Genomic DNA, 60948 nt, shown 5'->3' with positions numbered 1-60948 from the left:
CTAATCCACTTATGCTATCATATGCAAAACCATTAACAAAAGTCAAGGTCAAACTTTGTCACATGTTGGATTGTTACTGAAGAAGCCAGTTTTTGTACATGGACAATTGTACGTAGCTGCATCTCGGATAAATAATCCAAATGGTCTTAAAATTGTGATAGCAAACTACTCAAGTCCAAATTGTACATCAACCACAAACGTTGTGTATCGTGTTCAATAATTTGTAATTTCGTCAAACTTTATGATACTTGCAAATTTAAATACTTCTTTTTCATTTGTTTAATACAAAATTTTCAAGTTCTTTTTTTTTAATGCAATTTCCAACTCCTTTTATCGCTTTGCTTTACTCTTTTTTTTTTTTTTAATACTACTAACTCTATACTGAGGCTCGAACCCACCACCTCCCGTATAAAGGAAAAAGTTTGATGCCACTGGACCACAAGGTCCTTGGCCGTGCATCGCTTTACTAGTTCACATAAATAAGCCATAAATTTGATCAATGATAGCATGATACCATGCAATTTTAGCATATTGGTGATTGAAGCATTTTTTTAAAAAAACTTTTTTTTTTTGAGTATTATTATTATTTTTTTCCGAATTTCTGATTACCACAGAAAGGAGGAATATTTGTAGCGTGGAATTTGTATTACGGAGTAACTTTTGTGTCTTGGCGAAGTCTTGAAGGAACACAACTACAAGTTGACGCAAAGGAGGATTTGTCTGTGTATCTGTCCCTAATTACGGCCGCCTGTCGTAACCGCCGGCGCAGATAGAGATTCTATTGTTCTATTGTAGCTCAGGACTGGAGGAGTTGTTTGCCTAATTCGTCGACTGGGTTTCCAGTTTCTTGAGAAATTCGATGCAGGGAATGCAGGGGACTATTGCTTCCAGGTGTTTTAGGGCTAGCGAGCTCTTCTTCCCCAAAGCAGAGTCCTTGATTTTGAATTACGTTCCATCCCGCTCCTCGGTGCATCTGCACTCGCCCAACTGCGCCACCTCTCTTCGAATTGCCCACATTAATCGATATGCCGTTTTCTCGAGACGGCTTTCTACCAGGCCAAGCCTCTGGGAGTCTACAAGAACCGCTTGCCCCTCTTCTTTGGGACAAGTCAATGCCTTTCTCTCTGATTTCCCACCCAAAAACCCCCAAGACCCTGTAATTCTCTATCTCCTTCTCTCGCTTTGTGCTGTGCTTGATTGCGTGTATAAGTTTATGTATATGTATACATTGTTTGAAATTCCAAAGTGCTGAATTTTTTGTTTTTGTTTTTTTTTTTTACTGGGAATTGGCGTGATGAAGGTTCGTTTGCCCAATGGGTTTGCAATGTTTTCTACAGATGGTGGCGCATTGGGCAAAAAGCCACCTGTTAAGCAAGAGCAATCTGGGGCAATTGTCAAAGAAGGCTCAGACAATCAAATAAACGACACAAGAATTATAGGCACTCTCGCAAAATACCTGTGGATGAAGGATAATCTGGAGTTCCGGTTGAGAGTGGTGGCCGCTTTAGGTTTATTAGTTGGCGCCAAGGTATGCTTATTTTAGATGGGCCATAGAATTGTTTGAATATTTCGATTGAATTAATGTCTGGTAAATGTGTCTTCTTTTCCTTCACAGGTACTGAATGTTCAAGTTCCTTTCCTGTTTAAGCTTGCTGTTGATTGGTTAACAACAGCAACTGGCAATGCTAGCACACTGGCTCAGTTTACTGCTGCTAATTCAACTGCTTTAGCTCTTTTTGTGACTCCAGCTGCAGTTTTGATAGGATATGGGATAGCCCGGTCATGTGCATCTGCTTTCAATGGTACTTAGCTATGTAATTGTTAGTGCATCTCATTTGTCTTCCTTTCTCTACCCAGATTTTTATTATAGTATTATTCCTACCAAAGTCTTGAGTCTTTGGTTCCTTCTATTCTTCTGCATGCTCAGAATGCCTTTCTGTTGTTAATTGTTTTTCTTCTTGCATTTTAAAAATGGTTCAGAATTGCGAACAGCTGTGTTCTCTAAGGTGGCTCTTAGAACAATCCGATCAGTTTCTAGAAAGGTATAGGGCAAATAGTCCCCTTTCTCTCCCTTAATTTTCCTATTGCATAGTTACACTGGTTGAGGGGTTGTGACATCTGCTAAGCTTTTAGTTGAGTACAGATTTTCTTCCAAAATTTGAGGGAAAAGTTAAAAAGTTTCAATTACATAAAGAATACAAATGCATCAACATGTAAGGGGTCTGCATTAGGGACATTACCATAATGTTTTTTACCTATCATTTGAATATCAAGATACTTTTATGTGCCATAAACTTTATTGGCATATCAGTTATATCTGATTTCATGTTCACCTTGTGTATGTTTGTTCATTTATTTTTTAATGAAGTTTCTACTGCATTTGAGTTTTGGATGCTGACACATAACAGACCTCAACTTTTGCAGGTCTTTTCACATTTGCATGAGCTAGACCTGCAGTATCACCTCAGGTATTTCCTTAAGACATCTTTAAATATTTGAATAACTTGTGGGGTTGGAGTTTGTTTGGCGAAGAGAGATTGTTCTATGTTGATAAGCTAGAGATTTGGAAGTCTATGTACCTACAGGAGGTCAATGTTTCCTCAAGAATAATTCTGGTCTGATCATCTTAGCATACTACTTCTGGCACTTGTACAATAAAATGAGACTTGAATACCTGATCAATGGATTTTGACTTGTTTGTATTATTTACCTCCAACATTTCCAAGGGACCAAAGTTCACCTATTAAAATGTTATATCATGGTGAACCTAAAGGCTTGTCCAATTGTCAAAGCCTCAGAGGTCTTCTCGCTAGAGCCCTTGACCAAATGGTTAGGGAGTTTGAACCTCACTAAAAGCAATGCTAGTGACTAGTGAGGTATATTTTAGTCCTCCTTTATACGGATTAGTCCCCATTGTTTGGGGTGTTGTATTTGCCTTTTGTTAATTGAATTGGGAATATTCATTAATTGTATTGGAGATATTTGTTGTTTAATTGATTGTCTACATTCTATACTTGTTTCGTGCAAAAAAAGAAGACCTGTATCATGGAACCGTTTAGAGCTAGTTTATTAGTTAATTTCTTCTCTGCTCTACTTATCTTTATTTTTTTATTTGTATTTTTTATGTGCAGTCGAGAAACTGGTGGTCTAAACCGGATCATAGATCGTGGTAGCCGTGCTATTAATTTCATTCTTTCGTCTATGGTATTTAATGTTGTTCCAACAATATTAGAGGTATGCAGGTTTCTATTGTTATCATTTTTTCTGAGAATAGTTATTAATATTTTAGTTTCTTGGATTTTGATTGTTACCTCTGCAGCTTTAACAATGAAGCCTTTCAGATTTCTATGGTATCAGGTATACTTGCATACAAATTTGGAGCACCATTTGCATTGATCACTTCCCTGTCAGTGGCTGCATATGTTGCTTTCACATTGACTGTGACACAGGTAACTATTTGTTGGATATTATTTCATTGCTTCCTTGGATATTCCATTACCACAGTTTTTTATGATGCCATGCATAATTGGGAGAAGTTTTGAGAAGGATGTATCTCTCTGAACTGTTTTAGGAGGATATTGCAGATATACATTTCTGATTTTGGTTGTGTGTTCTATGTTGTCTTTTTACATTTTCTTCTAACATGTTTATGTTCATGAAAACTGTCTATGCCCCCTGTTTTCCTCCATTGTACTAATTCTTGGATGGTACATGTTTACCAGTTGAGGTGTTCTCTAATATTCTGCTTGAGTTTTCTTGTTCTGAGTTCTGGTATTTTTAATAAATGTTACCTGTCCTTGAATTGATTTATAGTGGCGGACTAAGTTTCGTAAGGAGATGAATAAAGCTGATAATGATGCAAGCACTAGGGCAATTGATTCACTCATCAATTATGAGGTAATTTGAGTTTTATCATGAGTACCTTGTATTCCTTGTATTGGTAAAATTTTCCACTTATGGTAGCGAACATTTTGCCAAAAATTAACATTTGGTATTATCTCTCAGACTGTGAAGTATTTCAACAATGAAAATTATGAAGCAGAAAAATACGATGAGTTTTTGAAGAGTAAGCTTATTCACTCTATATAACTTCTTTCTCTTCACTATGTTGTAAGTTGAGAAGTATACTACTCACTAAAGTGGACTGGAAAACCATTTATATTTAGCTTAGTTCTACATAAGGCAACAGATTTCTTTCCATTAACATAATGACATCTAGCATTTATGGTGATTTGGTAGATTAAGGTTATGGCAAACAGAGCTTCTAGAGTATTTTTCTCCATCAATTAAGTTGATCTCCAAGTTCAAGAGATAACTAGATTGTAATAAGTAGTTAGGATTTAAGAATCAGAGCATATGTGGACTTGAATGTGCTATCATAAAACATAGAAGGAGAAATATATTTCTCCTGCAACATTTGTAGCTCTGATTTGAGCAGATCACTTGTATTAATTATATCATTACTTTTATTATTATTATTTTTAAATTTTATTTTATTTTATTTTTATCTTCAGGATATGAAAATGCTGCTTTAAAAACACAGCGTAGTCTTGCATATTTGAACTTCGGGCAAAATGCAATATTTAGCACAGCTCTTTCTGCTGCTATGGTGTTATGTTCTAATGGAATCATGAATGGTGTAATGACTGTTGGTGACCTGGTAAGTGAATTTTCCGCTACTCATTGCCTTGGTCAACTTTCTTCACTTTTTTTTTTTATGCCTACTTTTGAGCTAATTATTTCACTTCTTAAGTGCAGGTTATGGTTAATGGGCTCTTGTTCCAACTCTCTCTTCCACTCAACTTCCTTGGAAGTGTATACCGAGAGACTGTCCAAAGCCTGGTTGACATGAAAGCTATGTTTCAGTTACTAGAGGTATCTATAAGCTTCTTTAATATTGCTGCACTCTTGTCCATTTCTATTGCACTTGTCTTTAGTGTACATGCATACAATTGCATATATTATTGTGCACTTGTAGACTTGGTGTTTTACAAGCATTTATTGATTGACACAGGAGAGGGCTGAAATTAGAGACGCAGATAATGCAAAGGCTCTGAAGTTACATGGTGGTGCCATTGAATTTGACAACGTTCACTTCAGGTACATTTCAAAACACCCAATCTGTTTTTTTAATCATGGAACATAATGTTCTTCATTTACTAGTGAGACAATGCTTAGTCTTTTTCTGTATAGTTTGATTATAATTGTCTCCTCCATGCATTTCGCAAATGTGCACAGTTAGTGTGCAAAATTAAAGAGGGATTTTGTTCACGACTGGCAACCAAATAGATTGGCCTGCCCACCTTAATGTGTATTTCATTCTCCCTTGAATGCCAATGCTTCACCAGGTTCATCTAGTCCTGTGGGGAAATTGGTAAAAGATTGTTCCAGCTTATTCTCATTGCAACTTGAAAAGTCACATGGAATTTCATTCTTATTATTTCCCCTTTATTCCTTTTCTTTGTCAAAGTTATTTAGCAGATAGAAAGATTCTTGATGGGATATCTTTTGTTGTACCTGCCGGCAAAAGTGTTGCTATTGTAGGAACCAGTGGGAGTGGTAATGCTTCAGATTTGTCCTTGCTATTTTAGTTATTCTTTGTGTTGTAGCAAAAATGCAATGATGTAATCTCTTTTTTATTTCTTGTTTGACATTCTACTTTCTACTTATTAGAAGTCCTATAGTTGGGTTGAAATATCTTTGTAATTTAGATTTCAACTAGTTAGGGCTTACCTGACAGCAATAGGTGTTAAGGTCATATGATTTTGTGTTGAGTGCATGTCTAATTGCCTAACCCTTCATGATTAATTGAGGGAAAAGTGTTTATGACAACATCAAGGGAATCAATCCATTAATGGGAGTGAGAGTTGACGGCTACGGTCTTTGTTTATTAGTCTTTGCAGGGGATAAATTAATAAATAATTTACAGCTTCTTTTATTTGTATAATAATAGTTGTTTTTAGGCTATTCCTCTTTGTAACAGGGTGGCTTGATGCATACAACTCTGGACTTTTCTCCCTTTTTCTACTGTGTTTCATTTTTTGTCCACTTTGACTAGACATGTAGTTTAAGAAATTCAGTGCATTTAAACCTACTGGTTTTATGTTAACTTTCCACTAATACCCCTTGTTTTAAGTAAACTTGTACTGAATGTCTTTTGGAAGTTTATAGTAGCCAAAATTTCAGGAAATCTAAAAACAAATGAAAGGGAGATAAGAGTACTAGAACAGTTTCTGGATACTCTATGCTTGCAGTCTGAGAGTCGGTGCTCAACATAATGCAAGATTCATGTTCACTGACTACCACGCTATTATTTGCTAATTTATGCGTAATCTGTGCAACAGGCTGTGATGGAATTGTTTACTGTCTAATATCATAGAGCTTTGACTGCATTACTGCAATTATACTCCCTTTTGAAGTCAGGATGTTAATGCCTAAATTGCTTTATATTTGCAGGTAAATCAACCATTCTTAGATTACTCTTCAGATTCTTTGACACCGATTCTGGGAATGTAAGATAAGGAAAACATATTTTGTACTGCAAATCCCTTTTATTTTTCATTGGTTTATTTTATACGTTCCCTTCGATTTCATTCATGTATTTCTGGGTGGCTTTATGTGCTATATGGCAGATAAGGATAGATAGTCAAGATATTCGGGGAGTAACTCTTGAGAGTCTACGGAAATCTATTGGTGTTGTTCCACAGGATACTGTGAGTGATTCAAAAGCAGGGATCTCTCTTTTTTAGTAATACTTATTCAAACATGAAATTCACGGTAAAGGAAACTTGTTCTCTATTTCAGGTCTTGTTTAACGATACTATCTTCCACAATATTCATTATGGTCGCCTTTCAGCAACAGAAGAAGAGGTTGGTGGACAATAGATTGTTGCTTGTTATTCCAACCATTGCAATACTTGTACTGCTTTTGCCTTATTCTCCTCCAAATGCATCTGCTATTAGGTATATGATGCCGCTCGACAAGCAGCTATCCATGATACTATCATGAAGTTTCCTCAAAAATATTCAACTGTGGTAGGGGAACGTGGACTTAAGGTGAGCCTCTCTCCCCTTAAATCTTCTTTAGTTTATAACAAAGAGCATGTGCAGATATTTAACATAATTCTGGATATTCACAGCTCCTTTGTTGTTGTGGTTCCTAGAAACAACATTTACTTTTTACCTTTATCTCAATTCATATAACTGAATACCTTGTCATCCAAAAAAATGGAGAACCTATTTGAAACTGTTGGATGTCTTTAGAAACCTCTTTGAAGGAAGATGACAAGCAAGGTTTGATGCCCTGTATCTGACCTTTTAGTATAGATCCTTGGAAATAACGATTATATTGATTGAGATTGTATATCATTTCCATATGGTTATTCATGAATAGATATGAGATGCAATTTTCCAGTATTCAGTGATATGCTTTTCTTTCTCCCTCGTTTCCCCCTGGTTCCTTCTAGTTAAGTGGTGGTGAGAAGCAGCGGGTGGCATTAGCTCGTGCATTCCTCAAATCACCGGCAATTATGTAAGTATTTTCTCTGTTATCAAATCCTGTTCTTGTTTACATAATTACTTTCACTCTCTGGTTAGAAAGTCTCCTGTCTAACTTTCTGTTTTTGCTCATGGTTTAACCCTCTAAGATGTGGTATTATTCTTGTGACCTTTTCTCCTTTCACAAATATTGTAACCAGTCTTGTAAAATTTGCCCTAGGCGGCCGCCTAGGCTGAGGCGAAAATGGGTGTTAGGTGGTTGCTAGTCAGCCGGAATTTTTTTTTTTTTTTTTTTTTTAAATAAAAGAATTGGGTTTTCCACTCAAAACAACGTCGTTTTGAGTGGAAAATATTTATTTTTTAATTAAGCGGCAGCCTAGGCACTAGGAGCCCCCTGGTGCCCGACTAGCGCCTAGCGCCTTGTAACTTGTACTTTTGATAGCATCCCGACTTTTTCTGAAGAGAAGGCATTGTTACTTTCGTCGTGCCCTGATATTTCTTTTGTCATATCAAATATGAGCTTAAGCAAACAATGTAACCGTAGCCCTGAATCAAAAGGTGAAGTGGTGTTCTATTTTCATTTCCTTGTTTTCTCTACAGACTGAATGACTATTCTTGTATTTCCTTAGGCTTTGTGATGAAGCTACAAGTGCACTTGATAGCACCACCGAAGCGGAAATCTTGGGCGCTTTGAAGTCTTTGTCAAATAATCGTACTTCTATCTTTATCGCTCATAGGCTAACTACTGCAATGCAATGTGACGAGGTATTTATAAGAGAATTTTCTTTTGCCTCTTTTTCTCTCACCGCGTTCTTCATATTTGGCTGTTGGGTTGGTTACTGCTAGATCATTGTTTTGGAGAACGGAAGAGTGGTGGAGCAGGGATCACACGAGGCTCTACTGTTGAAGCAAGGAAGGTACGCGCAACTGTGGGCCCAGCAGAACACTTTGGATGCTCTCGACACAGCCATCAAACTCGAGGCATGAAAGCGCAAGTACTCGAGGGCATATGAAAGAGGGGAAGCTGCTTGGTCTGTTGTACTTACTACATCCCATTGCCTAGGTCTATACATGATCTGTGAAATTTACCCTTTGTCCATAGGGTTCAAGGCATGAAAATTAATTTTACCAGATTTATTTAAGTGTAATCTCAAATGGTGACAGTTGGGAAGTTTGTGGTTAAATATATTTGTTTTTTGGGCTAAAAGTTATAATAAAAGATTTGTTCTCATATACACATATCTCCCTTTCTCTTCCAAAGGGTGCCATTAGAACCATATGCACTTAGAGGTTTTTCAATGCTTAATGCAAGATGATGGTTTTAGGTGCTTAAAATGTGAGCTCATGGTTCTTGTTTCTCATACTCCGTATTTGTTAAGATTGGACTAAAATCACTCAATTGGGCTATAATGTACATGGGTCAAACCAGATTAAAAGATTAAATCCAATTAATTAGCTTTTCTCCCGAAACGAAAGCTTAGTTAGACAAACTCATGCCTTAATTTAGCTGTAACTAATACAATGCTAAACTATTTTGAAAGTTCATCTACTCTCAACATTCAGACTCTAATTCAATGAAATGCTTAAATACTACTCTGTATATAATATATTGCTATTGAACTACAGATGAAGTCTGATTGCAGCAATGAAACCAGCATGTACAGGAAAAAGGTAATGCATTAGTCATGTTATTAAGAGTTTCTGTCTCTATGCTTTAAGGGAACAAAAGCATTAGAACATGCCATCACATCACATCTTACTCACATGTCTACCAAACAACGAATGCCGGCCCTCAGCAATAAGCTCCCCTGTCAACTTGTTCCTCACCAGCACACTCGTTCCGGAGTACCCTCCTCTTTTACCTAAGCATCGTCCAACGATCTCCAATTCGTCCTGTCAATAAGCCATAAGAAGAGGCAGATTTAAAATTAGTAATCCAACATGTATGATTTACGTTCAAAACCAGGAATGCCATAAGTAGAGGTAGACGAACACTTAGTAATCAATCAAACAAAACCAGACCATGGTGGAGAGCTAAACAAGAAAAAGAGGAATTCAAACACAGATAAGAAAATGCCAGCTTTAAGTTCAAATTGTGAAGCCTAGGAAAGAAGAGTGTATCATAGAGTTTTCCCTTCCTAGTTCCTAGGATCAATGGTGTTTCTGTTTATTTTCTTCTTCCCCCTCCCCCCTCTTCTTTTTTCTATCACGATGATTGCAGGTTTATCGATTCTAACAGTACATTATCAGCCTTACCTGAGATGGAATGCATTTTATCCCTTTCTTTCATCTTAATTAGATACTACGTAGTATTTTCCAGTGGCATTGCATCTCCAACAACATGATATGGCTTGAGAAAACCCTGATTCTCTTCTTTCTATAAAACTGAAGAGAATTCTACTTAGATTGGAAAGGATGAAACACAAGCACCTAGCTTCTAAACTATATACACACCGGGTGAAATGATGCAATTCCTGGGACTAAAATTCAGAAGTTGCAGTTCAAGTGTGAAATCAATCAGGAACAACAAAAAAAATGCTCTTCAGATGAATGTGAAACACTTACCCAAAATCCAAATAGGCTTAAAGTAACAAATTAAAGATGATAACATAATTATAGAGATTTAAAGGATGAAGAAATAAAGGTAAATCAGAAGAAATTCATAAGAGAGAAGCTTACATCACACTTTGCAGCAGAAAGGTAAGAGATTGACATGTCCACAGAAACATTCATGGGGAGACCCTCCACGTATACAACCGCACCTCCTACTTCATCAACCAGGTTCGCAATCGCACCCGATGCTAATTTCCCTTCTCTGTCCTACAAAAATCGAATTAAAATATTTCTCCAATTATTAACAACTCAGAAACAGCAAAAACAAAGAAGAAGAAGAAGAAAATGGATTGTTCTGACGGTGAGGCGATGAGGGACTCTGAAAGTGCAGGAGACGAAGCCGGGTTCGACTCGGTCAACTCGGATGCCTCTTATGGCGTAGTACTCGTAGAAACTAGACTCGACGCTGAGTCGATGGGGAGGAATAGTGAGTGAGGACAGTAGCTCTGAATCTTCCTTGCTTATTCCTTCAATCAATGCTTTCGCCTTCTCCATTTTCGTTTCTTCTTCTTCTTCTTCTTCTTCTTCTTATTTGTGTTTTCGGGTTTTGTAATTCTCGCAGCAGCGGATAAGAATTAGCGATTCGGGTAAAATGTCGTGTTCAATCTGGCCTACTTTTTTAAATGCATGTCCTGTTTGTTTCTTCTCAAAATTCTTAAAATCCGGACAACCTTTTTCACAAAAACAAACTCACGTTTAACAAATACAACACAAAAAGGTGTTGTTTACTTTTTTGGTTATTCAATTATCATTTTTTATTTTTATAAATCGTGATAGTATTATATTTATTCCTTGCAATAATTTTTTATTATAATTATTACTACGTATTTAATTAATTTTCAAGAAAATTTTAGATATTTTATGAGTTAACTTTCAATTTGGTTCATTACTACGTGATTACCCATTTAATTTTTAACTATCAAGCTAATAATATTTCATATATATTAGTGACTATGCAACTAGTATCAAATTTAATCATGTGTTATTCAATCGTTGACGGACAAAAATGAGGATAAAAATGTAATTTTACACAGAATACTTGAGTAGCTTTTATTGAACTATGGTGCCACTCTATTAAATGCCGATAGGATTAAGCATAACCAATTGAAGAGATTTTCGTTCAACCAAAAATTTGATTTGTCATGCAGTGTGAATCTAGCTAATATGAATTGGTGAGATACTGATAAATACCCATGTTCAAAGCGGGCTGCCTTAATTCGGAGGCATAATTTTTTACCTTGATCCCTCTAGAAATGCAATTTATGATATCTGTGTATATGTATATCATATCTATACGGTGTCATTTGGTCTACATATTTATACATAAATACACACACACACGGAAGGAACAAAACATTCAACCACAGGAACTCGGAAGGGCAAGAGGTCAATTCAAGGATAAAAAAAAAAAAAAAAAAAAAAAGGCATGCAGACGATGAGAACCCTTAGCTTAGATCATTTAACATTGTTGTGCAATGGTTAGTAGCTTGGTGAAGATGTATACCAGTTCGTCAATTGTCACAGGTTCTTTATTAGTCAATGAGGAGATCATCGCGCGATACTTAAGGCGGAGTGCAATTAAAATCATGGCTTTGTTAAGATACTCACTCGTAGTGGAAATCTATTGACACAAAGACTATAGCTGACTATGGAATCTTAGATATCGTGCCCAAGAAGAAGACCAAAAGGCGACTTCAATAGTCTTTATAGGGCCTAGGAAAATATGTATTTATGAAGATATAAAGAATCTTAGTCAGGATAGGACAATAATACAAGAAAAATGAGAAGAAATTCTAGTGTACCAAGAATACAAGTCCTAATACAGTCCAGTATTTGTAGCTTATTTTCCTCTGTCTTCACTAGGGAAGAAAGGCAGGAGATGTGTACTGGTATTGCTAATTACTTCTCCAAGATCGATGATGACATTTGGAAAAAGATGAATGACCCGTTCAATCTCGAGGAGATCAAGGTTGTCCTCTTCGAAATGGCCCCTTGCAAAGCCCCTAGACCATAGGGCTTTCATGAGGGATTTTTCCAGAAACGGTGGAGCACGGTCAGGAAATCAATCATTGACATTATTATGGCATTTATGAGAATTGACCAGTTACAATAAGGCTTGAACGATAACCTTGTTGCTCTTATTCTTAAAACTGAGAACTCCAGTGAAGATGAGTCAATTTAAATGGATTAGCCTAACCTACAAGCTAAGATCATTATGAAAGTTATGACCAACAAAATTAATAAAATCATGAGTAAGATAATTGGACCGAAACAAAGCAACTTTGTCCCGGATAGGTAAATCATTAACAACATTATCATCTATCAAGAAGTGCTTCATAGCATGAAAAAAGAAAGACAGGAAAAACTGGTACTATGGTGTTGAAAATAGACTTTGAAAAAAAACGTATGATCGCCTCTCCTAGGACTTCATCAAAGAGGCTACGGGCTTCTAATAATGATACACGAATTTAGGAATATTATGGCCTGAGTGACCACAACCAAACTTGCCATACTTTGGAAAGGGGAGCTGTTGGATTGGATAACATTGAGCCTAGGAATCAGACAAAGCGATGGTATTTCCCCTTTCATCTTCGTCCTCTACATGGAGAGACTTAGCCACATCATTCGTGATACGGTCGACCAAGGCAATATGTGATCAATAAGTGCCTTGACATTTTTAGCAAAACACCAGGGCAAAAGGTCAGTCTAAATAAATCCCATATTTATTTCTCTACTAACGTGGACGACCAACTTATCAAATTAAACTCAAAATTCATATCCACAATACTCGCATTAATTAATGTCCACACATTTAAAAATTAAAAACCTTCCCATTATGGTTAATGACTGTTTTTATTTAAAGTTTCAGATCCAAACATTAAACTGCAAAATATCAAACCCAGTACAATATTACAAATATTCCAAGTACAGTATATCAGGAAAAGAAAAGTAGACACACACTATATATAGGGGGAAGAGATCGATAATATAATAATTCTAGTGGGAAATGGCTAGCAGAGCTTGGGACTGCTTCTCGTACTTGAACCCATTTGATTGTGAATCATCAGCGCACCACACAAATATCCCATGGAGTTTCCCCTCACTCTTGAGCCTGCTGCAAGCGGTAAAGAACCCGTTTTCCGGCGACAATCCGCCGCTCCCGCCGGTGATGAAGCTGGCCAACACTCTGCCACCACCGTAGTTATCACTCTGCGTCGAGAAATAGTCCATGAACTGAGACACGGTGGTGCCCTCATCGTACGCGTAGAATTGGAAATTCACGTAGTCTATAGCGTGGCCGTAGCCTTTCCACAGAGCAAGATAGTGGCTCTGGACATCACCGTCCGCGTACGGCGCGATGGACGCGAAGGAAATCACGTTGTTTTTCTTCATGATCGTGATCAAACGCCCTATGCACTCCGCGAACGTCTGCGGGTCGGATTTGAAGTGCTCGTAGTCGATGTCGATCCCGTCGAGGTTGTAGCGCTGGATTATGTCGGTGAGGGAAGACACGGCGTTTGAGACCCACGAATCGATCGAAGAAGGGGTGAAGTAGGCGCTGCCGCCGCCGACGCTGTCGCCGCCTAAGCTCACCGCCACTTTCACGTTGGAGTTTTGGGATTTGACGGCGGAGACGTGGGCCGGGGAGAGATTTTCGGAGTCCCAGAAAACGTTGAACTTCCCATTCGTGGGAGAAGGGGAAGAAGAGGTTGTGTAGTCAATGGCGAAGGAGAGAATGAAGTGAAACTCCACGTTTGGGTTTACCGGCACGTCGGAGAATTTAACGTTGTTGAACTCTGCACCTATGTATTCCCGGAACAGATTCGAGTTCCCAGGTGCGCCCAACACAGGTGTTGTCAAAACCAAAACCAAGAATACTACTAGCTTTGAGAACTCCATTTGTTGTTTTTGAGGAATGTGTTTTGAGTGTGGAGAGCAGAGCAGAAGTGTGCAATTTATAAGGCCAAGGGAGATTAAAAGAAAATAGTAAAATGATGATGTGGAAGGTCAAAGGTGGAGGCTATAAACTTTTAGTTTAATTGCCGTTTAGGGAGTTATATATGTATGAAAGTGATTTGTAAGAATTGTATCTCAGTTTTACCTGCGGAATTGAAGGATAGAACGCTATTTTTGCAGTTTGAAGTTTGACACCAATTTTAGAATTCTACTCTTTTATCATTTACTTTGGTATTAAAGAAATCCACAACTTGAAGGTGTTCATTAGATAAACTTCTTTTACTTCATGCCTAATAAATTACAAATCACATAGAAGAGGTAATTAAATTGCAATAAAAAGACTTGTGTGATAGGCTCAACTTAAGTGTTGTTAGGATCTTTATATTTCTTTTTTTAATATACTTAAATAATCTCAATTTGGCTAGATTAATCTTAAGCCCAAATGACACCATCCCTAAAGTCATTGTCTAAATAAATCACAAGTTCCACAATCAACCAATCGATCAGACCCTAATCGTCACAAGTGATCTAATCCAGCCCTTTAATCATTCTTATTTTGTTTTCAGTGTGATCCGAATCACCACATTCTTTCATTCTGTTGTGATATCAAGTCATGCCATTAACCACTATGCTAAGATCACGGCTCTTTATAATTTATTTAAAATACCGATTAGAGGTGGGAGACATCAAATTCGAACTTATGTTTACAATATTCAAGTACTGTAATTATACTCCAATTTTTTTAGAAATGTACGTGATGCAATAATACTCAACTAGGCAAATGCTATAAGGCTATGTCACTGGCTAGGGGTGATTTAAAAGAAGAACAAAAAATCAAATTAAAAAAATTTTGTATTTTATTGTCTTGAAATTGAGAACACAAATCCTAAGTCTACTTGTATCGTAAAACTTAGTGATTTGGAAGAAATTGTAGGACAAAAGAGATTCTTGAGAATGTACATGTGTTGGGAGGGTTGTAAACAAGGTTACAAATCCTGCAGACCTATTATAGGGGTAGATGGTTGTTTTCTAAAGGCAAAAATTGGAGGTCAATTACTCATGACTTGGGATAGATTGATGTAAATGATGGAATATTTCCTTTGGCTTATGCAATTGTTGAAGGGGAAACAAAATAATTCTGGATTTGGTTTTTAGAACATGTTAAAAAGAACTTGGAGATTTCATATGAGCATAATGTGACCTTTATTTCTGACAAGCAGAAAGGATTAAAACTTGCATTTGAGACTCTTTTCCCTTTAGCAAATCATAGATTTTGTGTGCGACACTTGCACGGCAACATGAAGCTTACTGGGTTTCAAGGTAGAGCAATAAAAGATGTTGTTTCTATGTTAAAAGCGATTAAACTTTGTGGTGAACAAACGGTTAAAAGCGATCGATGTGGTGAACAAGAAACACCTTTGGGTGATTTCTATGTTGTTATTATACTCGAGAGTATAATGTATATTCACCTCAATTGAACGTTGTTACCGAACATGAATATCAAAAGGTTGATATGTTCGGGTCTACCCCAAGAATGTGGGGGTGAGGAAATGTTATTTTGGACAAGCAAAAAACCTTTTAGCAAAGGTTCCCTGCAAGTAACTCGCTAAGGTTCCTTATGAGTGTGGATAGACTTGAGCTATCCTATTGATACTTGAAATGTGGGGGAGGATTGCCAAATGTAATTGTGTTCTTAGTACCCAAGTCCACGTCTCGGACGTACGTAAGAACATGATAAATCAGAAATTCATTGTTCGTTGAAGATGTTTTCTGTGAAGGTCTATTGAGTGACCTAAAACCCAAGCTTAAAGCTATATGTAGCAAGTGAGTTAGGATTGAAAAATCCTGTGATCCAGATTTTCTGACTTGCATATTAGAATGTGTTGAGCACACTCTAACTTGTTAACTAGAAAATGAAGTGGATTTGGTTAGGATTGGAAAATCCTGTGGTCTAGTTTTCTGACGTACTTGTTAGAATGCGATATGCATAGTCTAACTTGTTTACTAGAAAATGGATTAGGTTTTCTGACACGGTTCGTTAGAAAACAAAGCCTCAAATGGATGTAGAAATTGTGTTTTCTACGGATGTCCATGAGAAGTAAAATAAGTTTACCTCTCGTGATTGGACAAAGTCACCTCTCGTGAATGACCAAACTATTCAGGGTTTAATTCTAAAACATTACGGAATTAATTTCATAATTAAGTCCAATTTTGAGAATTAATCTCCTGGTAGTGGTTGGTTGGTACGAAAGGTTGCCAATTGGTTTATACCATAAAAGAGGCTATAAAGGGAAGTAGATTCTATCTCAGAGAATCATACTTGGAACTGGTTGTTCTTCCTCTGGGTTGTAAAACCTTTGGATCTTACGTAGATCATTAGTCGGAAGATATAATCGGTTAATTTCATTGAAGTATAAGGGCAGGCTTGTAATCGAAGATTACTTGCGAGTACCTTGGTTACTTTAATGTGTATTCTCTCGTGATGAGAATAAAATCTATGAGGATGAGACTTGCCTCAACCACTATGTGGGATTTGGAAGTTCATCAAGTGGATGTGAAAACTATTTCTTTATAGTCGAGGAACGACCTAAGGGCTTTGTTGGTTCCACACTATGTAAAAAAGTGGGTAGTTTGGTAAAATCCTTGTATGGTAAAACAATAAGCCTGAAATATTGGCATGTGATGTTTGATCATACAATGAAAAACCAACGAGTTTAGTATAAACAAAGTGACAAAATGTCTATGTATGGTATACGATAGACGGTGATGTTGCTATATGTTTATACACGATAAACTCATTGTGAGTAGAAACGATCGAATGATCAAGTCTACCGAGATCATGTTAATTCAGAGATTTGACATGGAAGATATGGAGTTGGCGAATTTAAATCCTCGGGATTAAAATCGTGTGAAGTCAATCTCATTGTGTTGATTAATTTCTTGCAAAAGGATGATAATCAAGTGACTTAGACAACGATAGATAATAACGTAAAACTATCCAAAAATCTTAGAGATTGTATCTCTCGAGTAGAATACACTCAAGATTATCAGAAAGTTTAATTGTATCTAATGTGTTGTATTTTGGCCAAATATTGCCCTAGGGTTTATAAAACTCAGTAGTTATACGAGTGATAAACACTAGAAGGCAATAGTGAAAAAAAATTATGAGATACCTATGGTATGCTTATGATTTTGGACTGCACTACGGGTGATATCCAAACCATACTTGAAGTGTATAGTATGTTAACCGGATATCATAAGGACGTTAAGTCCATGAGTGGCTACACGGTTGATGTGAGCCGGGGTAGTCAGTCAAAGTGGAAATTCTCTTAATAGCTAGATCCGTGTTGGAATCTACGCTGAAAGCCTTTGACACATGTGTGTCACGAGAGGTTGAATTGCTATTCCATTCTTGTTGAGAATATTCCTAAGCTGGAAAAACTCATACCTCCAATGTTGTTGCTTTGCGATAGTCAAACAAATAATTGGTAGAGTATAGAGTTGTATGGTAGGTCTAGACTTATAAGTCTAAGACATAATATCATTAAACAATTTCTCGCAACTGATGTTGTCTCTATTGACTATAAGGTCAAAGGATAACGTAGCAGCTGCTAACCCGAGGGTTATAAATCGTAGTTGAGAAATTGATACGAGGAATGGGTCTAAAGCCCTTGGTATTAAAAATTCCATAGTGGATACCCAACCTAGCTGGCACCTAGGTTCTATGGGACAACTAAATTATGGAATGAACGCGTCACTGTGGGGGTCCCAGACCCCTACCACTCCTCGTTAAAATAGTGACTCCCGATCGAGGCTAGCACACTAGTGCTTTAATGATTCGATTGCCATCTGACATATGTTGTGTATGCAATGTCAATGGACATATGTTGAGTTGCGGGAAACTCGAGAAAAAATCACCTATGTGAGAGAGAAGTGTGGGTCACTTCAAAGGAGAATTGAACTGGGCTCAATTCTTTAGAAACTCTTGCAGAACTAGGAACGGTGTCCCACGACCAAATTAAAATGCTCTGGCAGTCGATTCAAAGATATCGCGTTCTGTCGTACAGCCAGTAGGGTATATAGATCTCACAAGGCAAGGTTCAAAGGGTTACACCTACCTCTACTATGCAGGAATCAACCGTTAAACACAGTTGTTTCCGTTTTTCAAAATTACCCCAAAAGCAATTTTCATTCATGTGGGGGATTGTTGGAAAAAATAGCATAAATGGCATTTTAAGTTGTCATTTTGTGGTATAAATATATGTGGGGTTCACTTCCTATTTGGGTCAGGTTAAAGTGGATTCGGGTTCTTCGTAATTAGACGAAGAGATCGATATATTATATGCTCAAAATGGATAATGGGTGAATGAGAAATTGATTATCAAAGTAGACCCATTTGAGATGAAATTTGGGTGTGGAAAAGCTTTAAGTAAAGCCTTTTGTCCCACATTGGTTTGGGAAGAAGATTTGACCCACTATATATACAAGGGTCTTTTATGACTTGTTAACTTGTATAGCATAGATGCTCTCTCTCGCGCGTAGGGGGGTGCAAATCAAATCCCAAATTGAGCCTGAAAAGGCTTAACTCGTGTACGCTGGCACCTGAGGGCACGAATGTCAATATTGGCAGTCTCGATATTAATAGGTTACATTGCCATTAATCCTTCATCTCCTATATATATTTCTAGGTGAGCAATAGCATTTGAGATATACCTATACACGACATACATATTTTTCCATCTCGAAACTCTACTCGACCTTCCTTCAAGCCACCTGTGTTCATCCCACGTTCTCGTTCGCCGGGTCCCAAGTTTGTGTGCTCAAACGCAGGGATCGTAGTACGTTTTATCCTGGGAAACCTAGGCTGCAACGCTCCAGCACCCCGAGAGGCGATAAATAAGGTTTTAAGGAGAGTGGCAACACGACTCGTGCTTACAACTACCCCAAGTTTGTCCATCTTCGTCCCCAAGTTATTCAGGTTTATTTATCCTTGTGTGGTTTTATTTTCCTGGAATTATTTATTTATTTTATCGTGGATTTTCTATTTGCTCCATTTTCTTGGGTTTTTCGAGAATTACTTCCAACAAAACTTATGATAGAAATATCACAGTTGTTGACAACACTTGTGCCTCAAGCTCTATTGCTCTTACTATTTCACATGATGATTTGGATCTTGAACTTAAAATGATAGTAGAGTGTCAGAAGTGCTTTGATTCGTTAAGGTGGAAATAAGAATTGAGGGTGTGCTCAACTCACTGAATAAGAGAAAAGTTTTTGCCTCTATAGTACAAACACTAGAGAATGTTAACCTTGTAAGTTATAAATGGTTGTTCGTACAAAAGAGAAATGAGAATAATGAGGTGGTGAGATATAAAACGAGATTAGTAGCTCAAGGGTTTATGCAGAGACCTGGAATGAATTTTGATCAAACCTACTCTCCCGTCATGGATGGCATTACGTTTTGTTACTTAATATCACTAGCAATAGCAATGAATTTAGTTATGCCTTTGATAGACGTAGTGACTTCATATTTATATAGGTCACTAGACGCTGGTATTTATATGAAAATCCCTAATGAATTTAAAATTTGCAAAGTTTGAGAAAATGAACATCGTGACATGTTTATAATCAAGTTATAAAGGTGTTTATATGGCCTGAAATAGTCGGGTAGAATGTGGTACAACCGACTTAGTGAATTCTTTCTGAAGAAGGGATATGTAAACAATGATGTGTGCCCTTGTGTGTTCATTAAGATGTCACAAATGGCGGCTTTTGTATTATCTTAGTTTATGTTGATGACATTAACATTGTTGGAACACCCAAGGAGCTTGAAGATGCTAGTTCATGCATAAAGACGTAGTTTGAAATAAAGGACTTGGGGAAAACCAAGTATTGTCTCGGCCTGCAAATCGAGCATCGGCAAATTATTATGTGGATCGTGGTCTACATAGGTCCAAAATGACGTCGTTTTTATGTTAAAAAAATTCCATGCTTCGCGCGCGTGTTAGAATAATTAACATTCTGGGGTAAGATAATGTATTTTATGAGTTAGAATAATGTATAATGTACTTTATGTCTTATAATAATGAAATTTATGTGGGAAGATAATGTATTTTATGAGTTAGAATAATGTATTTTATGTGTTAGAATAATGAAATTTCTGGGGTAAGATATTGTATTTTATGACTTAGAATAATGTAATTTATGTGTTAGAATAATGTAATTTCTTGGGTAAGATAATGTATTTATGAGTTAGAATAATGTACTTTATGAGTTAGAATAATGCATAATGTATAACGTATTTTATGTGTTAGAATAATAAAATTTCTGGGGTAAGATAATAAATTTTGTGAGTTAGAATAATGTATTTTATGTGTATTGGACCTGATCCAAACAGCTGTGTGGATCACGGTTCACGTAATAATGATTGTCGAGCATCTCCCTGAAATGAGTTTTTGTACACCAGTCAACCTACTTAAAGAAGGTATTAGAGAGATTCTATATGGATATATCTCATCCACTTAGCACACCAATGGTCGTCCCATCTCTAAAAGTATATAAAGACTCACTTTTTGAGTGTACTCAGTGTTTTCACCGCTGGACACAATGACTAATCCCCTCGTTGAATTGTAGACACCTCTAATGGGTGGGACAACTAGCCTAGAGATTTAAGGCTACTACATACCCAAGGTTAAGGATCGAACCCTTGACGTTTGATTAAGGAGGATCGTAACGCTTTACAACACAATTCACACACACACACACACATATACTTTTACATGAATGTGTTTGATTAAGTAGTCTCATACTCAGGTCAAAATTTGCTGTCTGTATAGACAATTCAATTGATTTCTAGGTGGTAGGTTGTGGGATGGTAATGACACTTATCAAACATTGGCAGCCGCACAGTGAGAGTTTTGCCCAAGTAGGCAAAGTCAAAATCTCCTTAATAAGTGTAGGTTTGTAAGAATTGTATCTTTATTTTCAAATGCAAAAGTATGAAACTTATTTTTTGAAATGTGGTAAAGTTTGTAATATTGCATTACTACCCACATTCTAATTCCTATACCATCACTTTACTCCCTTACATAGCAATCTATGATAAGACATTTTCATCATGTGAGTGCTACTAAAAGTGCTTAAATCAAGAGTATGAGTGTGTGAATAAAAATTAGGGGTAAATGTAGCATTTTTCACTTTTATATATGATCTAGAATTGAATCTAAAACTTTTTATATCGATCAAGTTTTAAATCTACATGATTACATTCTTATATTTGGTACTTTCTCTATAAATATATTTTATGTATATAGTTCTCAATTTTTTTTAGATATATAGAAAAAAGAAACAAAAGACATAAACCACAAAAATCTATATCACATCCCACCAATGACATCTGCCAAGAAACAGAGGAAATAAACTAAATAAAAACAATGTACAATTGATCAGCTGCAACCCCAAATACAAATACCCAGTCAACCTAGCTAGCATGGCCTGCAAAATATGTACACTTGTATATATAAACACAAGTCTATAAGCCGAACCAACTCAAATGCAAACTCTATAAAAGAATGTAACATTAGACATCTATAATTAAAAAAAAAAAAAAAACAAATAAAAGACATGTAAAGTCATGAAATCGCATGGTGACAAATTTATAAATTTTAAACAACTTTACGCGTTTGTAATTAAATAATGTAATCGTGTAAATTACACATTAAAAAATATAGAGACATTACACGTCTGTAGTTAAATACAACAGACAATTAAAGTCTTACCACAATAATAATAATAATAATAATAATAATAATAATAATAATAATAATAATAAATATGCTTTACGGTACCTTTCATTTAAACGCTAATCAACACCACTCTCTCAAACCAGATTTGGAAAATCCAGATCTGAAATGCCTCCTCCTACGTTGTTTCCGCCTCAACACGCCAACGTATAGTAGGAGACGCATGTTCCTCCATTATTTCCATCTTAGCACGATAATGGAAATGGCAGTGCGTGCCTCCTTCGTCGTCTTCACCTCAAGATGACAATGCCCCCTCCATTATTATTTCTTTTTCTAGTTGATGTTTTTTGCTCAAACAAAAAGACTTAGGGAAAAAAATTTAATTTATTATTTTCAAATTCCCTACTACAATTATAGGATTTTACGTTATTTTTTTCCTAATTTATGTAGGTTATTAAAGTGACGTAAAAAAGTACCGACGTAGTGTATTAACTTATACATGTTTGTTTTTGAACTGACGTGTATACTATCGTGTATATATGTTGGTTTTGTATCAAAAGCAACATATATTCAATTTTTTTTAAAAAAAGTATTAAATGCGAATATACCTACAAATAAATTTGACAAGCATAAGACTTTTGTTGTTGATAATTTTTACTTGCACGGGGCAAACATGGAATAAGAAAACTTTTAACAAATCTTTATTAAGATTGAAATGGCACGATGTAGGGAAAACTAAATGAGAATGATAAAATTAGAAGGTATAATGCAAGATAAAAAAAAAAAAAAACAAAAATGCATAAGTACATTAATTACCAGTACAACGAGTTACATTAGAACATCCATATCAGTTTGGCACTTTTCAAGATTTGTTATGAGCCAACAAGGAGAGAGAAGAAACAAAGAAAAAAGGAAAAAAAAAAAAAAAGAAAAAAGAAAGTCTGAAGCGTGATTCACGAAATTTTTATTTTTACTTTTAAAAAGGTAAGAGAAGACGCGCCAACAGGCGAGTGCACCGTCTGGGCGTGTAATGAGCAGGGAAAGAATTTTGCTTTGACTTTTCTCTCACATGTGGGCCCTCAAAAATCTTAAACTTGCCGGAGTAAAAACTTGGCCAAAAACTTATTCCCACACTAGTTAAAAATCTATCCTTAATTTTGTGGTCTGCAAAAACCCCATAAAATAAAAACTTGTGTGAGACCGTCTCACCGTAAGACGGGTCGGGTTGGGTCGGGTCAATATGTAAATGTAATATTGTATGCACAAATGTCATACTTATATGCTCAAATGTAATATTAACCAGGAATAAATTTTTTGTTACTTATAAGGGTAAATGTAATACTTTTAAGGGAAAATACAATACTTTTACATTTCGATTAAAAAGTGTTACATTTTTCTTCAAAAGTATTATATTTGCCCTTATAAGTAAGGGGCACTTGTCAACATGAATTATTATGAAAAATGTATTACTTTTTAACTTATAAGTAACAAAAATTGTATTCTTAATTAGTATTATATTTGAACATATAAGTATGACATTTGCATGTTGCTTCGACTCGACCCGTCTCACAAATAAAGATCCGTGAGACAGTCTCACACAAGTGTGACAGAAGTGTGGATGCTTTTAACAGAACTTTATTTTGAATTATGACTTGTGATGCAATCTATTATACCAACAAAACATTTGTTGTTATAACCTACACATTAGTTAACGAGATTTGACTAATGATATTTACAACTAAAATTTTCATAATAGTAAGATTACTATTAGTATATAACATTTATGTATTTAGAATTGCATTAAAAGTACGATTAATTTTTTTTAAAAAAAAAACTAAATTATAAAATAATAAAAATACTAAAGAAATTTAAAAATAATAAAGAGTTTAATTTGTTTAACCAATGAATAGTAAATGTGGCCGATACAGATTAAGTACATATTAAAATTTATTTTCACTTTTGATTGCATTGCTATCCAGTCATTTTTACATTTTATCCTTTAAGTAGCAATTTTGTAACACCTTGGTGCTTTTAATTTGGGGAGTAAATATATGATTTCAAACTAAAAGTATGACATATCCTGATTGTTTTCTTTGCTGAAAATTATTTGATCCTATGGACTAGATATGGGTTTTAAAAAATTATATTAAATGTGATAAATGTTATAATAAGAATACCTGTTAGCTCATATATGATAGATCAAAGAGAAATTGCACAGAGAAAGAGTAGATGAAGGACAAAACCAATTGAAAGTATGGGAGTGTCTTCCATCATCTATTCATTTAAATTACAAGAACACTTATATATACAAGGTACAATAAAGGCACATACATAATGATGAATAATTGCATCAGTTAGACCGTTACAAACGTTACAAAGCTACCTAATAATGTCCTCCATAAATCTATTATTTTGGACCATGGTCTGAAGTAAGTATCATTTTAATTATATTTCAGTTTATTTGACAATATTGCTATTGATGTGTAGCAAAAATGAGTGATGGTGAGTGTACGGGTGTGAAATGTCGTTCCGCTGAGGATTGGGGGTTATGGCACGCAATATGCAATCACAAAACTAGGCACTAACATAAGGAAATCGACAAGAAGCTAAGCAAACGACAACAAGGTAAAACAAACACATATAAACAATAGATAAATACAAAATAAAGAAATATGACTCAAGTTAGGGGCATTACCATTTAGATGCATTAACACTTAAGTTTGGGGGAAGAACATTAACCCTATGTTCTTGAGGCAAGCACAAAGGAATCCAAGTTTCCACAAGGATTAGAACAAAGGTTGTCACATTTCCATGGTGTATCAATCTAAGTTCTTGAAGAACAAAAACTATTTAAGCCCCAAATTTACCCCTATTTCCATAGAAGAGAAAATGGGTTTGAGATTGGGTTAGCTCAAGTCTCCCATCCAATTTCCATTGAGATGGAAGACTTTCCAAAGACAAACAACAATTATTATACACTAATCATTGAAAGATAGAAATAAACCCAATTCAAACTCAAGAACCCTAAATGGGTTTCTTCCCCTTTTTCACAATAATCACAAGCTAAGCATCAAAATAGATAATACAACCCTAACTCAAGCCCATAAACTAACTACTCATGATTAAATAGCATAAAGAACATAAAAACACAAGTAATAAACATAAATCTTACAAAAGAAAAGAGATAAAGGAAAGAAAGCTTCTCTATTGAAATGGGTGGAAGAATCTTGAAATCCAAGCTTCAAAACCAAGATTACAAGCTCCAAAAGTGTTAAAATACATAGATCTAAGCCTAATCTAACCTAAAAATATGAAAGGAAGTGAATGAGAGTATTTAGGGTTCAATCATGGGTCAAAACCAGGTTGAAAATGCTCAAAACGAGCTTAAATAATAACAAAGCATGTGCGAAACGGCCACCCACATGCCCATTTCAGTGCCCATTTCTTTTTGGCCGAATTACATTGCATTCTCATTGTGTAAGCAGAATTCTGTGACTCTACTTTGACTTATAGGCTATTTTTCACCCTCAAAAACACTTCATTATCCTTTGTGGTCTTCAACAAAGTTGTAGCCCTTTAAGTTGGCTTTCCAATGGCGCAAGAATCACTTCATGTGGACATTCCTAGGCTAAGATATGGTCAAAATACCGAACAGTGGCAGATTTGGACGAAATCTGTAAGTTTGGACGATTTTGACCCCTTTGTCTTCCTTTTTAAGCTTTAATATCTGCATGGTAGTTGTAGCCCTTTGAGTTTTCGTTCCAATGGCATAAGAATCACTCAATTTGGATATTTATAGGCGGAGTTATCGTCCAATGACTAAGACGTCGATGTGCAGAAATTTCAACACCTTGACCTTTTGCTTCTCTTTTGTTTTAGTTTGCCCAAATGACCAATACCATTGAAAATACAACTCTTAGGCCCTCTTGGAAGTGTTGCACCCATCTCCATAGTTTCTCCTTGGCTCTCATTGACTCCAAATGCATCTAAAATGTTTCTTTTGACTCTAGTTCTCTTCAAAATGCATGAAAATATTCATCTTTGCTTCCAAATAAAAAATCCTTGCAAAACAACACACAATTTAGTCATATTCTCATTAAATTTGGAATGATCTATAAGAAAAATAGCATAGTGAAAGGGAGAAAAATATAAACAAATGAGCACTTATCAGCTATGTTTTTTAGTTTCATATTCTACACATAGTAGCTTCGTATTTTACTACAGTTTCATTTGACATTATACATTATTTTAGTAAGTTTAATTATAGTAATGTTGAAGTATTATTTTAATTACACTTCAAATCCATATGACAATATATGTTACTGTATAGCCTTGGATTTTAGTTTTTCATTTTGTACTCTCACATGTTTCATTATAGCAATACTAAAAAATCATTTTAATTATACTACAGTTTCATTTGACAATAATGTTATATGTTTTATAGTTTCATTTTACACACAGAATAATTTTATTATAGTAATAACACCAAAGTATATATCCCCTTGTATATGGGAATGGAGTTGAAGAGTACATATAATACTGATTTACAATTAAAAAAGGTTATCCCTTTTCATCTTAAATAGACAGTATATCATGCACCCAAATCCTCTCCCCCTCCCTCGTAATTTGAAAAAAATGGACCACGGTGATACAGTAACGGTACGGGATGTAGATTCATTTCAATATACAAAACGCCTTTTCTTCAGACAACGGGAGTTTGTCTCCTCGTCATCGGTGCCGGCGGCTTCACGATGATCCGACCTTGTTTCCTTGCTAAATCTCCGAGGGAGATAAACGTTGAAGTAGTAATTGAGGATGCTGTGTTTGTTGTGGGAGGGAAAAGCCGCCATGGCAGCCTGCAAAAAGCTTTTACCTTGAGATAATAATGGATTATTCCTTTTCACAATTGACTCAAACTTGCGCTGCTCCCGTAGACTCCATTGATCGGAAACATCTTCTCCCATTTCATCAAATCTCCATTCCTGAAACGCAGGCCCCAGTTCAGATTCCAGCTTTTTTCTTTCTTCACCCACATGCCTTCTCACACATTCAACTGATCCAGGCGACCCACAGTTGCAGAACTCTGGTCTCCCTTTCCCAATTCTCGCCTCGTTTGTTTCCTCTGGGTCATTCTTGATTGGCCATACCTGCAATCATTATTGTGTGGACCATGATTCACCCAGTTGGGTGCATCATACTATCAAATAATGTACACTCAGTATAGGGCTGATTTTTTAATTTGAGTGGCCTGTGCTGATAAATAAGTGAGGCCTTATCAAAGTATAAATAAACTGTGAATTAAAGAAAAGTGATATGTGTAAATATTACGGAGTATAATTTTTTTTTGAAATAATACGTAGTAGAATTTAGATCAGTCCTAATTTTTAGCCAATATAATCACAAATACATATACTAACTACTGGGTCAGAGCTGGACGAGGGGCCCCAAAATTTTGGGACCCTGTGCAGTTGCACATCTTGCACGCCCTAAAATCCGGCCCTGATTCAGTATAAAAATAATGTTCTTTGTATTGAGGGGATGCATATTATTTGTGTATTAAATATACATTATATTATATAATATACATCCAGTACACAAATAATGTACATTTAATATATTAAAAATGTATTTTTTGTTATGGTCAACGCAATAATTTGCCCCGTACCTGTGTACCCAACCATTTTGATTCCTTCTCTATGTCATTATTGGGCGGACCAATCCAGTCCGGCAAGTCGGCTTGAAACCGGGGCCCTACCGGAATCGCGACCGGATTGAGGCTTTCATCCTGGATGTAATCCAACCATTTTGCTTCCACTTCTGGATTCTTCCTTGATGCTTGCTTGGTCTCCTGTATTCTTTTATCACCACAATATCAAACAGGTATTAGACTACAAATAGCAGAAAATATAGATGATGATTAGATTTAATTTACACAGTTTTGACATCTCACCTTTTCAAAGTATTCATTTTTATCTGGAATACAACAAACATACAGCAGCTAGAAAAGATTTATACTTTTAAATCATCATGTCTTTTAACTTTGAAAAGATTTATGGAAGAGTTGTGTCTATTAAATTTTTTTTTTCTAATGAAAACATAAAATAGAAAAAAACATGTACATTAAACCTTAAAATTATCCACAGTTACTAGGTAATTAACGCAGATGTTCAACAACAAATTTGAAACCCTTGTCCTGTAATTGAAAAAAAAAAATGACATTATATTATATGGGCAAGAAGATCGAAGCAATATAACTAGGGGTGAACTATGTTATTTTCTAGTGTTAATAATTGACAGAATCAAAATTTTGTTACTTATTCGTGTGTGATTGAAAAATGTCCAATTAATTAAGCAAAAAAAAAGATAGTCAAATTATACCATCGTTATACCGTGGACCAGGGTCCACAGTGCAATTGTGGACTCTGGTCCTAAACAACGTAGTTTTGAAATTTAATTTTGACAGCGACTGTTTGTTGTTCAACTCACGTTACAGTTTTTTTTTTTTTTTAAATGTAAAGCATGTGTATATATCTTGTGTTATGCGTTTTTGTGTCTCATGTTATGCAATTTTGTACCTTAAGCGTATAGATTCTGTACCTGAAATACATTAGTTGTTGTGTAACACACACCATATTACGTGTCTTATTTTACGAATTTATGTCTTGTATTATGAAATTATATGCCTAGAGGACATATATGTATTATCTACATAAATCAGATTTGAGAATAAATAAATATATAATGTGTATGTGTCTTGTGTTGTGACTTGTGAGTTTTTGTTTCACGTGTTATGAAATTCTGTACCTTAAGAGTATTGATTATGTACTTAGAATAAATTAAAATTCGTGTTGAAACATGAGAAACGAAAAAATACATAATCTGTTAAAGCTTAAATATCAAAACGACGTTGTTTTAGTTCAGGATCTACTATATATATTGCCCAAATTATATTATATTTAATTAATATGGGCCCAAGACCCTTGTAACCAATCATTATTGCATGGACCATGATCCATACAACTGTGTGGATCATAAATAAAAAGTACATTTTTAATATATTAAAAGTACGCACATTTTTTAGACTACATTATTTAAGTATTGAAAGTACATTATTTTATATACACTATGAAATAATGTACTTTCAGTACAAAAATAATATACTTTTAGTATAATAAAAATGTACCTTATATTCATAGTCCACACAGCTATGTGGACCATGGTCCACACAATAATTTGTCCCTTGCAACATGAAGTGTTTTACTATCTCCGTCCCAAAATAGTTGTCTGGTTCGTTTAACGAGGCTTGACTGAAGTAATTTTTAATCCAATTTTTCATATTATTAAGTTTAGCACTAATATATAAAATTTATATATTTAGAAACTACATTAAAAGTACTATTAAACACAAAAAATTAAATTTAAAAATAATAAAAAATTACTAAAGAAAATAAGCAAAGAAGGGAGAGTTGGTTTGACCAATGAATAGTAACTAGAACAGGTAAAATGAGACAGATGGAGTAAATAAATAAAGGAAATAAGGCCTAAGTGGCTCAACTCTAGTAGACAACTACCATACCCAACTGACACCCAAGGATATATAATTAACACACTGCATCGTTAAATAAAGGAGAAGTCAAAAGGGGAAGAAGAGAGTTGATGATGGTCTAAACTACACAACACCTCCTCCTTTTATAATACTCTAGGGTCGTATGTCATGGACAAGTGCACGGCCACATCACTCCATCATCCCCATCATCCCCAGCCACATGCGCACGTACCTCGTCTGCGCTAGTTTTCCGGCCAAACAGTTCTTCGTGTGTCACGTCAGGTTTTCAAGCTCAGGAAATCTCTATATGGGCTCAAGCAGGCCAGCAGACAATGGAACATCAAGCTCACAACAGAACTCCTTGCACAAGGTTTTGTCCGAGCAAGTTCAGATCACTCCTTATTCATTGAAGGCACAGGTGATTCTTTCATTGCTCTATTAGTGTATGTAGATGATGTTTTGTTAGCCAGTGATGAGTAAAATGGTGATAGTAAAAAGAGGGTGTAAATGTCGTTCCACTGAGGATTGAGACTATGGCACGTACTTGTATGATATGTAGAATTCTAGACACTAAAGTATTGGAATTCAATAGAATCTAAGCAAATTAAGATTAAGGAATTTAACTAAAATAAAAGACGCAAATTAAATGAGGAATAAACTATATGATAAAAGAATGGGTCAAATTAGGGGTATTACAATCTTGATGCTCTAACAATCTCAAAATTAGGGAAAAAACAATTAACCAATGGATTTATTGGCAATGCACTCAAGAATTCAGTTTAGCTACTTTCGTAATTAATAAACTAGAATTAGGCTATGATTGCCCCACTTTCGTGATGCATCAATCTTAACCTTAAAACACAAAAGCATTATAAGTCCTCAAATTACCCCTATTCTCATAGTAGGAAAAATTGGGTTGAAATTAGTTAGGCTGAGTCTTTCACCCAACTTTTGTTGTGATGAAATCCTCTCCAAAGCAAATCAATAAAAGCTGCGCATCGATTATCAATAAGAGGAATTTATAATCCAATTCAAACATAAAAACCCTAGGTTAATAAATTACCCCTTTAGGCAATAATCATAAACCTAGCATCAAGAATAGCAATAGAACTCTAATCCAAACCCAAAAGCTAACTAATCATGCATCATATAAAAGTAAACAAAGCAAAACAATAATAAATAACTATAAACATTGCAAAAAACCTGAAAAGAAAATAAATAAAGGAAGAAGAGAACTTTACTATTGATGAAGAACAAATCCAACTTCAATTCGAGATTCCAAGCTTGAAAATAATCTAATGTAAAACTAATCTAAACTATGCTAGGGAAATCTAAAGAGAAGAGAGAAAAATAGATTAAAACTAACTAGGGTTGGAAACTCCTTAAATTGTAGAGAATATGTAGAATATATAGGAGATAGATGGCCTTGGGCCCATGAGGCAGCTTCCAATTCTTGTCCAGTTCTTATTCTTGTTTCCTTTCCTTCCTTAGGTAATTTCATTTTCTTCCAAAACTTGTCCAAAATGTTCCAAACTTCTTCATTTGCTGCTCCTTGTGGATAATTCAACCATTGGAACAATATAACACACAAACAATTATCAATTTCACTAGGATAAAGAAAATAAACATAAAAACAACTAAAATAAGGGGTGAATTATTGTACAAAATAGTATATATCGGCCAGCAGCAGTGAGCTACAAATACAAAACATCAAAGCCCATCTTCATTCCACTTTTAGAATCAAGGATTTAGGGGGTGCAAAATATTTCCTTGGATTGGAAGTTGCTAGGAACAGGTCTAGCATCAATGTGTCTCAAAGAAAATATGTTCTTGAGGTGTTGGTGGAAACTGGATTTCTGAACAGCAAACTTGTTCACAGCCCAATGGTTCCATCTATTAAACTGCACAAGAATGACAGTCCCAGCGTGCATGACCCATCGGTGTATAGAAGCATTGTTGAAAAATTGATCTTACTGTCACTAGACCAGATATCTCATTTGCCACACAACAACTCTCTCAGTTTATGGATCAACCAACAGAATTCCACCTTAAGGCTGCCCACAGAGTCCAACGATACATCAAAGGGACTCCTGGACAAGGTTTATTTTACTTAGCTTCTTCCAACTTAGTTTTGAAGGGTTTTAGTGACTCGGATTGGGCAGCATGCCTCGACACGAGATGATCCGTGACAGGGTATTGTATCTTCCTAGATTCTAGTCTCATTTCTTGGAAGTCTAAGAAACAACCAACAGTGTCTAGATCCTCATCGGAAGCAGAGTATAGGGCCATCGCTACTGCAACTTGCGAGCTTCAATGGCTCAGCTTTCTACTCCATGACTTAGGGATACAACCTGCTTCCCCTTGCTCTGTTCTCAAATAGTAAGTCTGCTATTGCCATAGCTGAAAACCTGGTCATTTGTTTTCCAACAATCTTGTTTTCCATGGAAATTGTTTTCCACCCAACCAAACAACATAAAAAGTCATTTTCCTCAACTTGTAGGAAAACATTTTCCATGGAAAATGTTTTCCATCCAACCAAACACCCCATTACAGTGTGAATGAAACAAGATATTTTTCCACCAGGCCACCTTCTTTCCCCTCTCTGCAAATTACTGTCTGCAATATAATGTGTCTAGAATTCTGAAAATAGATCAGATTATTTGTAGGGTAAATCATATCTACTTTTGTACCACAATTAATTTAGTCACTCATTTTCAATCCTAATTTGGAAATAGTGAATCAACAACTACGCAGAAGGAAGGTGCTTTAGTACTGATACAATACAGCAGATAAGAAGCCAAACATACATCATCCAAATTAAAACAAGAAAACAACATAACATGGTTTGCAGCTAGTTTGCACTTTGCAAGAGTCACAAAGCAAATTCATAAAAGCAGAGATAGAGTTGCATGCAGATTCATCATATCATCAAGATATGATACGCCTTTTCTTCCTACTAGTCTTGGAATTTGTTGCCTCCTCGTCGTCGGTGTCAGCCTCCTTGTTATCCGACCGGGTTTCCTCGCCGATTCTCCTGGGGAGATGAACATTTAAGTAGTAACTGACGATGCTCTGCCTGTTGTGAGAGGGCAAAGCGGCCATGGCAGGCTTCAAAAAGCTTTTACCTTGAGATAATGGGTTCATTTTCACGATTGCCTCAAACTTGTGCTGCTCCTCTAGAGTCCACTGGTTGGAAACCTCTTCTCCCATCTCTTCAAATTTCCATTCCCAAAACGCCGACCCCAATTCAGTCTGCAGCTTTATCCTTTCATCACTCACATGCCTTCTCACACATTCAACAGATCCACGAGACTCGCAGTCGCATAACTCTGCAGGTTTCCCTTTTCCAATAATAATTCCCACACCATCTTCTTCTGTAGTTGTTGTCTGTTTTGGCCATATCTGCGTACCCAACCATTTTAATTCTGTCTCATTGTTGGAATTTGGTGGACCAATCCACTCCGGCAAGTCCGCCTGAAACCTCCCGGCTAATATTGGAATTGCCTTCTTGTCAGTCTCATCCTGGATGTAATCCAACCACTCTCTTGGCTCCTCTGATGCTTCCTTGCGGGCCTTGCCCTTCAGCATTCTTCAGATTGGCCCTGTTTAATAAATAATCAGCCTATCAGTCAATTTTGACTTATTTGATCACTATTATTAGTTGTTTGGTTAATAAGTTTTTAAAATACTAAAATTCAAAACGCTACTCAAAGCAGTTATACCAAACAGCTAGCAACTAACAGCTAATCTGTCAAACAACTTTTTACAATCAGCTAATGTTATTAACAAATCATACCTTCTAACCCAAACAACCAACCCAATCAACAGCCATTTACCAAACAGGGCCATTATCAACCATGTACGTATACTATTGTTAGAAATGTAGATGATAAAGAATAACAGGCCGGGAAAAGTAATTTCACTAGATAATTTGACTGAGTTCTAATATGCATACTCCCAAATTCATCCTGAACGAAAATAGAAATAGAAAGAATGCTAAGGGGAAAATTCAAACAGATTTGAATCGAAAAGAATGACTTAATATCCTCAAACTATAAAATGGTGCATCCTTCAACGGAGAGAAAAGCTAGCTAGCTAGCAAGTTAACGTGTTCAAATTTTATAAGTGCAAAACCTAACTCTAAAGTTTTCAAATCATATATGTTAACTTTCAAAGCTTTCAAAGCTAGCAAGTTATTAACATGTTCAAAGTCTAGATCTCTCTTTAAACTAAAACTAATCATTTAGATTCTCAAATGTCTAACTCAATCAATCTTCAGTGCTTCTAATAGAAGTGAGAATACATCATCAACTAGAGAAGTTATATATATATAGACTATTATTGGGATAAGAATAGCGGTTGAATGGTAATTAATTAAGTATAACAAGAAGCAAGACTTTGTGGTTGATCTTTATGAGGAAAGATTGTGAAGAGCACACAAGGAGGCTTGATGCAAGATCCTTGTTGGAGAAGTCAACTAACAAAGGGATGGACTTCATAGAAGATCTTTGTGAAAGGACTACTCTCATTTTGTATTTTGATGTCACAAATAAATTAGTCTAGTTTCTCTTTTATGATAAGTCGATGAGTGAATTAGAAAGACTACATGCATACTTATCATAAATCACTATAAAAGTCTCAATTTCTATTTCTAGCTAGGTAGCTAGTTTATGCTATTTACTATCACTATTTTATATTTGTGCGATGCATATAATTAAAATTAAGAAAAACTATTTCAAAGGATTTATTTTAATTTACTAACAGAACACATTGTGTAATTCACTATCAAACAAGGCAAGAGAAAAGCTTTTATTGTACACTCTGTAAATTTCTTTTTTCTCTTTTTGTTCAAATACAAAATCTGATCTATTCATTCCCCTTTAAACTTTTAGTCTTCCTAACAAAATGAAGTATTAGAAGTATCAGTAGCATTTCTATAAATGGTCAACTGCAAAAATTACACATCTCAATCTCTAGCTTTTTTTTTTTTTTTTTTTGAAAGGACGTTTTTTTTTTTATTAACAAAAATCCAAATAATAACAAATGCAAGAAAGGGGAATTCACTAAAATTTGGATTCTGAATCTCTAGAACTCCTTTTAGAAGAAAAAAAAAATGAAACAACTTAACACATACAATATCTATGAAAATTTAGAAAATACCTCAACGATTTGAATAATATCTCAATTGTTTCCTAGTATGAATCAATTCGAAGATGAAACTTCCTGACTTCACTCCTTTAATTTTTTAGAAATCTTTATACACAAATGAATTGAAAATACTAAATCTAAAAATTTAACAAAAAGTTTTCACTTTTGTTAGATAACACTAATACAATTGAATTGAAGTTTTAAGTTTGTAACATTTGCATCTTTTTCTATTAGAAGGAAGAATTGAAGTTTCAAATTTGAAACATTATATCTTTTCCTATTAGGACTTCTAAAACACTAAAAATAGGGCAATTTGATTGTCAAAATTTATTTATTTTTTTGGGTTCTAAATTTAGGTTTAAGAATAATGTTAGATGTTAGGGTTCTATCTTTTAGAATATAATGAAATTTTCATACTCACAATTTGTCCAAGTTCGATTCTCTATATGAAGGACAATCTAATTCCTATTTCAACATATTAAAAACCTTAATCATCTTCAAAATGTAATCTCAAGTCAAAGTACACTGAAACAAACTAATTTCATTCCAAAGACAGAAATATTCATTTTTAAATATGGAGATCAATAGGTTGGGACGAGGATTGGGAGTATACTCTTCATTTCCATCCCTAAAACCCCATCATATTTCCCATCCCTGTTTCCACAAGGAATGGAAATCTTTCCCCATCCATGCCCTCATGGAGAATTTTTGGGAATATAGAATCTCCGTACTCAATCAGCCTTAGTCAAATTAGTACAATTATATATATATTTTTTAAATAGTTAAATTTTCTCCGAATCCTCAATGACAACGAAAAGGTCAAATACAAAATGCAAATAGTGTTACGTTCATATAAATAAAAACACAAATCCGCAATTATAAAATATAATGTCAACACATCATTTATCCAAATACAAATTTTACACATATACACACACACACACATAAGTCAAGGACGGTGCTGGGTAGAGAGTAATATCCTTGTCCCCAATAGGGTATAGATACAATCTATTCTCATTCTTTGAATTCTGATCCCTGTTAGGGTCGAAGTAAATTGTTATCTCTATTTTACAATCAATTTTAGATTGAAGAATTTTTATGTCTTTTTTTTTTATTAAAATTTTATGGAAAAGGAAAACAAAAAAGAAAAAGAAAAAGGAATTCTAAGATCAAATGAAAAAAGAAACATGAAGATATAAAACTAGTTTGAAAACGAGGTGAAATATAGTATTTAAAATTTGTTGCTGAATGTGTAGGGGATGAACACAAATATATAAAAAGTTTAATTATTTCATAGAGATATGGAAGGAAATAGGCTAAGAAAAACTAAAAATGAATGGACAAAGAAAATAATTACCTGTAAGTTTAGAATGAATTGACATTGTCTATATAATTTTTGAACTAAAATCCTCTTTAAACTTTGACAATTTTAATTATATTCAGTCTCATTTCTCTTGTCTGGAGCTCTATAATGGCAATTTGTATAATTTATTTCAGAATAATACTATTAACAATAATGACAACAACAAAAATAATTCTACGTATGTAGTAATTGTTAAAATTAAATTAAAGTTTATATCTATCAAGTAACTTTTTAATTTTGATAATTCATCATATTTTTCTTTTAAATTAGTAATTTCTAGCTGTTAAATATTAAAAACAACAAAAATAACAACCATTACCATTGAAATTAAACAATAATTTATATTTTTAGCCTAGACCTTATGGTCAAGTACCATTAGTTTTTTTACTTTAAGATAGAATGTCATAGTTTATAACGTGCTTTGTTGTAATTCTATTTCTTCGCTTACGAGGACTAAATTATTGTGATATAAATGCGTACAAAGTATCTGACAGTTGTATTTTGTAGCTCTAACCTGAGCTGAAGAAATCCAATTTCTTTGATTTATGCATATAGAATTAATTGCTAGAAACTTTTAAAATAGTCAAAACAAATGAAGAATTGAGGGTAGAAAATCAAACAAATAAATAGATATAAAAACAGTTAGATTTGAATATTAAAATATAAAAAAAGAAAAAAAAAAGGTAAGTGCGTACTTGAAATTAATTGACTCCAATGAAGAGTGAGGCGATAGCTATGACGATTGAGAAGATCAGAGTGGGAGAGCTACGCTTAAGAGAGGGAGAAACAGAAATATGAGAGAGAGGGAGAGAGGGAGAGAGAGAGATAACGTTTATTGTGAGAGAGAAAGGTAGAATGAACAACGCGTGTAAGGGATGGGAAAAAGTGTCTCAATTCAAGCCTGAAATAGTGGGAAAGGGAGAGCCAAGCACGAAAGATATGTGAAAAAACATCTTAAGAGAAAAAATCTATAATGACATTTTGTGCCAAAATACAAATTAAATATAATATAATATACAATTAAATTTGAAACAAAAAAATAACAAAAAATGATATCTATGAAAAATTCGTAAGTACCTCAATGGTTTGAATAATATCTCAAGTGTTTTCTTGTATGAATCGATTCGAAGACCAACCTTCCTAATTTCACTCATTCAATTTTAAAGAAATCTTTATGAAACTCACAAATGAATTAATGAAATTACTAAATCTTAAAATTTTATAAAAAGATTTCATTTTCGTTAGATATCACTGATACAATTGAATTGAAGTTTTAAATTTGTAACATTTACATCTTTTCCTATTAGAAGGAAGAATTGAAGTTTCAAATTTGTAGCATTACATCTTTTCCTGTTAGGACTTCTAAAAGAATAAAAATTTGGCCATTTAATTATCATTTTTTTTTTGGTTCTTAATTTAGGTTTAAGAATATTGTTAGAGGTTAGGGTTCTATCTTTTAGAATTTTAAGAATTTTATACTTATAATTTGTTCAATTTCGATTCTCCATATGAAGGGTAATCTAATTCATATTTCATCAAAGTTAAAAACCTTAATGATCTTCGAAATGTAATCTCAATTCAAAGTACACTAAAACAAACTAATTTTATTTCAAAGGCAAAGAAATATTAATTTTTCAATATGGAGGTCAACAGGTTTGGACAACTGAGACCGAGTATACTCTTCATTTCCATCTATAATACCCCATCCTATTTCCCTGTTTCCTTTAGGATTCGATATCTTTCCCCATCCAAACCCCAATGTTGGATTTTTTGGGAATTGATATTAATATTACGATTCAGTAGAACTATATATATAAAAAAAAAAATTAATAGTTAAATTTTCTTCGAATCCTCAATGACAATGGAAAGGCCAAACACAAAATGCAAATAGTGTTCATGTAAATAAGAACCCAAATACACATATATAAAAAGTCAACGCATCATATATCTAAATACAAATTTTATACGCATACACATATAAGTCAGTGACGGTGCTGGATAGGGAGGAGTATCGTTCCTTGTTCCCAATAAGGAATACATACAATCTATTCTCGTTCTTCGAATTTTGGTCCCCATGTTCCCAATAAGGAATACATACAATCTATTCTCGTTCTTCGAATTTTGGTCCCCATTAGGTTCAAAGTAAATTGTTATCTCTATTTTAATTTACATTCAGTTTTAGATTGAAGGATATTTATGTTTTTAAATTTTATGGAAAAGGAAAACTAAACGGGAAAAGGAAAAGGAATTTCAAGATCAAATGGAAAAGAAACATGAAGATATAAAACTAGTTTGAAAAGGTTTCAAAAAAAAAAAAAAAAACTAGTTTGAAAAGGAGGTGAATTATGGTATTTAAAATTTGTTGCTGAATGTGTAGGGGATGAACACAAGTATAGAAAAAATTTAATTATTTCATAAAGATATATATGGAAGTAAATAGGCTCAGAAAAATTAAAAATGAATGGACAAAGAAAATAATTGCCTGTAAGTTTAGAATGAATTGACATTGTCTATATAATTTTTGTACTAAAATCCTCTTTAAACTTTGAGAATGCTAGTATAGTAAAAAAATAAATGCTAATATATCTATCAAGTAACTTTTTAATTTTGATAATTCATCATATTTTTCTTTTAAATTAGTAATTTATAGCTGTTAAATATTAAAAACAACAACAATAACAACCATTACCATTGAAATTAAACAATAATTTATATTTTTAGTCTAGACCTTTGTGGTCAAGTACCATTAGTTTTTTTACATTAAGATAGAATGTCATAGTTTATAACATGTTTTTTTGTAATTCTATTTTTTCGCTTACAAAGTTTCTGAGAGTTGTATTTTGTAGCTCTAACCTGTGAAGAAATCCAATTTCTTTGATTTATGCATATAGAATTAATTGCTTGAAACTTTTAAAATAGTCAAAACAAATGAAGAATTGAGGGTAGAAAATCAAACAAATAAATACATATAAAACAGTTAGATTTGAATATTAAAATAAAAATAAAGAAAATAAAAGATAAGTGCGTACTTGAACTTAATTGACTCAAATAAAGAGTGAGGGGATAGCTATGACGATTGAGAAGATCAGAGTGGGAGAGCTACGCTTAGGAGAGGGAGAAACAAAATATGAGAGAGAGGGAGAGAGAGAAAGTTTATTGTGAGAGATAAAGGTAGAATGAACAAAGCGTGTAAGAGATGGAAAATGAGTCTCAGTTCAAGCCTGAAATAGTGGGAAAGGGAGAGCCAAGCACGAGAAGTTTTGTTTAAATTAAATTCAAGTTTATATCTATCAAGCAAGTAACTTTTTAATTTTGATAATTCATAATAAAATTGACTAACAAATTATTACTTTGATTCTAGCTGTTAAATAATAACAACGACAAAAATAACGATTATTACTATTGAAATTAAACAATAATTTATATTTTTAGCCTAGTCCTTGTAGTCATGTACCACAAGTTTTTTTTTACTATAATATAGATTGTCATAGTTTATAACGTGTTATGTTGTGATACTAATTTTTCGCATACAAGGACTAAATTGTTGTCATATAAATGAGTAAAGAGTATCTGAAAGTTGTATTTTGTAGCTCTAACCTGAGCTGAAGAAATCTAATTTCTTCAATTTATGCGTATAGAATCAAATGCTAGAAACTATCAAAATAGTAAAACAAATGATGAATTGAGGGTAGAAAATCAAATAACTAAATACATTTCAAAATAAAAAGTTAGATTTGAATATTAAAATAAAAATAATGAAAATAAAAGATAAGTGCGTACTTGACCTTAATTGACTCCAATGAAGAGTGAGGCGATAGCTATGACGATTGAGAAGATCAGAGTGGGAGAGCTACGCTTAAGAGAGTGAGAAACATAAATATGAGAGAGAGAGGAAGAGAGAGAAAGTTTATTGTGAGAGAGAAAGGTAGAATGAACAAAGCCTGTAAGAGATGGAAAAAGGGTCTCAGTTCAAGCCTGAAATAGTGGGAAAGGGAGAGCCAAACACGAGAAGTTTTGTTTAAATTAAATTAAAGTTTATATCTATCAAGCAAGTAACTTTTTAATTTTGATAATTCATAATAAAATTGACTAATAAATTATTACTTTGATTCTAGCTGTTAAATAATAACAACGACAAAAATAACAATTATTACTATTGAAATTAAACAATAATTTATATTTTTGGCCTAGTCCTTGTAGTCATGAATCATTAGTTTTTTTAATATAATATAGAATGTCATAGTTTATAACATGTTATGTTGTGATACTATTTTTTCGCATACGAGGACTAAATTATTGTCATATAAATGAGTAAGGAGTATCTGAAAGTTGTATTTTGTAGCTCTAACCTGAGCTGAAGAAATCTAATTTCTTCAATTTATGCGTATAGAATCAAATGCTAGAAACTATCAAAATAGTAAAAACAAATGATGAATTGAGGGTAGAAAATCAAACAACTAAATACATTTCAAAATAAAAAGTTAGATTTGAATATTAAAATAAAAATAATGAAAATAAAAGATAAGTGCGTACTTGAACTTAATTGACTCCAATGAAGAGTGAGGCGATAGCTATGACGATTGCGAAGATCAGAGTGGGAGAGCTACGCTTAAGAGAGGGAGAAACAGAAATATAAGAGAGTGGGAGACAGGGAGAGAGAGATAACGTTTATTGTGAGAGAGAAAGGTAGAATGAACAAGTGCGTAAGAGATGGAAAAAGAGTCTCAATTCAAGCCTGAAATAGTGAGAAAGTGATAGCCAAGCACGAGATATATGTAAAAAAACGTCATAAGAGGAAAAATATCTATAATGACATTTTGTGCCAAAATACAATTTTTTTTTTGTTTTTGGAATGTATTTTCGGTTGAATCTATTTTACATTGGGTAACTAAATATTAGAAAATCTACAAAATGATTTACGGATATGCATTATTGAAAAAATTATAAATCAAAGCTATTTTAAACGTTACCTTGTGCTCAAGTACCATTAGTTTTTTTTTTTTTTACTTTAAGATAGAATGTCATAGTTTATAACGTGTTATATTGTGATACTATTTTTTCGCGTACGAGGACTAAATTGTTGTCATATAAATGAGTAAAGAGTATCTGAAAGTTGTATTTTGTAGCTCTAACCTGAGCTGAAGAAATCTAATTTCTTCAATTTATGCGTATAGAATCAAATGCTAGAAACTATCAAAATAGTAGAAACAAATGATGAATTGAGTGTAGAAAATCAAACAACTAAATACATTTCAAAATAAAAAGTTAGATTTGAATATTAAAATAAAAATAATGAAAATAAAATATAAGTGCGTACTTGAACTTAATTGACTCCAATGAAGAGTGAGGCGATAGCTGTGACGATTGAGAAGATCAGAATGGGAGAGCTACGCTTAAGAGAGGGAGAAACATAAATATGAGAGAGAGGGAGAGAGAGAAAGTTTATTGTGAGAGAGAAAGGTAGAATGAACAAAGCGTGTAAGAGATGGAAAAAGGGTCTCAATTCAAGCCTGAAATAGTGGGAAAGGGAGAGCCAAGCACGAGAGATATGTCTGAAATAGTGGGAAAGGGAGAGCCAAGCACGAGAGATATGTGAAAAAACGTCTTAAGAGAAAAAAATCTATAATGACATTTTGTGCCAAAATACAAATTTTTTTTTGTTTTTGGAATGTATTTTCGGTTGAATCTATTTTACATTGGGTAACTAAATATTAGAAAATCTACAAAATGATTTACGGATATGCATTATTGAAAAAATTATAAATCAAAGCTATTTTAAACGTTACCTTGTGCTTAAGTACCATTAGTTTTTTTTTTTTTTTACTTTAAGATAGAATGTCATAGTTTATAACGTGTTATATTGTGATACTATTTTTTCGCATACGAGGACTAAATTGTTGTCATATAAATGAGTAAAGAGTATCTGAAAGTTGTATTTTGTAGCTCTAACCTGAGCTGAAGAAATCTAATTTCTTCAATTTATGCGTATAGAATCAAATGCTAGAAACTATCAAAATAGTAGAAACAAATGATGAATTGAGTGTAGAAAATCAAACAACTAAATACATTTCAAAATAAAAAGTTAGATTTGAATATTAAAATAAAAATAATGAAAATAAAATATAAGTGCGTACTTGAACTTAATTGACTCCAATGAAGAGTGAGGCGATAGCTGTGACGATTGAGAAGATCAGAATGGGAGAGCTACGCTTAAGAGAGGGAGAAACATAAATATGAGAGAGAGGGAGAGAGAGAAAGTTTATTGTGAGAGAGAAAGGTAGAATGAACAAAGCGTGTAAGAGATGGAAAAAGGGTCTCAATTCAAGCCTGAAATAGTGGGAAAGGGAGAGCCAAGCACGAGAGATATGTCTGAAATAGTGGGAAAGGGAGAGCCAAGCACGAGAGATATGTGAAAAAACGTCTTAAGAGAAAAAAATCTATAATGACATTTTGTGCCAAAATACAATTTTTTTTTCCTTTTGGAATGTATTTTTGGTTGAATTTATTTTACATTGGGTAACTAAATATTAGTAAATCTACAAAATGATTTACGAATATACATTATTGGAAAAATTATAAATGAAAGCTATTTTAAACGTTGGATACATAATTGAAAAAATTGTAAATGCTAGTATAGTAAAAAATTAAATGCTAGAATATCTATCAAGTAACTTTTTAATTTTGATAATTCATCATATTTTTCTTTTAAATTAGTAATTTATAGCTGTTAAATATTAAAAACAACAACAATAACAACCATTACCATTGAAATTAAACAATAATTTATATTTTTAGTCTAGACCTTTGTGGTCAAGTACCATTAGTTTTTTTACTTTAAGATAAAATGTCATAGTTTATAACATGTTTTTTTGTAATTCTATTTTTTCGCTTACAAAGTTTCTGAGAGTTGTATTTTGTAGTTCTAACCTGAGCTGAATAAATCCAATTTCTTTGATTTATGCATATAGAGTTAATTGCTTGAAACTTTTAAAATAGTCAAAACAAATGAAGAATTGAGGGTAGAAAATCAAACAAATAAATACATATAAAACAGTTAGATTAAAATATTAAAATAAAAATAAAGAAAATAAAAGATAAGTGCGTACTTGAACTTAATTGACTCAAATGAAGAGTGAGGTGATAGCTATGAAGATTGAGAATATCAGAGTGGGAGAGCTACGCTTAAGAGAGCTAGAAACAGAAATATGAGAGGGAGGGAGAGAGAGAAAGTTTATTGTTAGAGAGAAAGGTAGAATGAACAAACCGTGTAAAAGATGGAAAAAGGGTCTCAGTTCAAGCCTGAAATAGTGGGAAAGGGAGAGCTAAGCACGAGAAGTTTTGTTTAAATTAAATTAAAGTTTATATCTATCAAGCAAGTAACTTTTTAATTTTGATAATTCATAATAAAATTGACTAATANAAATAAAAATAAAGAAAATAAAAGATAAGTGCGTACTTGAACTTAATTGACTCAAATGAAGAGTGAGGTGATAGCTATGAAGATTGAGAATATCAGAGTGGGAGAGCTACGCTTAAGAGAGCTAGAAACAGAAATATGAGAGGGAGGGAGAGAGAGAAAGTTTATTGTTAGAGAGAAAGGTAGAATGAACAAACCGTGTAAAAGATGGAAAAAGGGTCTCAGTTCAAGCCTGAAATAGTGGGAAAGGGAGAGCTAAGCACGAGAAGTTTTGTTTAAATTAAATTAAAGTTTATATCTATCAAGCAAGTAACTTTTTAATTTTGATAATTCATAATAAAATTGACTAATAAATTATGGGTCACACTTGTGTGAGACCGTCTCACGGATCCTTATTCGTGAGACGGTCTCACACAAGTTTTTGCCATAAATTATTACTTTTTAAACGTTGGATACATAATTGAAAAAATTGTAAATGCTAGTATAGTAAAAAATTAAATGCTAGAATATCTATCAAGTAACTTTTTAATTTTGATAATTCATCATATTTTTCTTTTAAATTAGTAATTTATAGCTGTTAAATATTAAAAACAACAACAATAACAACCATTACCATTGAAATTAAACAATAATTATATTTTTAGTCTAGACCTTTGTGGTCAAGTACCATTAGTTTTTTACTTTAAAGAAAATGTCATAGTTTATAACATGTTTTTTTTTTTTGTAATTCTATTTTTTCGCTTACAAAGTTTCTGAGAGTTGTATTTTGTAGTTCTAACCTGAGCTGAATAAATCCAATTTCTTTGATTTATGCATATAGAGTTAATTGCTTGAAACTTTTAAAATAGTCAAAACAAATGAAGAATTGAGGGTAGAAAATCAAACAAATAAATACATATAAAACAGTTAGATTAAAATATTAAAATAAAAATAAAGAAAATAAAAGATAAGTGCGTACTTGAACTTAATTGACTCAAATGAAGAGTGAGGTGATAGCTATGAAGATTGAGAATATCAGAGTGGGAGAGCTACGCTTAAGAGAGCTAGAAACAGAAATATGAGAGGGAGGGAGAGAGAGAAAGTTTATTGTTAGAGAGAAAGGTAGAATGAACAAACCGTGTAAAAGATGGAAAAAGGGTCTCAGTTCAAGCCTGAAATAGTGGGAAAGGGAGAGCTAAGCACGAGAAGTTTTGTTTAAATTAAATTAAAGTTTATATCTATCAAGCAAGTAACTTTTTAATTTTGATAATTCATAATAAAATTGACTAATAAATTATGGGTCACACTTGTGTGAGACCGTCTCACGGATCCTTATTCGTGAGACGGGTCGGGTCGGGTCAAAGCACCATGCAAATGTCGTACTTATATATGCAAATCTCACACTTATATGCTCAAATATAACACTAATCAAAAATACAATTTTTATTACTTATAAAAGAAAGAGTAATACATTTTTCATAATAAGTAAGGTTGACAAGTATCTTTCACTTATAAGGGAAAATATAATACTTTTGAGGACAAATGTAATACTTTTAAATCGAAATGTAAAAGTATTGTATTTTCCCTTAAAAGTATTACATTTACCCTAATAAGTAACAAAAATTTTATTCCTGATTAGTATCACATTTGAGCATATAAGTATGTCATTTGTGCATATAAGTGTTACTTTCGCATCTTGACCTGACCCGACCCGACCCGTCTCAAGGTGAGACGGTCTCACACAAGTTTTTGCCATAAATTATTACTTACATTCTAGCTGTTAAATAATATCAACGACAAAAATAACTATTATTACTATTGAAATTAAACAATAATTTATATTTTTAGCCTAGTCCTTGTAGTCATGTACCACTAGTTTTTTTACTATAATATAGAATGTCATAGTTTATAACATGTTATGTTGTGATACTATTTTTTCGCATACGAGGACTAAATTGTTGTCATATAAATGAGTAAAGAGTATCTGAAAGTTGTATTATGTAGCTCTAACCTGAGCTGAAGAAATCTAATTTCTTCAATTTATGCGTATAGAATCAAATGCTAGAAACTATCAAAATAGTAAAAACAAATGATGAATTGAGGGTAGAAAATCAAACAACTAAATACATTTCAAAATAAAAATTTAGATTTGAATATTAAAATAAAAATAATGAAAATAAAAGATAAGTGCGTACTTGAACTTAATTGACTCCAATGAAGAGTGAGGCGATAGCTGTGACGATTGAGAAGATCAGAATGGGAGAGCTACGCTTAAGAGAGGGAGAAACAGAAATATGAGAGAGAGGGAGAGAGAGAAAGTTTATTGTGAGAGAGAAAGGTAGAATGAACAAAGCGTGTAAGAGATGGAAAAAGGGTCTCAATTCAAGCCTGAAATNGTGAGACGGTCTCACACAAGTTTTTGCCATAAATTATTACTTACATTCTAGCTGTTAAATAATATCAACGACAAAAATAACTATTATTACTATTGAAATTAAACAATAATTTATATTTTTAGCCTAGTCCTTGTAGTCATGTACCACTAGTTTTTTTACTATAATATAGAATGTCATAGTTTATAACATGTTATGTTGTGATACTATTTTTTCGCATACGAGGACTAAATTGTTGTCATATAAATGAGTAAAGAGTATCTGAAAGTTGTATTATGTAGCTCTAACCTGAGCTGAAGAAATCTAATTTCTTCAATTTATGCGTATAGAATCAAATGCTAGAAACTATCAAAATAGTAAAAACAAATGATGAATTGAGGGTAGAAAATCAAACAACTAAATACATTTCAAAATAAAAATTTAGATTTGAATATTAAAATAAAAATAATGAAAATAAAAGATAAGTGCGTACTTGAACTTAATTGACTCCAATGAAGAGTGAGGCGATAGCTGTGACGATTGAGAAGATCAGAATGGGAGAGCTACGCTTAAGAGAGGGAGAAACAGAAATATGAGAGAGAGGGAGAGAGAGAAAGTTTATTGTGAGAGAGAAAGGTAGAATGAACAAAGCGTGTAAGAGATGGAAAAAGGGTCTCAATTCAAGCCTGAAATAGTGGGAAAGGGAGAGCCAAGCACGAGAAGTTTTGTTTAAATTAAATTAAAGTTTATATCTATCAAGCAAGTAACTTTTTAATTTGGGTCACACTTGTGTGAGACCGTCTCACGGATCCTTATTCGTGAGACGGGTCGGATCGGGTTGAAACACCATGCAAATGTCACACTTATATGTGCAAATGTCACACTTATATGTGCAAATGTCACACTTATATGCTCAAATATAATACTAATCAGGAATACAATTTTTGTTACTTATAAGACAAAATATTACATTTTCCATAATAAGTAATGTTGACAAGTTTTCGTTACTTATAAGGGAAAATATAATACTTTTAAGGAAAAATGTAATACTTTTAAATCGAAATATAAAAGTATTGTATTTTTCCTTAAAAGTATTACATTTACCCTTATATGTAACAAAATTTTTATTCCTGATTAGTATTACATTTGAGCATATAAGTATGACATTTGTGCGTATAAGTGTTACATTTACATCTTGACCCGACCCGTCTCACGGTGAGACGGTCTCACACAAGTTTTTGCCTTTTAATTTTGATAATTCATAATAAAATTGACTAATAAATTAGTACTTTGATTCTAGCTGTTAAATAATAACAACGACAAAAATAACAATTATTACTATTGAAATTAAACAATAATTTAAATTTTTAGCGGAGTCCTTGTAGTCATGTACCACTAGTTTTTTTACTATAATATAGAATGTCATAGTTTATAACGTGTTATGTTGTGATACTATTTTTTCGCATATGAGGACTAAACTGTTGTCATATAAATGCATAAAGAGTATCTGAAAGTTGAATTTTGTAGCTCTAACCTGAGCTGAAGAAATCCAATTTCTTCAATTTATGCGTATAGAATCAAATGCTAGAAACTATCAAAATAGAAAAAACAAATGAAGAATTGAGGATAGAAAATCAATCAAATAAATACATTTCAAAATAAAAAGTTAGATTTCAATGTTAAAATAAAAATAATGAAAATAAAGTATAAGTGCGTACATGAAATTAATTGACTCCAATGAAGTGTGAGGCAATAGCTATGATGATTGAGAAGATCAGAGTATGGGAGTGCTACGCTTAAAAAAGGGAGAAAGAGAAACACAAGAGAGAGGAAGAGAGAGATAAAGTTTAATGTGAGAGAGAAATATAGAATGAGCGAAACGTGGAAGTGGTGGAAAAAGAGGGTCAATTCAAGGCTGAAATAGGGGGAAGAGAGAGCCAAGCACGAGAGGTATGTGAAAAAACATCTTAAGATCAGAGTAAAAAATCTATATAGACATTTTGTGCCAAAATACAAATTTTTTCTTTGGAATGTATTTTCGGATTAATTTATTTTACATTGGGTAACTAAATATTAGAAATTCTACAAAATGATTTACGAATATGCATTGTTTGAAAAATTATAAGTAGCTATTTTAAACACTGGATGCATTATTGGAAAAATTGTAAATGCTAGTATGGTAAAAAATTAAAAGTAAGACTTTGAATCTTATACACGCAAAAATTGAAAGTTGGTACACTTTTGTTTATACTACGTTATTTTCTTCCTTATAATACGATGTGCTCTCACTTTTTAAAGTGGGCCCTAGCGCTATATCATCACATTTACTTCCTAGTGCTAGTACTCATCGGTTTGAATAATATCTCAATTGTTTCCTTGTATGAATCGATTCGAAGACGAAACTTCCTAACTTCACTCCTTCAATTTTAAAGAAATCTTTATGAAACTCACAAATGAATTAATGAAATTACAAAATCTTAAAATTTCACATTTGTTTAAATTAAATTAAAGTTTATATCTATCAAGTAACTTTTTAGTTTTGATAATTCATAATAAATTTGACTAATAAATTATTAATTTGATTCTAGCTGTTAAATAGTAACAACGACAAAAATAACAATTATTACTATTGAAATTAAACAATAATTTATGTTTTTAGCCTAGTCCTTGTAGTCATGTACCACTAGTTTTGATTCTATAAGATAGAATGTAATAGTTTATAAGGTGTTATGTTGTAGTACTATTTTTTCGCGTACGAGGACTAAATTATTATGATATAAATGGGTAAAGAGATCTGAAAGTTGTATTTTGTAGCTCTAACCTGAGCTGAAGAAATCCAATTTCTTCAATTTAAGTGTATAGAATCAAATGCTAGAAACTTTTAAAATAGTAAAAACAAGTGAAGAATTGAGGATATAAAATCAAACAAATAAATACATTTCAAAATAAAAAGTTAGATTTTAATATTTAAATAAAAATAATGAAAATAAAAGATAAGTACGTACTTGAACTTAATTGACTCCAATGAAGAGTGAGGCAACAGCTATTATGATTGAGAAGATCAGAGGATAGAAGACCTACGCTTAAGAGAGGGAGAAAGAGAAACACAAGAGAGAGGAAGAGAGAGATAAAGTTTAATGTGAGAGAGAAAGGTAGAATAGGCGAAACGTGGAAGTGGTGAAAAAGAAGGTCAATTCAAGGCTGAAATAGGGGGCAGTGAGAGCCAAGCAAGAGAGGTATGTGAAAAAACATCTTAAGATCAGAGTAAAAAATCTATATAGACATTTTGTGCCAAAATACAATTTTTTTCTTTCGAATGTATTTTCGGATTAATTTATTTTACATTGGGTAACTAAATATTTGAAATTCTACAAAATGATTTACGAATATGCATTGTTGGGAAAATTATAAATAGCTATTTTAAACGTTGGATGCATTATTGGAAAAACTGTAAATGCTAGTATGGTTAAAAATTAAAAGTAAGACTTTGAATCTTGTAAATGCAAAAATTGAAAGTTGGTACACTTTTGTTTATACTACGTTATTTGCATCCTTATAATACGTTAAGCTCTCACTTTTTAAAGTTGGCCCTAGCTCTATATCATCACATTTGCTTCCTAGTGCTAGTGCTCATCGGTTTGAATAATATCTCAATTGTTTCCATGTATGAATCGATTCGAAGACGAAACTTCCTAACTTCGCTCCTTCAATTTTAACGAAATCTTTATGAAACACACAAATGAATTAATGAAATTACTAAATCTTAAAATTTCACAATTTGTTTAAATTAAATTAAAGTTTATATCTATCAAGTAACTTTTTAATTTTGATAATTTATAATAATTTTGACTATTAAATTATTACTTTGATTCTAGTTATTAAATAATAACAACGACAAAAATAACAATTATTGCTATTGAAATTAAACAATAATTTATATTTTTTAACCTAGTCCTTGTAGTCATGTACCACAAGTTTTTTTATTATAAGATAGAATGTAATAGTTTATAACGTGTTATGTTGTAATACTATTTTTTAGCGTACGAGAACTAAATTGTTGTGATATAAATGCGTAAAGAGTATCTGAAACTTGTATTTTGTAGCTCTAACCTGAGCTGAAGAAATCCAATTTCGTCAATTTATGCGTATAGAATCAAATGCTAGAAACTTTTAAAATAGTAAAAACAAATGAAGAATTGACGGTAGAAAATCAAAAAAATAAATACATATCAAAATAAAATGTTAGATTTGAATATTAAAATAAAAATAAAGAAAATAAAAGATAAGTACGTACTTGAAATTAATTGACTCCAATGAAGAGTGAGGCGATAGCTATGACGATTGAGAAGATCAGAGTATGGGAGAGCGACGCTTAAGAAATGGAGAAAGAGAAACACAGGAGAGAGGAAGAGAGAGATAAAGCCTAATGTTACAGAGAAAGGTAGAATGAGCGAAACGTGAAAGTGGTTGAAAAAGAGGGTCAGTTCAAGGCTGAAATATAGGGAAGTAAGAGCCAAGCACCAGAGGTATGTATGTGAAAAAAACATCTTAAGATCAGAGCAAAAAATCTATATACACATTTTGTGCCAAAATACAAAGTTTTTATTTGGAATGTATTTTCGGTTTCATTTATTTTACATTGGGTAACTAAATATTAGAAAATCTACAAAATGATTCACGAATATGCATTATTGTTAATATAAAATTATAAATTAAAGTTATTTTAAACGTTGGATGCATAATTGGAAAAACTGTAAATGCTATCCTAGTATGGTAAAAAATTAAAAGTAAGAAGTTGAATCTTGTACATGCAAAAATTGAAAGTTGGTACATTTTTGTTTATACTACCTTATTTGCATCCTTATAATACGTTGTGCTCTCACTTTTTAAAGTGGGCCCTAGCGCTATATCATCACATTTGCTTCCTAGTGCGAGTGCTCATCGGTTTGAATAATATCTTAATTGTTTCTTTGTATGAATCGATTTGAAGACGAAACTTCCTAACTTCGCTCCTTCATGTTTAACGAAATCTTTATGAAACTCACAAATGAATTAATGAAATTACTAAATCTTAAAATTTCACAATTTGTTTAAATTAAATTAAAGTTTATATCTATCAAGTAACTTTTTAATTTTGATAATTTATAATAATTTTGACTATTAAATTATTATAAAGATATACTCTCGCTATTAGTTCAAACAATATTATTACTCTCGCTATTGATACCTCAAAATTTATTTCCCACCAAAAACATAGTAAAAATGTCCCGCTTCCATCTCACGGTCAATGGTCTCCAAATACTTAGAGAAAAATTAGGGCTTCTTCTATCTCTAACCAATTGCTTCCATAGTTCCATGTCATGCCCTCCTTCGCCTTCAGCCATCGCATCCACCACCGCCGCAGCCTCCGGCCATCGCAGCCGCCGCCACCCCTGACCTCGAATGCCGCCTTTCGCCTTCTGCCGCGGTCGTTTCTGTCCTCTCTCGGTCTCTCCTCTACGGTTCTGCCTCGCCACCGCCAACCAGACAGCGTCAGCGGTCAATTCGTCACTACGCCACACCAACTCAGCAGCTTCATCCCTAGCAATGATAGTAAATTTGTTAGATGTTTGGATAAAAAGAGCATCCAAATGTCAACACACGAAAAAAGAGGTCATCAATATGACCAATAAGAGCGTTTGCTTCAAGCAAAGCAACTTAGGTGGATTCAACTTTGTGCTGCTCGCTTAGGTTTCAGTAAGATGTTTCGAGGTGTGGCACGCACACGGGCAGTGCCTTTTACACCCATACGTGAAGCATAACTTGTTGTTGGGCCAAAGTTATATATGAAGAAGGGTGACATCGACTAGTTTGATAACTTAAGTTTGGGACACATTTGTGTGAATAGCTAATTTAGATTCAGTCATTGACTTAAAATCCTTAAAGCTTGAAGTCAGTTAAAATGTGTCCTTAGAAAAAGGAATCCTCAAGGGATTTCTATAAGGCATATAATTGGTATCACAAGGGATATGCAACAGCAAGTGCAACCGAGCAAAACCATGTCACGTTTTGTGATATGCAAACCCAAAAATAAGATACCAACTTTTTGTCAATATATTCTAGAAGCTCACTTTATGGCCTATAGCAAATAAGTATTTCTAACGAGAAAAACTATGATGGTCCACATGGCCACAAATTAAAGCAAATTTGAGCAAATAAATATTCTCAAATTTGGACAAGAGGATTGCAATTGTAAGCTAAAAACAAGGGTTTACCCTTAATAAACATGGGCCAAAAGAACAATGATCGAAGAAGATTTGAAGAATTTGGATTAATGAAAAATTTAAACCCAAATTAAAATAGCCAAGAATATTCTTTTCCCAATTTACTTTGAATTATCCATACGGCTGAGGGAAAGAAAAGAAAATAAAGGATTGGCCCAAAAAAAATTTTCACAAAAATAGGAATTGAATATATATAAACATATATAAAACAGATTGGGCCAACAGGCCCTAACCATTAAAAGCCTTTTTGTGTTTTTCAAACCAAAAGAAAATATCCATATTCTTTTTTTGAAATAAAAAATATCCATATTCTGATGTATATTATATGAAACCCTAGCTTCAAATAATATCATAATACGCAGCAGCCAGGAGAAAAGGGCAGAGACGCGCAGAAACTGTCACGACCGGAGCCACCGCTCGCCGTCACCGCCGGAGCCACCGCTCGCCGTCACGGCCAGAGACGCCATCGCCGCCGGGCCCGCAGGAACGCAAAAGGCGACAAAAAAACGAGTCCCTGCGGCACAACGTTGACGGAGGCTACCTGCGATTCCGGTGGAACTAATGGCTACTGCCGGCGCCGCCTTCCTCTCAGCGCCACTCGTCCACGATAGCCAATCGTGAATGGTAACAGCAACCTCACCCAGGGGAGCCAACAAGAACCGGCGCCTAACGACGCCGCCGTTCTCTGCCGGAAATCTATGTCGCGGTCCTCCACCGGAGCGCCGCGCCTTCGCCTACTGCCGGAACGCCGGTGGCTCAGTCCCGCGTCGCGATCGCCGAGCAACGCCGCCTTTTCCATCGCGGATCATCGAATCACGACGCGGTCGCACAAAAAAAAGGTGGATCAAAGAGGGGAAAACAGGTTTGGATTGTTTAATCATTTTCGAAAGGACATATCCGAAATTTGCTGATAGTTTTTCAAAAAAAAATGCTCTGTAATAGGTTCCCTGGGTATCCCCTTTTTATCAAAAATTGCTTGTTTATATTCCCTTTTGGCCCCAAAGTTGCTTGGAGAGATTCTCCATATATGGTTCGATTAGTCATCCTGTTTCTATCTTTCTACTAGCATAGTTCTTAAAAGGGTTTGACTTTTAAGAATAAAACATATATTAGAAGCAGGAACCATAAAACTATTCTGTAGAATAATGTAAGCAAATTTATGATTAAAATGCATACTGACAGGAATATGCTCACATAATATGCATAGAACACATGATGTCTGCTGGGAATATATTGCATACTGGAAAAAATCATACATTCATACCAAAAGAGACAATATAATCCAGAAATATATCCACAGAACACAGCTATGATTTCCGAATGCCTCATAGTATAAAAAAAAATGCATAAAATTACAGTACGTGTTGTAAACCCATTAGCTCATACAGCATTTGCAGGGAGAAAGGTAAAAGACAATGAAGACAAAACAAGATTGATCTTCTTTCATTCATCAATTGTACTTACAAATAGGATAGATACATATACATATACATATAATATGGAATAATGAATAACATACATAATGGAGCTATTACAACTGTTACAAATGATACAAATAAATGGCCACTATAATTGTTTATAACAAGAATGTCATAGTTTATAACGTGTTATGTTGTAATATTATTTTTCTGCGTACAAGGACTAAATTCGTAAAGAGTATCTGAAAGTTGTATTTTGTAGCTCTAACCTGAGCTAAAGGAATCCAATTTCTTCGATTTATGCGTATAGAATCAAATGCTAGAAACTTTTAAAATAGTCAAAACAAATGAAGAATTGAGGGTAGAAAATCAAACAAATAAATACATTTCAAAATAAAAAGTTAGATTTGAATATTAAAATAAAAATAAAGAAAATAAAAGATAAGTATGTACTTGAACTTAATTGACTCCAATAAAGAGTGAGGTGATAGCTATGACGATTGAGAAAATCAGAGTATGGGGGAGCTACCCTTTAGAGAGGGAGAAAGAGAAACAAGAGAGAGAGGAAGAGAGAGATAAAGTAAGATAGAGAGGAAAAGAGAGATAAAGTTTAATGTGAGAGAGAAAGGTAGAATGAGCGAAGTGAGAGATAAAGTTCCCTTTAGAGAGGGAGAAAGAGAAACAAGAGAGAGATAAAGTAAGATAGAGAGGAAAAGAGAGATAAAGTTTAATGTGAGAGAGAAAGGTAGAATGAGCGAAGTGAGAGATAAAGTTTAAGCTTAATGTGAGAGAGAAAGGTAAAATGAGCGAAGTGAGAGAGAAAGGTAGAATGAGCGAAGTGCAGAAGATGTGGAAAAAGAGGGTCAATTCAAGCGAAATAGGGGGAGCGAAGTGCAGAAGAGGTGGAAAAAGAGGGTCAATTCAAGCGAAATAGGGGGAGCGAAGTGCAGAAGAGGTGGAAAAAGAGGGTCAATTCAAGCTTGAAATAGGGGGAAAGTGAGAGCCAAGCACGAGAGATATGTGAAAAAACATCAATTCAAGCTTGAAATAGGGGGAAAGTGAGAGCCAAGCACGAGAGATATGTGAAAAAACATCAATCCAAGCTTGAAATAGGGGGAAAGTGAGAGCCAAGCACGAGAGATATGTGAAAAAACATCAATTCAAGCTTGAAATAGGGGGAAAGTGAGAGCCAAGCACGAGAGATATGTGAAAAAACATCTTAAGATCAGAGTAAAAAATCTATATAGACATTTTGTGCCAAAATACAAATTTTTTCCTTTTGGAATGTATTTTCGGTTGAATTTATTTTACCATGGGTAACTAAATATTAGAAAATCTACAAAATGATTTACGAATATGCATTATTGGAGAAATTATAAATCAAAGCTATTTTAAACGTTGGATGCATTATTGGAAAAATTGTAAATGCTAGTATGGTCAAAAATTAAAAGTAAGACTTTGAATCTTGTACATGTAAAAATTGAAAGTTGGTACACTTTTGTTTATACTACATTATTTGCAATTCAATATTATTTTAAAAGTGGGCCCTAGCGCTATATCATCACATGTGCAATTCAATATTATTTTCTCTAAATTTTTAAAATTTCAACACACTCTAAACATACGCGAATTCCAGTTGGATTAATGAAATCGGACGATGCAGATTAGGCCGCACGACCGCATGGGAGCTCCACACCGCATTTGAATATATATATATCTATATAGGCCACTGCTCTCGTGAGTCCACCTTCTCCCATGGGTTCGTGTGGACAATCTAGATCCATTGATCTTTGAATTACTTATGGCTAAGATTTAAAGGCATTATTTTAAAAACATTTTTACTGCTGTAATTTCAAGGGTTAATTTATAATTTTGGAATGATTATTTATTTGGATTAAATTAATTTAATTATATGTGATTTGCATGTTTTTAGGAACATATCATGTGTTAATTATGGATTTCGAATTTCAAAATGGGATTCTGAACTGTGCATCATGCGGTTTTTATGTGTGCATCTCCATGGTATTTGCCAATTATGTGGAGTTTTTTTTATGGGATTCTGAACTGTGCATCGTGGGTTTTTATCTGTGCATCTCCATAGTAGTTGCCAATTATGTAGATTTTTTTTTTTTTTGTGAATTTTTTATGAGATTCTGAACTGTGCATCATGGGGTTTTTATGTGTACATCTCCATGGTAGTTGCTAATTGTATAGACTATAGAGTTTTTATGTTATGGGATTCTGAACTGTGCATGATGGGTTTTTTGTGTGCATCTCCATGGTAGTTGCTAATTATGTAGATTTTTTTTTGCGAATTTTTTTTATTGGATTCTGAACTGTGCATCGAGGGTTTTTATGTGTGTATCTCCATGGTAGTTGCCAATTATGTAGATTTTTTTTTTACGAATTTTTTATGGGATTCTGAACTGTGCATCGAGGGTTTTTATGTGTGCATCTCCATGGTAGTTGTCAATTATGTAGAGTTTTTTTATGGGATTCTGAACTGTGCACCGTTGGTTTTTATGTGTGCATCTCTTTGGTAGTTGCCAATTATGTAGCTTTTTTTTTTTTTGCAAATTTTTTTATGGGATTCTGAACTGTGCATCATGGGGTTTTTATGTGTGCATCTCCATGGTAGTTGCCAATTATATAGAGTTTTTTTGTTATGGGATTCTGGACTGTGCATGGTGGGTTTTTTTGTGTGCATCCCCATGGTAGTTGCCAATTATGTAGATTTTTTTTTGCGATTTTTTTATGGGATTCTGAACTGTGCATCGAGGGTTTTTATGTGTGCATCTTCATGGTAGTTGTCAATTATGTAGAGTGTTTTTTATGGGATTCTGAACTATGCATCATGGGGTTTTTATGTGTGCAACCAGCCCTATGAATAGAAGAAAAGAATAAAAACAAAATAAAACGTAAATAAACCCCTACAAATCAGCTGTGTAATAACCCCAAAATCTCCAAAATATCCCTATCAAATAAACATTATCCAATTAACCAGCCAAAAAATAGGGGATAATATTAAAAACAACCGTTTAATACACACCACTGATCATAGGCATTGAAAGGTCCAAAATTGTAGTCATATAAGAAGATGGACTCATTTGATCACTAGTCTATATATATATATATGATAAAATCATCACATATTCTGATATTCTAGAATGACCGATTCTATGAAAAATAATGGCATGGCAAAATGTGTTGGTCACTGACAGCAAACTGCATGAGCAACTGAAAGGCATTCTCCAACCACACACTCTAATTTTTGTTTTGCTTCAACTCAGCTTGTTACTCAGTCTACGTACATATATATACATACATACATATATATATCAACTCTTCTGGAAGAACAATATATATTAAAAACAGACAACCAAAAGACAGCTCAGACTTATAATAATAATAATAATGATAATAATAATAATAATAATAATAATAATAATAATAATAGTACATATTATAATAATAATAATAATAATAATAATAATAGTACATTTAACACCGTTTTTGATATTGTCATCTTCTACAACATCCTTCATCGTACGTACATAACCTTAAAACTACATATAAAGAATTAATAATGAAGTCTTATTCCACTGGCATGTATAAGAAAATATATATATATATATAAGTAGCACGTTTAATTCTCTTTATATATTCACGACTGTAAAATTATAATATAAAATTAACAAAAATGATGCCAAGAATTATATTATACGGTCGAGTGATGCAAATTTAACATTTGAATTCTTTGTCTAAGGTTTAATTCTCAATCTCGTCGATACTAAAAGTCGATTGCAAGAAGCAGATACATTAATTAATGATTGAGTGATACTAAGTTATAAGAAAAATAATATTTTTTCATTCATATATTTTTATGAAATAGTGATGTTAGTACAGTCTTTTATTATTGACACGAATAGTGATGTTAGTACACTCAATACTATTAAGTTTTGAGATCATAGTCAAATAGACCTTCCAACAAAATACCAAAGTACTCTCGAACTTAATAAACTTCCAATTAGATCCGTCCTTAAACTTGTTTAAATTGTGCGGTTAATTGTATATGTTCTATATTTTCTCAATCTATTCCGTCCTAAGAATCAATGCCCTCACCACTGGGGTTCGAACTATCCATTTTATAACAGAGGTGCTATCAAAAGTTGGAATTAACCTATTTGACCTATTATACCATGTTACTCTTAAAAGTCACATGCCACGCAAGATGTCACCTACACTGTTACAAAAATTAGTCTAAGGGCCCACCTAGGCGCCCCTAGACCGTGGCAATTTCCCTCCTAGGCGACCAGCCGCCTAGCGCCTAACTCGGTTGAGTTAACTCGTCCATTTTGATCAAGTTAATCTAGTCAGTTCGCCTTGCTAATTTTTTTCATTATATACACACACACACACACATGCACTATTTTTTTAGTTAGTCGCATAGGCGCCCGCCTAGACGCTAGACGCTCCTCTACAACTCGACTAGCGCCTAATGCTTACTGCAACTATGGTCACGTAAAATGTTATATAGATTAATATTTTATAGAATTATATTTTTATAAAATTAAAATAATTATATTAATTTTAAAAAAATACACAAGAATCTGCCATAGGAGTCGATGGCAGCCAAGCTGCTATGGTAGTTCGCTGCCATGGATGAAGAAACCTGATGAAATAGGTTAATTGCATAATTTTAACAAGTTTAAGAGTGTAATTGGAGGTTTTTTTTAGTTCGATAATCTAATTATACTTTGGTATAAATTGGACGGCTTATCTTACTCTCACTCTTATCCCTTAACAGCTCAATATTTTATGAGGTGATGGTTTTAGTCCCTTTTTCATGAATGTCAATTCTGATGTCTTTTGGTTTCTTGATATGGTAACGAAAACTTGCAATAATTTAGAATTACACATTACAATTTTATTCCCCTATTGAGTAACAAGCTCCACGTACACGTGCAATATATACAAGTAATAGAATTTGGCCTGTTTGGTAACATAATTAGTTTATCGGGCAATTTTGTCTTGTTTGAGCACTAGTAGCTATTTAACTTGGTTAAACAGCCAATATAAGTGTTTAGTTAATTAACTTTTCATAACAATTTATTGTTTCATAACGTTAAAATTCAAAAAATTGCTCAAAGCAACTTTTCCGATAAGCGTCTTGAGAAAGTCATTTTACATGTAATCAGCTATCAACTAACAACTAATTTAATTTACCAAACATCTTTCTACAATCAGCTAATGATATTAACTAGTCAAATTTACTAACTCAATCAGCTAACAGCTATTTACCAAACACCCCATTTAACATTCTAGGTTGGCAAGAGAACAAAAGTATTATTTTATGAAAATTATAAAGTGAATAATGTTTATGTAAATAACTTGAAAATTGAAATCTTTTCTCAAGTATTATTATAGAAAAAAAAAAAATGCTACTTATATGACTTTGCTTCGAGCTTCAGCTTTTAATGTATTATTATTCTGTAAGCATGTGGAGCCATAGAATCTGTGGGTCGCTCGTAACTACTGCTGAGTTTTATTATTATTATTATTTTAAAAAACAATTGTAGTTATAGGGTTTTTAGGTACAGCATCAGTTGTAATTACGGAATACTAATTAATTAATTTAATTTGGTGATGTTAGATGGTTTGCTGTAATAAAGGCATTTTATTATTAGACCAACCGGTGTTGGATCCTAGTTTGAACTAGTTTTTAACACCTAACTTTAGTTATAAAGTGCCTGCGTGTATGCATGTATGTGTAAATTACAAGAAATTTATAGCAAAACTGTATGATTTAAGTGTAAAAAAAAAATTACATTGTAAAATTTGTAACATTATTAGCAGGATTAAACTTTTTTATATCACTCCTAATTGTGAATGCACAACTTTTATTTTTGGCAAATCTACCGGGTCTTTCTCAATCTGTTTAATGTGGTCCGAGTCCACCCGCATTCGCTCCGGGAGGTGGCCCAAGAGGAATGTGGAAATCGAACCCGGGTTTTCCCAAAAAATTTTCCCACAAAAAGAGCTCACTTGTCACTTAAGCTACTCCACTTGGCTTATGAATGCACAACTTTTTTAACATTTAAAGAGATTCGAACAAATTATCAAGATCAAGTACTTATCATAAACCAAAAGTTATTAACCAATAACGATTAGCGAATACACAATTTTATTTATTTATACTTATCTAGCCATCAGCACCACATTTCAATGGCAGTAAGTTACACTTGAACCTCCAAACATTCGGTTAATAATTATAAATTGAGAAATAGGTCACAAGGAATATATTTTTCCCGTCAAATGGATTCGCCAATAGTTTAACTTTAAAGTAGTCATAAATTAATATGATTAGCAAATATTAAGAGCAATTGTATTTTAAAACAAAAATAACAAGATATATAAATTGATCATGTTTGCATAATGTGGGTAATTATTGATACAATGATACGTGGGTTGGTCTTCCTCTTGAAGCATCCTCTTCATCAATAAGACAACGTTGTTTCCAACTTCCCTTGCTCTTTATATATAAGCTAGCTAAGGTTGTATACCCAATTCCTCCATAAGCACTACAACGTAGAACAAGTACTATAACTATTCATTGAAAAGAAGCTAAAATTTTAGGTTTTTGAGAGGGAGAGAGAGAGAAAACCATGAAGATCATTGCATGGCTTCGTGTCATGGCGACGGTGGCGTTTCTATGGCCGGTATTAGTCGAATGCGCAATTCGTCGCTATAACTTCAACGTGAGTATATATTTTGAGTAATTTCTATTTTTGGTCCTATTGTTATTGGGACTTTGCCAATTTTAGTCCATTTTATTAATTTTTGCCATATTGTGGCCAATTTTATTTAGTCCTTACCACTTTTAGTCCACCGTTAAAATTTTCGTCAAGTGGCCGTCCTAAACAGGAGTATTTTTTATCTTTTCATGCTTTGGTCATCTTCTTGACCCTTTGCAGTGATTTTCCTTACACATTTTCATCCAATGAAGAGGTTCAGCGAAAGCCATGTGGGCCACATTACAAAGCCATGGCTTTCGCCGGACCTCTTCATTGGATGAAAATGTGTAAGGAAAATTACTACAAAGGGTTAAGGAGATGATCAAAGTATGAAAAGACCGAAATACCCCTATTTGGATGGTTATTTGACAAAAATTTTAACGGTGGACTAAAAGTGACAAGGACTAAATAAGACTGGCCGCAATGTGGCAAAAATTAATAAAGTGGACTAAAATTGGCAATGCCCTAATAACAGTAGGACTAAAAATGGAAATGACTCATATATTTTATTAAGTTTCTAGCCTGTATTTTTATTGGGCGGATTTAACTCCGAATTGATTTATGTTGTTATAATCACAAAAAAATATATACATTATTGGCATCAAATTCGATTTATATAAGAAATGTGATTTAAACATGAGTCTGTTACTATATTTATTGGTCATTATGATAATACAAGATTATAACCCCCCCCCCCCCCCAAAAAAAAAAAAAAAAAAAGAATGATCACCTATCACCTTTTATGGTCAGTCCAACCATAATTAACGTTAGCAATATCAACATTATTTGAGCTAATTAATAGAACTAATTTGGTAGCAAGCTAAGTGTCCAAGTACAAA

At 33.5% G+C, this 60948-nt stretch overlaps 6 protein-coding genes across 6 annotated transcripts in view; 2 read left to right on the top strand and 4 right to left on the bottom strand.

The window, feature by feature from the left end:
• The first annotated feature begins 658 nt into the window (after positions 1-658).
• On the top strand, positions 659-8732 carry LOC116025070 (ABC transporter B family member 25, mitochondrial). The gene is made up of 20 exons (XM_031266140.1): positions 659-1156; positions 1301-1528; positions 1616-1802; positions 1981-2042; positions 2425-2468; positions 3132-3234; positions 3342-3449; positions 3814-3897; positions 4006-4066; positions 4515-4660; positions 4759-4875; positions 5015-5100; positions 5471-5559; positions 6457-6512; positions 6633-6713; positions 6805-6870; positions 6964-7056; positions 7467-7531; positions 8127-8262; positions 8344-8732. Exons 1-20 carry the CDS (start codon positions 860-862, stop codon positions 8482-8484), a joined length of 2250 nt encoding a protein of 749 aa, XP_031122000.1. The 5' UTR covers positions 659-859; the 3' UTR covers positions 8485-8732.
• A 312-nt stretch (positions 8733-9044) lies between these two features.
• Positions 9045-10664, bottom strand: LOC116025071 (acyl-coenzyme A thioesterase 13-like). Its single transcript, XM_031266141.1, has 3 exons — positions 10411-10664; positions 10177-10317; positions 9045-9390 (listed from the first exon to the last, which is right to left on the bottom strand). Exons 1-3 carry the CDS (start codon positions 10603-10605, stop codon positions 9247-9249), a joined length of 480 nt encoding a protein of 159 aa, XP_031122001.1. The 5' UTR covers positions 10606-10664; the 3' UTR covers positions 9045-9246.
• Positions 10665-12929: 2265 nt separating this feature from the next.
• LOC116026088 (chitinase 2-like) lies at positions 12930-14062 on the bottom strand. Its single transcript, XM_031267538.1, has one exon. It carries the CDS (start codon positions 14008-14010, stop codon positions 13108-13110), a length of 903 nt encoding a protein of 300 aa, XP_031123398.1. The 5' UTR covers positions 14011-14062; the 3' UTR covers positions 12930-13107.
• Positions 14063-26428: 12366 nt separating this feature from the next.
• Positions 26429-27776, bottom strand: LOC116024336 (AT-rich interactive domain-containing protein 1-like). The gene is made up of 3 exons (XM_031265230.1): positions 27760-27776; positions 27475-27664; positions 26429-26956 (listed from the first exon to the last, which is right to left on the bottom strand). Exons 1-3 carry the CDS (start codon positions 27774-27776, stop codon positions 26489-26491), a joined length of 675 nt encoding a protein of 224 aa, XP_031121090.1. The 3' UTR covers positions 26429-26488.
• Positions 27777-32283: 4507 nt separating this feature from the next.
• LOC116024334 (AT-rich interactive domain-containing protein 2-like) lies at positions 32284-32943 on the bottom strand. The gene has a single exon (XM_031265229.1). It carries the CDS (start codon positions 32941-32943, stop codon positions 32284-32286), a length of 660 nt encoding a protein of 219 aa, XP_031121089.1.
• A 26965-nt stretch (positions 32944-59908) lies between these two features.
• Positions 59909-60948, top strand: part of LOC116025835 (laccase-4-like) — a 6265-nt gene continuing 5225 nt past the window's right edge. The window contains exon 1 of the mRNA XM_031267196.1: positions 59909-60073. Within this exon, the coding sequence (XP_031123056.1) occupies positions 59981-60073 (93 nt within the window). The 5' untranslated portion in view covers positions 59909-59980. The remainder of the gene's footprint in view (positions 60074-60948) is intronic.

The sequence above is a fragment of the Ipomoea triloba genome, chromosome 7 (assembly GCF_003576645.1).
Source record: "Ipomoea triloba cultivar NCNSP0323 chromosome 7, ASM357664v1".
In the NCBI taxonomy this organism is placed as follows: Eukaryota; Viridiplantae; Streptophyta; class Magnoliopsida; order Solanales; family Convolvulaceae; genus Ipomoea; species Ipomoea triloba.
The sequence above is the reverse complement of the archived record's forward strand: the minus strand, read 5'-3'. Positions and strand labels throughout refer to the sequence as shown.

Excerpts from the sequence above, each read along its gene's own strand:
- LOC116025070 (XM_031266140.1), top strand. The coding sequence starts at position 860 with ATGCAGGGAATGCAGGGGACTATTGCTTCCAGGTGTTTTAGGGCTAGC. Across the intron at positions 7,057-7,466 it reads TAGGGGAACGTGGACTTAAG|TTAAGTGGTGGTGAGAAGCA; the intron begins GTGAGCCTCTCT and ends GGTTCCTTCTAG. Across the intron at positions 7,532-8,126 it reads CTCAAATCACCGGCAATTAT|GCTTTGTGATGAAGCTACAA; the intron begins GTAAGTATTTTC and ends GTATTTCCTTAG.
- LOC116025071 (XM_031266141.1), bottom strand. The coding sequence starts at position 10,605 with ATGGAGAAGGCGAAAGCATTGATTGAAGGAATAAGCAAGGAAGATTCA. Across the intron at positions 10,318-10,410 it reads GAGTCCCTCATCGCCTCACC|GACAGAGAAGGGAAATTAGC; the intron begins GTCAGAACAATC and ends CGATTTTTGTAG. Across the intron at positions 9,391-10,176 it reads TTTCTGCTGCAAAGTGTGAT|GACGAATTGGAGATCGTTGG; the intron begins GTAAGCTTCTCT and ends GCTTATTGACAG.
- LOC116026088 (XM_031267538.1), bottom strand. The coding sequence starts at position 14,010 with ATGGAGTTCTCAAAGCTAGTAGTATTCTTGGTTTTGGTTTTGACAACA.
- LOC116024336 (XM_031265230.1), bottom strand. Across the intron at positions 26,957-27,474 it reads CAAAATGGTTGGGTACACAG|GTATGGCCAATCAAGAATGA; the intron begins GTACGGGGCAAA and ends TAATGATTGCAG.
- LOC116024334 (XM_031265229.1), bottom strand. The coding sequence starts at position 32,943 with ATGCTGAAGGGCAAGGCCCGCAAGGAAGCATCAGAGGAGCCAAGAGAG.